General features: G+C 41.7%; 1 protein-coding gene and 1 long non-coding RNA gene across 2 annotated transcripts; both read right to left on the bottom strand.

Moving 5' to 3' along the window:
* Window positions 1–844: 844 nt before the first annotated feature.
* Window positions 845–15,473, bottom strand: LOC117966834 (histone chaperone asf1b-B). The gene is made up of 4 exons (XM_034913563.2): window positions 14,843–15,473; window positions 5,372–5,487; window positions 1,464–1,640; window positions 845–1,309 (listed from the first exon to the last, which is right to left on the bottom strand). The coding sequence occupies exons 1-4, from the start codon at window positions 14,949–14,951 to the stop codon at window positions 1,118–1,120; spliced, it is 594 nt and encodes a 197-aa protein (XP_034769454.1). The 5' UTR covers window positions 14,952–15,473; the 3' UTR covers window positions 845–1,117.
* A 27,887-nt stretch (window positions 15,474–43,360) lies between these two features.
* On the bottom strand, window positions 43,361–71,759 carry LOC131704989 (uncharacterized). Its single transcript, XR_009310108.1, has 3 exons — window positions 71,551–71,759; window positions 53,347–53,499; window positions 43,361–44,709 (listed from the first exon to the last, which is right to left on the bottom strand). It is a non-coding gene; the product is annotated as an uncharacterized LOC131704989 (long non-coding RNA).
* Window positions 71,760–72,089: the final 330 nt, after the last annotated feature.

The following is a 72,089-nucleotide window of genomic DNA, read 5'->3' as shown; positions in this document are numbered from 1 at the left end:
CTCCAGTCCTGGGTTTCAGAACCAACCTTTCAGCTAAACTGATCCTTGTAACCGACACCATTAAAATCCCTAAGATGATAGCAATGAAACTTGATTCCAGTATTCTTTATCATATACCCAATATGTGGATCTGTGAAGGAACCTGTCAGTCTGTCTGCACTGTATCTAATTCACGTTTTGTACTGTGGATGCAGGTCATGGTGAGCTACATTTTTTATAGTTAGAATTTTGTATGTACATTACTGGTGGGGATTTACGTTAGTAACATACTTGCTAAGGGATAAGAATGTTACTCAGCCCCCTCATGTGGTCGCAATAGAGGAATATTGCCACTGTATAGGATTTCAAAGACCAGGTGCAGCGCCTCTACTAAATCTGTTGTGAGAACGCCAAGCAGACAATGTTTCAGACAACTTCAGTGTTAACACTAAAAAAGACCGAACTTTGCCAACTCGTATTAGTTTGATGTTGAGAAGTGCTCTGAACTGATCAAACTTATAGAAGTGTTACACAGTAATAAGTCTTGCCAGAGTTCATATTCATTAATTGATCTGTTGGTTTCTGGACAAGGACCATTTCAGATTGAACAGATTGCTCAAATGCTTCCAAATTTAAAATTGATAGTTCTAAGGTGGATAATTGAAAACCCTGTCCCCAGGACCGTGTTTTCAAAAGGTGCCAACATCTAACCCTAGCAGCACATGGTCAAACCCTGCCTAGCTCAACTCAGCGTGAAACCCAATCAATTTAAGATGGAAGCCTCAACTCCCATCAATAAGCAGAACCCTGTTGGTTGGTTCATTCATTCATTTCCTGCTTGCCAAGTGAAAAGCATAGCTGGCAATACAATCTCCAAGTATTTTTATTTCATTAAATTTATTTTTTACAGAAAGGTCTTCCGGTAATGAGAAAGAATAAAAAACAACAATAAATCAGTCCTTGCTCCAGATATGAAGTGCTGAGAAACCCCTCCATGCAGTCACACCGCAGGGTGCAGGATGCAGCTCTGCAGCAGCTGGAAGCCCCGACAGGGCAGTCTGATCAGTGTTGCCCAGGAGCAGAGCCCTCGGTGCGGAGGAGCAGTGGAAGGCATGGCTGGCCGGGGAGCAGAGCGAGTCTACAGGCAGTCCATGGAGTTTTCGGGCAGCAGGCCGAGGCCAGTGCCCTTGGTGGGAGCGCAGCTCGGGGGCAGCATGGTATTGGGTGTGGGGTCCACATTCTCCGCGTCCTCCATCTTGTCAGCACTGCCGTCCCAGTTGATGTGGAAGCGGGTGACTCGGGGATTGGAGGCCAGGATATTCCTCTGGAGCTGAGGAGGAGAAGGAGAGATTGTTTTTACACCTTCCTTCATGAAAAACAAAATGTATTTAACCAAAGGATATCCCAGTGGAGGCAGCTATGGTTTGGTTTAAGATTAAAGGTAGTGTATGTGAAACTAATATTGGTAAGAGATCTAGATTTACCTGCTGGTAGTTGGGTTTGAGAGGGGGGTTCTCGCGGAGCTCGGGGTCTGTGTACTCATTGTTCACGTAGTATCCCACCCGGATGAACTCCTGACCCCGGTAAGTGCAGGTGATGAGCACCACCGTCACCCCCACCGCATCGCTCTCCGGGATCAGTCCTGTGTTAGGAGCGTCCGCCTGCACCACACAAACACACACACGGGGTTACAAGACTCTCCAGAATACTGCCTGCACTCACACAGGGTTACAGAGCCCTCCAGGATACTGCTTACAGTAGGACAAAAGACGAATCCACTGTGCCATCCTCTATGTCCCAGCCACTTCCCTATTGTATATGGGCTGGGTTTTGATTTTAGGTTGCCCATGTGTGCGGTTATGAGATGTTTACAGGATGCCACAGCACATTAAAACTTCAGTTTTCAGAGGATATAAAAAATGAAATCCTTGTATTAGTTGTATTATTACTTGTACTGTGATACTTGAAATGTATTTGCTTATGATTGCAAGTCGCCCTGGATAAGGGCGTCTGCTAAGAAATAAATAATAATAATAATAATAATAATAATAATAATAATAATAAGTGATGGGGTGAATATTCAAACAAACTTCGGTACAAACAAATGCAGACCCGCCAACCTTGATTTTTTTTTTTTTTTTAGCACTCTTTCACGCTGACATCTCAGGGGGTCCAGGGGTCTTCCCCCAAAATTGTTTTAGGGTATAAAACAGCTAAATACTACACACACTGGTGAGTTTTGAGTATGAATTTTTCAGTAAAATAAATAAATAAATAAATAAATAAATAAATAAATAATAATGAGATTAGCTATGAGTGTTTCAGTTTAAATTTAATTTTGTTTACCTTAGTACAGATGAAACCTTTTTAAATTTATACCAACTGAAAATTATTTCAAGTACAGAAAATAGCAATTTTTGTAGTATAAGAACATAGTTTACAAAACGAGAGGAAGCCATTCGGCCCATCTTGCTCGTTTGGTTGTTAGTAGCTTATTAATCCCAGAATCTCATCAAGCAGCTTTTTGAAGGATCCTCAGCTTCAACAACATTACTGGGGAGCTGGTTTCAGACCCTCACAATTCTGTGTAAAAAAGTGCCTCCTATTTTCTGTTCTGAATGCCCCTTTATCTAATCTGCATTTGTGACCCCTGGTCCTTGTTTCTTTTTTCAGGTGTGTGTTTGTATTTTATTTACATTTCAATTTGTTTTATAACAAATTGAAATGTATAGGCTTCTAAAAGAGAAACAAAGCACTTTCAAAAAAAGATAAAAAAAAACAACTTGTAAATAGTCACTGAGTCAGCACCAAATGTAACAGCTATCCACAAAGTGAGTTGTTTGGAACAGAAAGGAATCCAACAGGTCAAACTGCACTTTCAGATTTCAACAATTAAAAGAGAATAAAAAAACAAAAGAAAGCCTGGACCATTCGTTTGTATTGAGCGCTTCATAAAAAGTTAATATCAGTAAGCATGTATTGGTAGTTCTGATATTACGTTAATATTATTACTTGTATGGTCGTTTTTTTCATAAATATTTAGCTATACAGTTAGTTAAACAGGATTATCCATATTGCTACATTAATGATCTTACTGAACTTCAATATCCTTGACTGTCAAAAAAAAAAAAAAAAAAGACAACAAAAGTACAAAAGGATAACATGTTTCCCTACTTTGCAGGCTATGAAATGGTTGGTTGTAAAGGTATGCATTTTATTATTTGATTGGAAAACTGGGTAAAAATCCGTACAACATAAGTAAATGTGAAGTAATGTTCTAATAAATTATTTTATACAGTACTTTATACACTATGTCTTCAGGAGAGGGCGGTGCTTGAAAACTATGTAATACAGAATTAGGCAGCAGTGTGGAGTAGTGGTTAGGGCTTTGGACTCTTGACCAGAGGGTCATGGGTTCAATCCCAGGTGGGGGGACACTGCTGCTGTACCCTTGAGCAAGGTACTTTACCTAGATTGCTCCAGTAAAAACCCAACTGTATAAATGGAGAATTGTATGTAAAAATAATGTGATATCTTGTAACAATTAAGGGTGACTGCTAAGAAATAAATAATAATAATAATAAAATCACAAACCAGCCGTTTATGACTTGTTTAAAGCACAATGAAACGGCATTTATCTACAATGTAATTGTATGCTACTTGCAAAGTAAACAGAAGCCTTACGTACCTTGTTAATGTTAATGCTGTGCTCATTTTTATAAAATCGAATTTTACTGACATCCCTCTATGGTAACAGGCGTTTGTGAAAAACGGGACAACGAGCCAAAAACAGAATATTAAAACTTAAATATTGTACTATATTATAATAAATGTTTGTACTTCCTCCCTCGTCATTCTCGTAAAATCCTCATTCAGCTGTATTTTCTTTTCATGCCATGCAGTTATCTAAACCGAGCACGTTTTATTTATTTATTTTAAAAACGCAAGTGGGTTTTTTCCCCCAGATACAAATGAATGCATAACTAATGCATTAATTAAAAAACAAAGGTACCGTAGACAGTTTGAAATAAACAATTTCCGCACAAGACACTTCACACTCCTCCACTGTGCCCGAAACTGGCAGCTGAAACACAAGCGAGTCAGCTCAACAAAGCCTGATAGGCTACAGTAGAATGGCAGTGATTATACAAAGAAACTGGGTGGTAGGAATTTCTATCAGTCAACCCACGATAACTTTTTTTTTTTTTTTTTTTTTTTTAAACGGAGGAGGTTGGATCGATAACTAAACTCAAAACCTGATTGGTTAATCTATCTTGCTTGCCTTGCCGTTAGATGCATCACTTTCTCTAACTACAGGCAACATCATAGACGATGAGCGAAATATGGGTTACGTGTTATTGCGTTTCATCTCTGATAAAAGCGTACCCGCGTATTACCAACTCAAAATGCGTAGCGGATACGCAAAATGCGTAGAGGTTAGCAGGTCTGCAAATGCTTGAAATGCATTTGGATTTGTACAGAACTTATAAATGTATCAAAAACAGATCATTCTAAGGAAACCGATGCATAAATGACATCTACAGTAAATAACACATTCTACTGCACAGAACAGTGTTTGTGTCCTCTCCCAGGTCATTTAATAACACACATTCTACTGCACAGAACAGTGTTTGTGTCCTCTCCCAGGTCACTTAATAACACACATTCTACTGCACAGAACAGCGTTTAGTACTCTATTAGGATGCTCAGCCTGTAAGATGAGGACTTTTCTAGGTTGTTACTCAATATTCAATAGCTATTTTTAGTTCATGCAGGGGTGGGGGTGGGCTGGTCAGGATTGTAAGCAGTGTCCCTTTGGTTGTTGAGCAACGTAGCGATTAGAACTATAAAACTGTATTCTAGTAACACCCAAAGCCATAGTTGCATCATAATTGGTGGACTGTTGCAGGTAAAACGGTGACCCACATATACAAGCGCAGCTCCCTCTGCAGGCTATTAAATAGTTACTACTAACTACGAAAAAAACAACGTTGCTAGATTTTAAAAAAAAAAAGACGGGTTTGTAAGAAGACTTCTGCACCTATATACAAAAGGACCAATTGGTGGCCTTTCCTTTCGAAATTTGGATTAAAAAGCTTAACGTTTCGGTCCCACTGTCCAGCAATTTCACTTATTTTGTGTTGATTGCTGCTTTTCTTAGACTCGGTGGAGAACAGCGATCCACACAAACGAATGGTAAATGAGCCCAATCAGCACCAATGACCCTCACCTGTTTGTCAGCAGCTGATTTCTGTGGAGAGCTCAATCCCAGTAATCACATACTCTCTTCGGGCAGCTCTGCTTTGAAGGAACTTGCCCTTTAGGCTCCAGCTGTATGTATGGTACTGTCCTAATCACCCCACCCCCTGTACTAACAGCACAGCTCACCCACCTGGAACACAAACATGTGCCTCCCTGCTGGGACCGGGCCCACCAGGACCGAATCCAGAACCTGATCGTACTCTTCGCTCTCCGCTGAGCCCACATAGATGATCTTCCACTCCAGGTCTGCAAACACACAACACAAAACACAGGCATGTGAGCAGAGTGGGACTCTGCAAAGTAAGGATGGGTGCAAGACAGCACATAAGCCAAAAGTACATTAAAATCCTTCTGTACTAACATTTTTAGATGTAGAAGACTTAACTTTAATAGCTACATTTCTCTAATATTTAAAGTGTGTCCTGTCTGATTCTTCATGGTTTCTGCTTATATTATTTGTAGTGCTAGGACGAACATGGTATTTTTATGTTCGGCCGAGATTTAGATATTCTTTAGTTTGCAAGGTAATAAAAGCCATTAAAATGTAACGTTATTTAAAGTTGAAAAATATTCAAGGAGCGTGAACATCGTATTACTTTGCATTACCGCTGCCCTTGAATAAGCGCCACACTCAGATATCAGATTTGTAATAGATGCCGCTCTCAATAATGAAACATGTACATTTTTTCCCCTACCCCAGCTCAGATAAATGCAGCACTTCATAAAGAAACGAAACACAGTATGGCAAAACATTACAAATAGAAACACAATTAAATTGAATAAACTTGAATAAAATCTACTTAAAAAGAATACAACTACACACTGGAGCATGCCTGTATTTCTGTAAAGTTTATGGAACCCAAACAAAAAAAAAAAAAAAAAAAAAAAAAAAGAGAATACCATCGGTACGCAGCACTATGTAGTGATACTGGTGTAGAAGTAAACGCAGCAGCACTAATATATATGAATTAGCAAGAAAAGGAATACATTTAGGTGTAATGCAGGAGCTGTAAGATTATTAAAGTTTCTGAAATGCATTTTTTTTGGTTGTATGCACGGTACTTTGGCTAATAAGAGACGCTGCAGAATTCTGACCACACAGGAAGTTCGGAGTGTGGGGGGGTGTAGCGTTTGAATGTGAGTGGGGAGCAGAAGATAGTGTAGCTCTCTGTTTTTCATTGGGGACATCACTTCAAGCAGCTCAGATCCCATTGCTCTGGTTTGAGATCAAGGTAGCGATGAGCTTCTTGTGTGTCATTTCGGTCACTCAGTACTGCAGATAAACGGCTATCTGTGTTTGGAAAGCCACTCCATCATATAGCAGGTTGCATTCCATCTCCTTGGCAAGTCTTGCATAGGCACTTCTATGCAGAGACCAAACTGCTCTGGACGCCAGTGTAGTTCAGCCCGTGCTGTAGAACTCATTTTTAAAGTGGCCAAACGACCTTCGACACACAAATAATACGATCAAATCTCCTTTACCGACACCAGACCTTTGTGAATTAAAAGTTGTAAACTGTGCCCCCACCCCCCCACAGCAGTTAAGCCCATGTTTTCTGTCATGAGTTACCCGTAATTACTGCAACTATTATAGATAGGGGGATTGCAAACTCTGACAGTATATCCTCCAGGTGTTGCTGCAGATTCACAGCAGTGTGGCTCAGTCTCTGCAATCAGTTTTGTAGCTAGAAGTTCAGGTTTGTAAGCGCCACTTACCATTTATGTAGTGGCAAATTAGTCATGTATGACTCATTTTCTAGACTTGTTCAGGTATCTGTTGCCAGGGTAAGAAAAGCCACATTTTCCTGCTCGGACTTAAATGCTTTTTTTCTATTAGTGTGCTGCCATTGAATCATTTTTGTAACCATTTTGAGAGATGGTACCTTGTACACTGGTTCAAGGTTACATAGCAGGTCAATGAAAGGTTCGTCTTCAACAATACCAAGTGGACATATTCCCTGTACAAGGAAGCGGATTACCTTGCATGTTGTTCCATCCTTGCATGATTGTGTCAGTGGAGTTTGTTTTTTTGCAGAGTCAGCAATGGTCTCCTGCTTTATCTGGTTCTTTGTAAAGTGCAGCATACAGCTGTTTCACATGCTCGCACAAACTGGTAACCATGATAACGAGTCGCTTTGTGCAGATTTTACATTCCACAGCACTTTATTCATTTTTTTTTTTTCAAGAAATCCCACACATCTGACGGAGCCCTTATCCCACTTGCCATCACTGAAGCGATCGCACAACGCCTGGTAACGTAGTGAGTAGGCGCTAGACCAAACACGTTGTGATGCAGATTTCCGTTTTCTTTCAATGACGTAATTTCTGTCGACACCAACATTACTTTTTACCTTCAGAAAAGAAAGTATTACTTTGCTAGTTTAGTAACTGTCGTGCAAATTCTGGTAAGGTGGTACAGTATATCGGTACAGTCAGTGGTGTAGTGGTAAATAAAGTGGGGAACTCCCGTTTGGTGCTCGAGGACAGGCAGCGGCACGGTAGGAACTTAGGTTGACCATTGTTTCTGTTTTTTCATTGGTTTGGAGGACAACTGTTTGAAGAATGATTTTGGTTTTGTAAATAGCACAAACTAGAGTCTTCAAGACATTAGAAATGTCAGAACAGGGGGGCTCCCGAGTGGTGCATCCAGTAAAAGCACTCCGCGCGGAGTGCAGGATGCGCCCTATAGCCTGGAGATCTCAAGTCTGAATCCAGGGTATGTCACAGCCGATCGTGACCGGGAGTTCCTAGGGGGCGGCACACAATTGGCCGAGCGCTGCCCCGGTAGGGAGGGCTTAGGTCGGCAGGGGAATCCACGGCTCACCGCGCATCAGCGACCCCTGTGGTCAATAGGGCGCCTGTGGTTCTGCAGTGGAGCTGCCAGATCTGTGTTGTCCTCCGGCACTGTAGGTCTGGTGGCATCGCTGTGGATCCGCAGTGCGAAAAAATGACAGCTTGGCAGGAGCACGTTTCGGAGAACGCGTGCTCCAGCCGCCGTTTCCCTAGCACCTACACACAAACATTTTAAAAAGTGTTTACGTCCCACCCCCAATCAATTCTGATTGGCTAGCTGTGGAAGAAGCTGATCTTCTATTGGTTACAAAGAAACCCAGAAATGGCTGCCAAGAGAGCCTCTGGCAAGGCAAATAATCTTAAGGTATTATTTATGTTTTTGTAAATTAGCAAAAAAGTGATGTTGCTTTCTTAACACATGAACCTGACATTTAAATGCAGGAATCTAGTAAAGATAGCAGATTAGAAAAAATTGTGCGGTGTAATTTGTAACAATTCGTGGTCAATCTACTTGTTGGGATGTTATATATGTTTATTGTTTAGAAGCATTTTAAGACAAACTTTCCCTGTTTAAAAAATGTAATGATTTTTTTCTTTCGATTTTAGTGTTGTTAACCTAGTTTGCTATATACCATATTTTTTTTTTAGATTTAAATGCTATTAAAAAACAAAAAACATTCGCTAGAGTGCAGGATGCGCTCTATAGCCTGGACGTCGCCGGTTCGAGTCCAGGCTATTCCACAGCCGACCGTGGACGGGAGCTCCCAGGGGGCGGCGCTCAATTGGCTGAGCGTCATCCGGGGGGAGGGAGGGTTAGGTCGGCCAGGGTGTCCTCGGCTCACCGCGCACCAGCGACCCCTGTAGTCTGGCCGGGCGCCTGCGGGCTTGCCTGTAAGCTGCCCAGAGCTGCGTTGTCCTCCGACGCTGTAGCTCTGAGGCGGCTGCACGGTGAGTCTGCAGAGTGTAAAGAAGCGGGCGGCTGACGGCACACGCTTCGGAGGACAGCGTGTGTCCATCCTCGCCCCTCCCGAGTCAGCGCAGGGGTGGTAGCGGTGAGTTGAGCCTAAAAATAATTGGGCATTTCAAATTGGGGAGAAAATAATAAAAACTAATTGCCAACGACTAAATTAAAAAAAAAAATAAAAAAAATAAAAAAAACACACATTAGTGATATTAGTTATTTATTGGACTTGCACAATCCATCGATTTGTCAAACTATTAAAACATGAAGATTGACAAGTATGTTTACAATGATAGAAATAAAATGCTTATACATGACATTATCTGTACAATGTTTATTTATTTTAAATAAAACAGCCTGTAAATCTCATGGCAATGTTTTTATGTATTAATTAATGTATTTGTAGTGAGAGTCGTGCAGGAAATATTATAAGCAATCACTTGATGGAGCAGGCACAGACATGTACAAGAACCATCGTTATTACAAACTTGGTTTATACAGGAATGTCACTCCCAACATGGACTTGGACTCAGTGCCAACATCTAACTGAAATACTCAGGAGGCTACTTTCAAGTGGGACACCCTGTAATATCGCACTGACGTGATGTAGCTTGATGCACAGGCTCGCAGAGATCCTGAATTTACAAAACAGAAGTACTCTGTCGAAACTGACGGGTTTCATTTGTTGTTCTGCCAGTAGCAGTATCACTGCTAGAAAGCGTGCGTTATGCTTTTGGTTAGATCTGCACAAACAGATTATTTCATTATTCGCATTTAGCTCTGCACAGGAAAGCTTCATTGGTGTTGCTCAGCTAATTTACCATTGCAAGTGAAACGTGTGAAGAAACAGCTGCTTGGAAGTGTGTGGATCTCTGTTGTCCAGAGTCCAAGAAAAGCAGCAAATCACAAGTCCAAGCACCTGTTTCTTCACTTGAATGCGGTACACTTGCCGAATCAACACCAGTGACCTTCACCTGCTTGTCAGCATGTCATTTCTGGAGAGCTCAATCAGAATAATCAGTTTGTGCAGCTCTACTGCTTTTGGTCTTGTATCACAATACAAACCATGCATACCTCTGTTACAATAAGAGACATCATGCAAAAAAAGATAAAGCGATGATTCGTGACTTGGAGTGGGTTAGAGTACTCAAAATAATTAGAATTACTCGAGCACTAATTTATTACTTGAGTACTCGAAAAAATGTAAATAACATCTCTTCATGAATGCAAGTTCAATATATTGTAGTGACCCAGTCAGTTCAGGTTGGCAGACTTGTTTCATCTGGTCCTGTGAATTCAAGTTATCTGTATTGTTCCGGGGTGGGACCATACCACTAGTTTCGATAGTGTGGGTGGGTGTGTGTGTGAGCCGCTGCTGGGTGTGGACCATGTCATCTAGACGCCCTTGCCCTGCTCCCCCCCCCCATGAGACTAGTGGTCCGCTCTTTTCTCTGTGTGAGGGGACTGCTAGAGCCAGAACGTGTGTGTGAGTGTGTGTGTGTGTGTGTGTGTGTGTGTGTGTGAGTGTGTGTGAGTGTGTGTGAGTGTGTGTGAGTGTGTGTGTGTGTGAGTGTGTGTGTGTGAGTGTGTGTGAGTGTGTGTGTGTGTGTGTGTGTGTGTCTGTGTGTGTGTGTGTGAGTGTGTGTGTCTGTGTGTGTGTGTGTGTGTGTGTGTGTGTGTGTGTGTGTGTGTGTGTGTGTGTGTGTGTGTGTGTGTAATACAGCGAGTGAGTTTTTAGTATAGAGACAGGAAGGAAGGATTTATTGTTTTTGTGGTGTGGTCCTTACCCAAACACAGACCCTGTTTAATTAATAAAGTAGTTTCATTAGGGCCTGAATCCCGTCTCCGTCTCCTGCTTTGAGCCTCAAGACCAGGGGTCATTACAATATTTTATTCAAATAAATAAATAAAAGTAGTGCTCGATATTTTAAGTGCCGCGAGACTATTCTCTTGTACGTGATTCTCGGCCGCTATCTTTAAGGATTATAGAAACTCAGTACACTGCAGTACTTAAACAGTTTTGAAAAACAACAACAACATTTTGCTTTAACTCTTAAAACTCAACCCCATTTATTTTGGGGCACCACCGCACCGAAGGTTATGCACATATTACTCAGGCACCGTAAAAACCACCTACCGGGTTCATGGAACTACAATCGCCTGAAGTTAAGCCTCTCATCATGTGACAGCGTTCACAGCTCAGGTTTCGTTTTGAGTCTATTGCTCCATTGTAGCAGCAAAGGGGCGGTATCGTTGGAAAGCTTAGCTCAGGCTCAGCCCTATGGCAAAAAATGCAGTTTTGCATATTCCCCCCTAAAATTTTGGAACCCCCCCCCCCCCCCCCCCCCTGGCTGCAGCATAGGGGGGAAAACCCCCCAGCACACAAAAGTGAAATTCAAGCCCTGCTGTTGTTATCTCTACTGTACCTGGCTGCCATCAATTCCTTCATTTTGTACAAGGAATGCACCAGGGTAAATATCAGTAGGAGAGATTTCATCTTGAAGCTAACCACAGCGCTTCAGAAGAAACATTTCCATCAGAAAACTGCAAAGCTGCAGCTCAACGTGTCATTCTGTGCAGCACAGCATGACACACTCAACAGCTAACACATGTTACTTTCGTTTAAAATTAAAAACTACTTTCATTTTTACAGTTTTGTATGTAAATATACCTGTTTACACACTAGTTTCTTTTGAAATGTTTATTTTATTATATTTTTCATTTTTTGAAGTAGTGCTTTATATGTGGCAAGTTAGAAAATAAACCCTTTTATGTTTAATTGTTCATTTAAATACGGCGTTTCAGCTGTGCAGTGTTAGATATGATGTGCTTGAATAAAATGTTCGAGTTGTATCGGATAGTTGTCTCATTTTAATATTGATGTTTAAAATGTAACCATCATAGTGACTGCCGGCAGCGGTTTTAGGTATAACCGCGGCGGTTCTAGTGTTAACGTGGTAATTTGTGGCGCATATGAAATAATATTGTCTGGCATTAGGTTTGAGTACTCGATTAACGTTCGAGTACTCGAGCACCAAATTACTTGAAATTCCCACCCCTATTCGTTACAGCACTGCCAACTCACTGAAATGTATGAATATGTTTAGACCACCACCAAATAAATATTCATAAAGAAAAATCTTAAGTCTGGTCTACAGAAACAGTTAATTTAACTGTCAGTGACACACACTCCCTGCCAGGCTGTAAATACAACAGCAATGAAGAGAGACGACCACCATGGCCTAGATCCACAGGACGCACATAGAAAGACGCCAGTTTGACATGCAGAGTGGCACCTTTATATAACTGCACAGTCTGATAGGCAGTAACTTGGTAATACAGTAGACTCCGGAGAACACCCCTCGGGAAGCACGCAAAGTGTTCTTGTAGCCAAAGTGTTCTCCAAGACGGAGTGAGCCACTACAAAATCAATCATGAAATATAAATGTGTTACCTATCATGATGCACATGCATCAACACATGAAATGAACCAAGTAAAAGAAAAGCAATAGGCAAGTGTATTAATAAACTATACTAATAAACTAACATTAATAAAAACTGTCAAATGAACACTGCACGCTACAAAATGCAGCAGCAATACAGAAGACATGCACCTTATTTAACAGAATGGTGAAGCAACTCACCAGAACTTTGTGTAGCAAGAGATACAACTGCGCATTCCGCCTTTACATGCCCTTTTGTATTGATGAGGTGTTCCCGTGGAAATTGGAATAAAAAACAAGTCAATGATATGACGCCGGTTCTATAAAGACTGAATAAACCAATCTGTGTGCCTCAAGACACTCTCACGAGGACAAGTCAGTTTTGAAAAGGCTGAATAAACCATTTCAATTTGAGATTGATGATGATGATGAGTTATCAGGTTACAAAACAGAACTGCATCAGTGAATGAATCGCTAGCGGAGACAAAAAGGTGTTCTTTTAAGCGGTTCCTGTTCCTTTAGCCAGAGCATTTACGAGAAAAATCTATATCACCACAAGGGTGTTCCTTTAGGTGAAGTGTTCTCTTAGGAGGTATTCCTATACGCGGAGACTGCTGTGTGTCCAGTTATGACAACGGGACTGGCGCTTAACTTGACGTGTATCAATGGGACCCGCTGACGGACAGTCAGCTTCAGAGGGCACTGCAGACATACGCAATGAAAGAGACTTAATCAAAACAAGTTTACCTGAAAATATTCTTCTAAACAACTGAAGGTGTAAGTGCAGGGCAGGGGGGATCTTCACAGAGCTGTGAGGCTGAGACAGGCCACCTGGGGCTTCACATCCTTCAGGCTGGGTTCAAATCAGGAGGAGCTGTAGCTCCAGATTAATGCCTAAAGCTTTTGAGCTGAAACTGGTACCATTGTACAAAAAAGGGTCAGGGCAACACATTTTATTTTGTATCTATTTCAATTACATTTATTTGTGGCAGGCACTGCTGCAATTGTGACATTGAGATAATAAACGGACACAAATGAAGTGTTTTTTTTTTTATTTATTTAATTGCAAACTGAAATCTGCAGTGTTATATCAAAACGCACTAATTAATGTGTCTGCCAAATATCTACAGCATGTATCCATCTAGCTGGTTCCTCGCACTAACTGACGCAACACCCCCCTTTTAATGAACCTGCTCGCTTCACTCTGGACCTTGTGACAGAAGCACTGCGATCCCAAGGGCACCCGGTCAAGAAGGGGGCCTTAGCATTTTCTAAAAACGTGTACTTACAGTATTATCGTTTTAACCCACAAACAGAAAATAATTTAGCAGATGTTTTATTAATACATGTCCGCTCCATATGTTTTATTAATATATGTCTCATTTACCATTTGTTACATACAAATATATTTGCTCTACCGATTCACAACAATGAAAATCTAAATCCAACTCCGTCTAATTCCTGTTGCTCCCGCAATTTCTGCTCTGACAAAAGGCGACTGTTTCTGCAGCCAGAGTCGTCTTCCATCCAATCGGGTACAGAAGAGCTCAGAGAGGGCGTGCCCCAGTGTCACTCCCGACCTGTAAACATGAGGGGGCGCGGTTTACACTATTTTTCGGTCGCTTGTGTGAAGTGCCCGCCGGCGCCAAAATTCAAACACATTTCCCACTAAAATATGTTTTGAATTAAAAGGATTTCTATATGTGGGAAAGGCCTAGTAAAACTAACAACGACTGTTAAGCAAGAAATACCCACAATTCGTTTTTTAAAAGCACAAGCAGCAAGCTATTTGCAAGTCAAGTTAATATTCACAATTACAAAGACTCTAATATAAAAATACAATGAAGTCAGCGCTATGTTGCCCAAGAACTTGCCGGCAATTATTATATTACCGGTATATAACTGCACACAGACCAGAAAGCAGTTTAAACTACAAACAAAGCAAAAATCGTTCTACCCAAACCTCGCTAGCTTTGCACTTCCCCAAAACAGCAGGATTACATTAAAAAACAAAACAAACAATAATAAATAAAACAGAAACAAACAAAATCACGCGTGGGTCAATTAAAAAAGTACCTAAATTTAACAATTCGTCTTCTATAGACATAGCCATTCTGCAAGAGAAACGCATAGATGGACATTTATGTTTCTATACACTATATAGAAACATACATTTATAGTACATGAGGTTTAAATGCATAGGGATTTTAAAAAGAAGCGGGGAACAGGCGCACAGATATCATCCAGTACTACACCCCTCCCCCATAGCTGACGAGGAGTACAGCACTCTTTAGCTATCGACCCCAAGCACTTAAGTTGAATTACAATAAACACTGCCAATTACAAAACGAGCATAAAATAAAATTAAAAAGCACACAAGTCTACAGCGATGTGAACCTCTTACCTTCCGGCAGGTCTTCCATACATTCGAATGTCATCTCGAACTGGAACGGGTTCCCGAAGGGGCTCGGGTTATCCAGAACCGCCACATTCAACACTTGCACCTTCGCCATTTCTGTTGCTGTGACCGAGTGCTGTGAAAGAACCGAGGCGTGCCGTGCCAAGCCGCTCTACTACTACGAGAGTACAAACAATAATATTTCCCGCCGGAGAGGAAAACAAGAAAACCTGCCTCGTTTCTATAATTCACCAAGAGGACAGCCGAATAAACAGTGCTGTGAATCCGTCTCTGGGATTCCGAATGCGGGGTCCTTTATAAAGACTGAACAAAGAGGAGGCAAACATAAAACACAAGAGTTTTAGTTTCAGTTAAAGTCCCGGCTGGTATTCGTCATTTTCTGCCTTCCGCCTCACTCCACGGGGATGTTAAATGTTGGAAAGGGTCACACACTTTCGCCAAAACACAGTTCAAAGTCTCCTCCGATGTATTTCGGCCCCTGCGCCGGTGACCCGTTTGCAGATCTGCTGGGTTTAATACAGGTTCTCCCGCCAGCCTGTTTAGAAACACCTCTGTCGGACCGCGAGGAGCTCAGAATGGGCTCGTTTAGGATTGGTCGGGTGACGGGGCAGGACCCAGAAAATCTCTTATCGGATTGGCTGAGAGCGCTCAAGTATAATAAAAAAGACAACAGGAAGCTGTTCTGCATCCTTCCGCTGGGACATTAGTAGTCTCTGCTAAAATAGAAACAAAACAGGAAAACGTTACACAGTGTAACATATCAGTGGAAATGTTAACCGGCTACAGGCCGACGATTTGGCTTCGCATCTTTGGTTTCATAATAAACTAAAAAGTAATTTTACATAATAGTACTGCAGATACAATACAATAACATACAATTCATGTAGTTGTTCCAAGTCTTAGATAGGCACACCTGAGCCTGTTACCAACTTTGTGGCAATTAACTTCATAGTATATTTCAGTCCCTGACTGTTAGATTATCCCAAATATATTCTACAATTGGAACCCATCCAATATCTCAAATGTGCACCAAAAGGAGTACTTTTTCTGTATATTTAATGCCAGCATTTAGAGTCCATGCCAATAAGATTTTATTTTTTTAAAAAAATGCATTTAGAGAAAGAAAATATTTGAATTTGTTAAAATATTTGTTTAGCACATTTAGAGTTGGTCACACAGACCCTGGCTGTCCCTAAGGTAACATTAGGTAGTCTTTAGAGCTGATCAGTGTCTGTGAAACCAGCTATTGTAGTGTTACCTAATGCTACTGGCAGATCAGCTTGACACTTCACTGAGCAGTAGCAAACAAACTGGACTGCTTTCTGTCGAAGTACACAGAGGGATAAACCAGAAAGCCATTCATCATATTTTATTGTTAAATTGGACATGGATTGCGGGACACCTTTTTTATGTGTCAACAAGGTTGTTCTAAAACAGGATGGGTCCCAAATGCTCCTAGATATAGCACTGTTTGGTGCTTGGGGTGAAATCGTTGTTATAACAGTATCCATGCTTCCCCATCATTATGAAGCCTATACTAATTACTTCACAAGCTCTAACAGTCACAAGCTTGAACGAATATCCAGTATGTGCACTACAACCTCACTCACAGAAATACACAACTCTGTTTAGTTTTAAGTTACTGTATATCTTAGTACAAGTTATTGAGGGTGCTTGGTACCTTTGCAAGTGTCCTGGCCCGTGTCGCTGTATTCACATCTGATTGGTTGAGCTATAAAAGACTATGGCTTATATTTCCCCTTTAAGCAAGTCGCTGGCAAATTGCCCTCAGCATAGTAAATGTATTAGATGGGCAATTTGCCCACAGTGGAAAATCGGGCCCTATAGCTTGGCAACCACTGCATTAGCAGATTTGTTTGAACATTCTGTTTTACATGCTGTGAATGCAATCTGCTGACAGGCGTTTTGGGAGATGTGTATATTATTCTCTACCTTCTCCTCCCTCCTCTATCTCCTCTGATGACTTTGCCTCTTTCTTCTCTTCTAAAATCTCAGATATCCGCAAACTCTTTAACACCTCTCCCTCCTCCGCACCCCCTCCCGCTCCAACACCCACTGCATTCCCTACTAACTCACCCTCCTTTTCCACCTTCTCTCCCCTCTCCTCTCCTCCCTGCTCCAGGGTCACAAACCCACCACGTGTGCCCTGGACCCCCTCCCCACATACCTCTTTCAAGCTGCTGCTCCTGCTGTACTTCCTTTCATCTCCTCCCTTCTCAACACCTCTCTCCTTTCTGGTCTCTTTCCCTCTGCCTTTAAACAAGCCTCTATCACTCCCCTCCTCAAAAAACCTACCCTCAACCCCACCTCCCTCCAGAGCTACCATCCTGTCTCCCTCCTACTCTTCCTCTCCAAAACCCTCGGGCGGGCTGTACACCATCAGCTTTCTGCTTTCCTGTCCAACCACTCTCTGCTTGACCCTCTCCAATCTGGCTTCCGCTCTGATCACTCCACTGAAACCGCCCTCTTGTCTGTCACCAACTCACTAAACTCTGCCCAAGCTGCCTCTCTCTCCTCTGTCCTAATTCTCCTTGACCTCTCTGCTAGCTTTGACTCTGTCGATCACTCTATTCTACACTCCTCTCTCGCTGACCTGGGAATCTTTGGCACTGCTCTGGCCTGGTTCTCCTCCTACCTCTCCAACCGCACTTACCAGGTAACCTGGCGTGGAGCAACCTCCACACCTCGCCCTCTCTCAACAGGAGTCCCCCAAGGGTCAGTCTTGGGTCCTCTCCTGTTCTCTCTCAACACTCGCTCCTTGGGCCCCCTCATCGCATCCTATGGTTTCTCATACCATTTCTATGCTGATGATGCTCAGATTTTCCTCTCCTTCCCCACCTATGACTCCACCATCCCCTCCCGTATCTCTACCTGTCTGTCTGCTATCTCCTCCTGGATGCACTCGCATCACCTAAAACTCAACCTCTCTAAATCTGACCTCCTTTTCTTTCCCTCCTCCTCCCCCTCCTCTGATCTCTCTATCTCTGTTCCTCTGGAATCTACCACACTCTCTCCCTCTTCCTCCGCTAAGAACCTTGGAGTCACCCTGGACCCCTGCCTCTCTTATTCCCAGCACATCTCCACTCTGGCACGCACTTGCCGATTCTTCCTGAGCAACATCCGAAGAATCCGACACTTCCTCACCAACTATGCTACCCAGCTCCTGGTCCAGGCCCTGGTACTCTCCCGCCTAGACTACTGCAACTCCCTCCTGGCTGGCCTCCCTGCGTCCGCCACCCGTCTGCTCCAGCTCATCCAGAAATCTGCTGCCCGCCTGGTGTTCTCTTTGCCTCGCTTCGCCCACGCTACTCCACTACTCCGCTCGCTCCACTGGCTCCCGATCACCGCTTGCATCCAGTTCAAGACTCTTGTACTAGCCTACAGATGCCTTGACCAGCCTGCACCCAGCTACCTCCAGACCCTCATCTCTCCCTACACCCCCACTCGACCTCTCCGTTCCTCCTGCACTAGAAGACTGGCTCTACCTCCTCTACGCTCCCCTGCCTCCAGAGCCCGCTCAGTCTCCACCCTCGCTCCGCAGTGGTGGAATGACCGTCCTACAGATGTCAGGACTGCCCAGTCCCTGACCACCTTCCGGCGCCTAGTCAAGACTCATCTCTTCAGACAGCACCTGTAGAACTCCTCTTTTTTGTGCTTTACTTGCTCTTATCTGCCCCCTATTTTACTGCATTTAATCCTGTACTTTAGAGTACTGTAATCAAGTGCTATTTAATCTGTAGTATTTTGTATTTAATTAGATCCTGATGTAACTATCACTGACACTGTTATCTGTTCCGTTATTGAATCGTATTTTGTCATACTTGTACTTGCTAGAACCAAAGTCATTGTATTTATCTTGCTCTTAATTGTATTATTACTCATACTGTGATTCTTGAAATGTATTTGTTTACAACTGTAAGTCGCCCTGGATAAGGGCGTCTGCTAAGAAATAAATAATAATAATAATAATATATTACTAGCATAATGGGGGACATTTTAAAGACTGGATAATATTCCTTGTGTGACTCACGGTATTGTATGTTAATATGTTCTGTGAGTGTGCGTGGCGGGGGGGGGGGGGGGGGGGGTTGTCTGAACGCTGTCTTTGGCAGAGCAATGGATGTCACAGACTCGATGGATGAGATAAGCTGATCGATTTAAACAGTGATAAACTGCATTACTAGAGTGCCCCTAGTGGTTGACAGCAGGTAGCGCTTGCAAGAAGGAGCGGCCTTTGTTGGTGATGAAGTTCCACTTTTATTAATTAGAGCTGTGGCCCTTTAAGGAGCAGAAAACGCTCTTCCACAAAGAACAACACAAAACCCTTGCTGCTAGGGCTTACCTCCTTTCCACTGCCAGTAAAACTGGTCCAGGGAGCCTCATTGGTAGAGAATAGCCCTCAGGGGTGTAAGCCCTTTCTCTATCAATCAAGCTTATCAACCTTACCAAGATGGGCGCTGGAGCGGGCGAGAGGGGTATTGCTGCAGAACGCAGACTCCCACAGCGCAGCTCACACAGGGTAGTGCTGCGTGCGCAACTGTTGTTACCGAGTTAAGTTGTTTATATAGCCCAATCTAACGTTAATAAATCTAATAAAAAGTATGAATGTATTAATACATCATTAAGCCATCTCAGTGCAAGATTATGTGCTAATGTCACCTGCATTTAAAAAGCGCTGGATTAACATGCCTCCTGTAACAGCTAACTCCCTTAATAAAGTGACGGAAAGATTAAAAAAGAAAATATAAATTACACATCATTTACTCAGTCAACTGGCTGAACGTGCAGAGACCAACCCCAGCCCTAAAACCTAATTCCTAACCCCATTACCTAGCCCTAAACCGCACGCAGCACTACCCTATGTGAGCTGCCTGTGACGTACGCGGTGCGAGCCTTCGTTCTGCAGCGATATGACACCACCTCCCATGCTGGTAAGGACCGAGATAGGCTTCCCCTGGTCCTAAAGCCTTCCCATTAGGGTTAGTCCAGTCACCTGCACATTCTCACACTTAAATAACACACATGTGATCGCAAACAGGAATGCCTTTTATACTGAACTATTGTGTGGTAACTTCCAGTGTAAAATGTTCCGTCTTGATAGGACTGACAGGATGCACACAATAGCTTACAGAGTGGAAGTGTCTCAAAGCTGGAGTAACATTGGCAGAGTAGAGACGAATGAGCTGAGGTCTGTTTACGTGCAGCGAGAGCCGATGATATAACCAATTACACACAGTTTTGAAGATGAAAGGAATTCCGAGAGGTGTCTGAGGTACAGTTCTAAAAGAGGGTGACGTCAGCAGTACCGCTATTGCGCACACAACACCGTAAAAACTCAACGGCCATTCCAACTCAGGTGTACCAAATGAATATGTTTCCAGCATATATTATTATTACACAACACCGCGCTTGAAATTTGAAGCTAGAAACATCGAGCTTAATTTTACAATCCCAGTTTCAGTAAATGTGAAGGTTTGTCTCCATCTTATGGTCATTTAAGGAATAGCAGCAACTGCCACTCTGCAAAACCTAGGTTTTTTAATTTATTTTATTATTACAACTGCCGTTTTCAGGCAACACACTATGTTTTGAATAAATAAAATGCAGCAATTCTATTTTTTTCTTATGCACTCACGTTTCCTGTAAATGTTAGAAAACATAATTAAAAAATAGAAATTTCAGAGCCTGAAGATGTTATTAACCTTTTCAACCGTCCCACAGTACCAGTGGTCACCACAGGACCAAAGGGACAGTGTGGCCTTGGAGAGAGTCCAACGAAGAGCAACCAGACTAGGGGGAATTAGGTGTACATGATTGTAGCTTTTAAAATCTTAAAAGGAGTTGACTTAGTTAACCAATACTTCAACCACAGTTCACAAACCAGGACCAGAGGACACAGTTGGAAATGAATTAGAACAAAGGGTATGAGTGGTGAGGGTGTGGATTGGGTTACCTAGTCATGTTGTTGATGCTGAATCACTGGGATCCTTTAAGATCCAACTTGACAAAGTTCTTGGATCAATCAGCTACTGGGATCTGGGCGAGCAGACGCATGGCCTCCTCTCGTTGGTAAATGTTTTTATATAAGTAGCAGCCATCGCATGCCTGTTTGTCTTACTTCTCGGCTGATGGGATTAACCTATACCAGGACAAGACTACATTTTCTATAGCATTTTATAGCACCATGGAAATCGTTGTGGATTAAATCAAACACCTCAGTGGTTATCCCAGGACTGCCATTAAAATGATTGATGCAGTCCAGGGGGATTCCTCAGTGCTGTAAAATACCCTGAAGAATCCAGCGACTGGCTAGGTACAGCCTGATTAAATACTGGGTACTGGGTACAGCCTGATTAAATCAACCCCTTATAGTCCTCATACATGAAATGAGGGGAGGGGCCTGTATTCATAAAGCTCATATTACCCTTGGGGACTATAAACAGCTTCTTAACCACTATGCAAGAGTCAGACCAGCGACCCTGCGCACTGCAAACGAGCTTCTTAACCACTATGCAAGAGTCAGACCAGCGACCCTGCGCACTGCAAACGAGCTTCTTAACCACTATGCAAGAGTCAGACCAGCGACCCTGCACACTGCAAGTGAGCTTCTTAACCACTTTGCAAGAGTCAGACCAGCGACCCTGCGCACTGCAAACAAGCTTCTTAACCACTATGCAAGAGTCAGACCAGTGACCCTGCACACTGCAAACAAGCTTCTTAACCACTATGCAAGAGTCAGACCAGCGACCCTGCGCACTGCAAACAAGCTTCTTAACCACTATGCAAGAGTCAGACCAGCGACCCTGCACACTGCAAGTGAGCTTCTTAACCACTATGCAAGAGTCAGACCAGCGACCCTGCACACTGCAAACAAGCTTCTTAACCACTATGCAAGAGTCAGACCAGCGACCCTGCACACTGCAAGTGAGCTTCTTAACCACTATGCAAGAGTCAGACCAGCGACCCTGCACACTGCAAACAAGCTTCTTAACCACTATGCAAGAGTCAGACCAGCGACCCTGCACACTGCAAGTGAGCTTCTTAACCACTATGCAAGAGTCGGACTAGCGACCCTGCACACTGCAAACAAGCTTCTTAACCACTATGCAAGAGTCGGACCAGCGACCCTGCACACTGCAAACAAGCTTCTTAACCACTATGCAAGAGTCAGACCAGCGACCCTGCACACTGCAAGTGAGCTTCTTAACCACTATGCAAGAGTCAGACCAGCGACCCTGCGCACTGCAAACAAGCTTCTTAACCACTATGCAAGAGTCAGACTAGCGACCCTGCACACTGCAAGTGAGCTTCTTAACCACTATGCAAGAGTCAGACCAGCGACCCTGCACACTGCAAACAAGCTTCTTAACCACTATGCAAGAGTCAGACCAGCGACCCTGAACACTGCAAACAAGCTTCTTAACCACTATGCAAGAGTCAGACCAGCGACCCTGCACACTGCAAGTGAGCTTCTTAACCACTATGCAAGAGTCAGACCAGCGACCCTGCACACTGCAAACAAGCTTCTTAACCACTATGCAAGAGTCAGACCAGCGACCCTGCACACTGCAAGTGAGCTTCTTAACCACTATGCAAGAGTCAGACCAGCGACCCTGCACACTGCAAACAAGCTTCTTAACCACTATGCAAGAGTCAGACCAGCGACCCTGCACACTGCAAGTGAGCTTCTTAACCACTATGCAAGAGTCAGACCAGCGAGCCTGCACACTGCAAGTGAGCTTCTTAACCACTATGCAAGAGTCAGACCAGTGACCCTGCACACTGCAAACAAGCTTCTTAACCACTATGCAAGAGTCAGACCAACGACCCTGCACACTGCAAACAAGCTTCTTAACCACTATGCAAGAGTCAGACTAGATTACAACATAGACTTGGAATGTCTGCAATGTTTTCCACCCAGAACATTGGAGTTGCTTCACAATCAAGGCAGTTTTGCCTCCCTAACCTGTGAGAGCAGCACAGCCAGTGCACTAAACTGAAGGTACATTTTAACAAGGGTGTAAAGCTATTTGGGAGTATAGCTTTAAACAGGGATGAGCACCAAACTGATACAAATACAAACACACACATGCACACCTCACAGGAAACCTCTGTCAAGTGGAATATAACTATTAATGGACACTTCCGCCAGTACATTGAGTGCTATTGCTTTTGAAACCAGGGACCAAAGGCTACTCATATCACAAGAGCCACTGCTGACTGACAGAACCTTTGAGTATTTCTGAAATATTTCACAAGACCCTCGCAAAGTTCTCACCTACAGGCAAATGAAATGGATGACAGTGAGCTGTATGGAAACTTTGAGGTCATTGAACAAGTCAAAGAAAGCAAAGAGCAAGAACGCAAGAGGGACCAAGCTCCAGGTTAGCATTTACCATTGTCACCTTTTTAAAAACGCTCTACCATACCTCTCTGGGCTTCACAATGCTTGTTTATTCTTTATCATGCATACCTATGCCTCATTACTATTTTCTATGCTTTTACTATAGAAAACTTTTATAACATACATTTCTTTTAACATACTGATGTTGTATATTACCTTCAATAAACTGTGTGCAATGATATCTTAGCACCTGCATTCTCTATTGGAATCAGTGTTTGTTGTGGTGAATAGAGGCTATAAATCTTCATGTACAAACCTGTTTGAATAAAAGTCTTTACATATTGGAAATATATTTGAGCCACACTAAGCAGGAAAATCAATAGAGTATCATACGGAAGACCTGTAATAGGAAATTAGGCAGGTAAGAAAATAAATATTAGAAACTAAAAAGCAAAATATTAAGGTAGCAAATATAAACTATTTTTCCATATTATGCAGCTATCCCATATTTATAATATGCATTGATCATAGTTTACCATACCACCAGGCTTTACAAGTCAGGTAAAATCTATGAAAGGGGCTCATTATTCCCTTTGTAGTTGCCATATTATTGATGTACGACCACATAAAATGAGATGATCCTATCTGGGACCTGGAAACCGCTTTTAATTATAAACTAAAAACATATCCATTCAAAACCCCTCATAGAATCTTCATGACACCGATTATGACAGCAGTCAAAATGTTTCGCTGCTGTTTATTTTCAGGTTACATTCTTTATTTTAAAGAAGTGTATAATCAGGCTTCATTCCAAACACATACAAAAAGGTAAAGGTGAAACAAATAACACATATATGAAACAGAAGCTTTACCGTAGACCCATCCTTCAGTGTAATACCCTTACTGTATCAGGCAGTGGTTGGATTGATGACCCTGTGCAGGGGATGAGAGGCGCGGCATCGTGGATATCCAGTTCTGGAGGGGGTCGCACTTCACATTTTTACGTGTCTGGTAAACCACGCATTCGTTTGTTATTTATCAGAAGTTACGGAGGGATTCTGGGGATATACTGGGGTGTCTGTCAGTCCGCACGCATATCTGTCCACCTGTATGCCACACTTGCGTGTAGATTACAAGAATTTATTCCACATACTGTGTGTCAGTGATTCTGATATACTTTACTATGGCAATTAAATAACACGGTGTGCCAATAAGCGTTTTGCTAGTTTTTTAACAGTCACAGTTCTCATTCATAAAAAGTGTTGCAAAAAATGACAATTTTGTGTGTCATCTACACAATGTCTCATATTATGACTTGGATGTGAATCTATTCATTACTGCTCTGTATACACTGTGGACAGGTGTCACAGTCCTCCACATCATACTGACTGATAGCTCTCATTTTGAATGTACAGCTGTGGCGGGGGATGCATGTATTTACTGAGACAAAAAAACATTCTGACGATTCATAGAAATTGTCCATGACCTAAAATAGCGACACAACATTAATGAAGGAAATGTCAGATTATTATTATTATTATTATTATTATTATTATTATTATTATTGGTTTTTTTTTACTCAATATTCATGCAAACCAAATCCTCTGCTTATGCTTTTAGTATAGAAAACTTTTTGTAAACTAGGTTGATCTCTCAAGTTAACAGTTTTTCGACACTGGGCCCCATCAACAGAGATTGAACTCAGGAGTTATTCAAAGATTTTCTTTCAACTCTTTATTTTTCATGCAAGTTTGGAGTTCATTATAGTGTTGAGCAGTTTCATGAATATCTATATTTTATTCATAAAAAAAAATGTTATTCATAAAAACAGACTCAGAAAGTTTTACAATTTGCCAATTACTGAAGTACTTACATAAGCAAACTCAAAAACAAGTGTGCCAATTTACCTTCCCAGCCAGCGATGTAAATTCAAAATTCAGAGCTAGCAGTGTGATGATAATGTTGATGAATATCAAAATCAGCAATGAAATGTTTAATCACAATTTGATAAGCGAGTATCCAGATATATGCCAAAAATGTGTGACATACAGAGAAAACAGACCTCAATATATACCCAGAATATAACAACATTCTCAATAATGTTTAAGAATGTTAATTGCAAGTTTCATGCACGTTCATGGCGTACTGTAATTCTATGAAGAATATTTTATATGTGAAAAAACCTTTTAATGAATGCAAGACACAGATTCATAAATGTGTTCTGTTTAAAAATATCCATTTGCATTATTAAGCGGTTTGTTTTTAATAGTTTGATAAAAAATGTTATATTTGTCAGAGATTTACTGGATGCTCAGGGTTTATATCGATCTTATAATGATTTTCTACAGAAATTCAACCTCTTGTTAATAACAAACAATTTAGTAAAATAAAGCCATACCCAATGCTTCAGTACTCCTCATTAGAGGTTCACTTCAATGGTTTACACGTTTTAAATAATAAATGTAAAAACAATAGCTTTGTGATGCTCTAAATATGGCCATATTTAATGATCTCAAATCAAAGAATAAGCATGACATCACAGATCAGTTCAGGCTTAAAAAAACAAGAACTGACTGACCTGTCAAATTCCTCCAAAAGCTAAAGAAACTCACTTTAAAATCATTAGCTCTATATATCCATCCCGTGAATTTCTTCATAAAAGATTTAGTTTTCAGAAGAACTCTAGCGCACTTTGTCTATCTAATATTGACTCTTTATAACACTTATTTTAGTCCTGCCCGCACACTAAACAGTTCTGGAATGGAATTCATACTTGGTTTCTATAAAACTTTCAGAACTACCACATTTTATGTATGATGACATTATACAGCATTTTAATGCAACCTGTAAAGGTGACATTTTATTTATTGTAAATCTTATTACTTTGTTAGCAAAATGTTTCATTCACAAATGTAAATTGGGAGGCTTTCAGTCATAGTCTTTACTCATGAGATAAAACTTTATGTAAAATCTCTAAAAATGGTCAATTCTAAATTAGCAAGTAAGTCACATGATTTGATAACCAAATACGTCCTTGTTGACTGAGGTTAAACAGTTTACAATGTCTTCATGTTATTCATCTCCCTGACATATCATTAATGCAATCTGAATGTAATGTATCAGCCCTGGTAATGTCTATTGTATTTCGTATTCTTTCTTCTCATGTTCCGTTCCAGTATGTCCCTCATTTGTACTGGAATTTATGCATTGATAAAAATACATCATTGAAAAAAAAAGAAATATATATATATATATATATATATATATATATATATATATATATATATATATATATATATATATATATATATATACACAATGAAAGTTTCACCCATATGGAAATAAAATGTCAATATATTTGAATATATGGTCTGTATGGTTTACAATATAAATGTTGTACCTACGTTACAACATATACTTTACATAACCAGAAAATATAGTATTTTTTCAATATATTGTTTAATGTATATTCTTTCCATATGGGCAATAACATGCAAATAAAATGTTACCCATTCTGAGTACTGATGACCAGTGTTGTGAAAGTAGATCTTTAACCTGTATTGTATTCCTGCACTGTGCCAGGCTCTCCATCGAGTCCTGATCAGAACACAGACTAATAGAAAAGGGTCACTTCAGAGATGCTGCTGTGTTTTGTGTGTATGTGCAATTCTATTTGCTGTTCTCTCACCTTTTCCAAACCGCATACAGTTAAAAACCACACTGAAAACCAACTGTTTAAGAAGTCGCATTTCATCATATACTGCACACAATAATGTTTATTTTGGTAAGCCTAGTCCAGTAAGTCTAGGCTATAACAGTTGAATTAGAATCATGTATTCGGTATCTGCAGCCTTGATCTTATATATAAACCAGTACAAGGTTTAAATTATTAAAAATATTTATTTATTTTGGGATGTTTTGGACAAAAGCCCTTCTTCAGCTGTATAAAAATAAATGTGTGTGTGTGTGTGTGTGTGTATGTGTGTGTGTATATATATATATATATATATATATATATATATATATATATATATATATACACACACACATACACACACACACACACACACACATTTATTTTTATATATATATATACAGCCGTGCTCAAGCCGTGCTCAAATTTGTTGGTAAAATTTGTTGGTACCCTTACAGCTCACTGAAATAATGCTTCATAATGCTAAATAATGCTTCATTCCTCCTGAAAAGTGATGAAATTAAAAGCTATTTTATCATGTATACTTGCATGCCTTTGTTATGTCATAGAATAAAGCAAAGAAGCCTTGAAAAGAGATGAATTATTGCTTATTCTACAAAGGTATTCTAAAATGGCCTGGACACATTTGTTGGTACCCCTTAGAAAAGATAATAGTGATATTTCAAACTAATTAGTTTCTTTAATTAGTATCACACATGTCTCCAATCTTGTAATCAGTCATTCAGCCTATTTAAATGGAGAAAAGTAGTCACTGTGCTGTTTGGTATCATTGTGTGCACCACACTGAACATGGACCAGAGAAAGCAAAGGAGAGAGTTGTCTGAGGAGATCAGAAAGAAAATAATAGACAAGCATGGTAAAGGTAAAGGCTACAAGACCATCTCCAAGCAGCTTGATGTTGCTGTGACAACAGTTGCAAATATTATTAAGAAGTTTAAGGTCCATGGAACTGTAGCCAACCTCCCTGGGCGCGGCCGCAAGAGGAAAATCGACCCCAGATTGAACAGAAGGATAGTGCGAATGGTAGAAAAAGAACCAAGGATAACTGCCAAAGAGATACAAGCTGAACTCCAAGGTGAAGGTACGTCAGTTTCTGATCGCACCATCCGTTGCTTTTTGAGCGAAAGTGGGCTCCATGGAAGAAGACCCAGGAGGACTCCGCTTTTGAAAGAAAAACATAAAAAAGCCAGACTGGAATTTGCTAAAATGCATATTGACAAGCCACAATCCTTCTGGGAGAATGTCCTTTGGACAGATGAGTCAAAACTGGAGGTTTTTGGCAAGTCACATCAGCTCTATGTTCACAGACGAAAAAATGAAGCTTTCAAAGAAAAGAACACCATACCTACAGTGAAACATGGAGGAGGCTCGGTTATGTTTTGGGGCTGCTTTGCTGCGCCTGGCACAGGGTGCCTTGAATCTGTGCAGGGCACAATGAAATCTCAAGACTATCAAGGCATTCTGGAGCGAAACGTACTGCCCAGTGTCAGAAAGCTCTGTCTCAGTCGCAGGTCATGGGTCCTCCAACAGGATAATGACCCAAAACACACAGCTAAAAGCACCCAAGAATGGATAAGAACAAAACATTGGACTATTCTGAAGTGGCCTTCTATGAGTCCTGATCTGAATCCTATCAAACATCTATGGAAAGAGCTGAAACTTGCAGTCTGGAGAAGGCACCCATCAAACCTGAGACAGCTGGAGCAGTTTGCTCAGGAAGAGTGGGCCAAACTACCTGTTAACAGGTGCAGAAGTCTCATTGAGAGCTACAGAAAACGTTTGATTGCAGTGATTGCTTCTAAAGGTTGTGCAACAAAATATTAGGTTAGCGGTCCCATCATTTTTGTCCATGCCATTTTCATTTGTTTTATTATTTACAATATTATGTTGAATAAAAAAATCAAAAGCAAAGTCTGATTTCTATTAAATATGGAATAAACAATGGTGGATGCGAATTACTTTTGTCAGTTTCAAGTTATTTCAGAGAAAATTGTGCATTCTTTGTTTTTTGTGGAGGGGTACCAACAAATTTGAGCACGTCTGTATGATGTCTGAAATGTACATTTAATTTGTAATACTGAAAGGTGACAGTAAACCATGCATTGAATAAGTTAATAGCTGAAGTAATCACGCGGAGACAATTCAACAGAAACACCAACGCATGCGCATATCTCAGACTAGTGCAAAAATCATCAATGGGCTGTTTTTGCAATAGTATACCCACACAATTGGTCAGGGTTTTCAGCACAAAATGTAGAATATTTACTAACTGAGCATTTATTAAGTACAAATACAAGTAGCACTAAATAAATGGCAGAACCAGCTCCAGTGGCATATGTGCACAATGCTGTACAGTACCTATAATTCCAATGTACAGCTTATTAAAGGGAAGTGCTAAACAAACACTAAACAATGAACTGTGCATGGTCCACCTGGCTGGACACAATGAACTGTGCATGGTCCACCTGGCTAGACACAATGAACTGTGCATGGTCCACCTGGCTGGACACAATGAACTGTGCATGGTCCACCTGGCTGGACACAATGAACTGTGCATGGTCCACCTGGCTGGACACAATGAACTGTGCATGGTCCACCTGGCTGGACACAATGAACTGTGCATGGTCCACCTGGCTGGACACAATGAACTGTGCATGGTCCACCTGGCTGGACACAATGAACTGTGCATGGTCCACCTGGCTGGACACAATGAACTGTGCCTGGTCCACCTGGCTGGACACAATGAACTGTGCATGGTCCACCTGGCTGGACACAATGAACTGTGCATGGTCCACCTGGCTAGACACAAAGAACTGTACATGGTCCACCTGGCTGGACACAATGAACAGTGCATGGTCCACCTGGCTGGACACAATGAACTGTGCATGGTCCACCTGGCTGGACACAATGAACTGTGCATGGTCCACCTGGTTGGACACAATGAACTGTGCATGGTCCACCTGGCTGGACACAATGAACTGTGCATGGTCCACCTGGCTGGACACAATGGCCTCAGTGATGCTGAATGGTTTACTCAGTGATGCTGAGTGGTTTACATCTTGCCAGTTGGAAAACATTGGCAGGTGTTTTGGTGAGTGTGACCTGGATGGCTGTAGGGTGATGTCAGACCAGAAACACAGGCCACAACAAGGAATGACGGGCAAACTGAGATGCTATGGCGCTCAGGGTTTTATTAAAAAACCAAAATAAGTATTTAAACAGAACAAAAACACTGATATAAACAAAAGGGCACAAGGGCCAAAACAAAACAACACGGAACAATGAACACAAGTAGTATGCTGGTTCCAACTCCCAGCATACGTAGCAATTGTATTTGAGATATTTCCAATAGACTGACGTCTCTTGTCTCGCCTCTGACACTCTCCACCATGCAGCCAAGGCTGCAGGTTCTTATAGTGGTGACCGAGGGATTAACGGTCACATTCTGCGCGGGTTTACTAAAGATGTGTGACTGTCAGCCAATTCAATAATCGACAGTCACGCATTCTCACAAGGTTTCTAAAATCACAATAAAACAATAACAAATAATGGTGGCGGCTTTTCGCCCACGCCGCAAACAATAATAATAATACTATAAATCATAAAAATATACAAAGGGACAGGACGGGACACTCCGCCACAGTGAGTCACGCACAAACTTTACAATGTCACAAACCAAATTCATAGTATCTCTGTGTGGCAGGCTGGCTCGCAGTGGTGATGTGGATGACGTCACGGACCAGGAAGTAACTCAAACCAAACAGTGGATGGGCAGTTGAAGCTGAGTGTTAGTGCACTCAGCGTATTTAATAAACAAAACAAAATATTAAACAAAAACACAAAACAAAAAGGCGCGAGGGCCAAACGAATAAACAAACAAACAAGTAAGTGTCGTGCTGGCTAATCCAGCACGTTTTAGCAATTGTTTTTTTAAATGTTATTTTCTCTCTCCGTTCTCCCGTACTCTCCTCTACACTCTCAACCCCGAGTGCAGAGTGCTGCTGGTTTATATACTCTGGCCGAGGGATTAACTAGTTGGTAATTATCTTATTATCCCTCGGCCAGAGTCTGCACGCGTTTGGTAAGGATGCATGACTGTCAGCTAGTTAAATAATCAGTAGCTGATCAGCCATGCATCCTCACGGGGTTTTTAAATATAATAACAAAAGACGCGGCGCTTTTACCCGCGCCGCAAACAAAAATACAAATAATAATAAATAGGGGCGGGACACTCCGCCACACATGCCCCCCCTTGTGCGCAGCACACATGGCCTTTTCGGCCACCTCCCCCCTTAGTCCCCAAAGTCCCGGTCAGCAGTCCCGGCGCAGGAACAGGGGCAGCAACGGGCCAAAGGTGGCGGCCACGGTGGGATGTCCTCCTCCCACCCAAACAGCCGTAGTGTTCCAATGGCCCGCGCACCGGCCAGCTCCTCTGGCCAAAAAATTTTTGGGGGTGGTCTCCAGACCTGCCCCCCCTTCTTCATGGCCGACAGCTCCCCTCCGTGGGGCTCTGGCCACCCTTTCTCCTGCAGCGAAATTGCTGCGGGGGAAGCTGGTCTCCTGACCTCCCCCCCCTTCTTCATGGCTGACAGCTGCCCTTCACGGGGCTCCAGCCACAGTATTTCCTGCCGCGAAAGTGCGGCTGGGGAAGCTGGTCTCCTGACCTCCCCCCCCTTTTCCATGGCTGGCAGCTCCCCTTCGTGGGGCTCTGACCACATGATCTCCGGCCGCGAAAGTGCGGCTGGGGGAGCTGGTCTCCTGACCTCCCCCCCTTTCTTCATGGCCGGCAGCTCCCCTCCGTGGGGCTCCGACCACAGTGTAGTGACCCCAGGCGAAGCAGGATCCCTGGCGACCCCAGGCAAAGCAGGATCCCTGGCGACCCCAGGCGAAGCAGGATCCCTGGCGACCCCAGGCGAAGCAGGATCCCTGGCGACCCCAGGCGAAGCAGGATCCCTGGCGACCCCAGGCGAAGCAGGATCCCTGGCGACCCCAGGCGATGTGGAACAGGCAGCCCCAGGCGATGCGAGGCAGGCATCCCTGGGTGGTGCGAGGCAGGGCAGGAGCAGTCCTTCCCATGACGGTGGATGTGGAACCAGCAGGTATTCACCCTCTGCTGGTGGAGGTGGGAGGGGAAAGCAGTCCTCCCACAGCGGCTGAGACGGAACCAGCAGGTATTCACCCTCTGCTGGTGGAGCTGGGAGTGGCAAGCAGTCCTCCCACGGCGGCTGAGGCGGAACCAGCAGGTATTCATCCTCTGCTGGTGGAGGTGGGAGGGGCAAGCAGTCCTCCCACGACGGTTGAGGCAGAACCAGCAGGCATTCATCCTCTGCTGGTGGAGGTGGGAGGGGCAAGCAGTCCTCCCACGACGGTGGAGGCGGAACCAGCAGGCATTCACCCTCTGCTGGTGGAGGTGGGAGGGGCAAGCAGTCCTCCCACGACGGTGGATGTGGAACCAGCAGGCATTCACCCTCTGCTGGTGGAGGTGGCGGAGGCAGAGGCAGCTCTTGCTGCTCTGCTCCTGGTGATGGTGGAGACAGAAGCAGCTCCTGCTGCCCTGCTCCTGGTGGTGGTGGAGACAGAGGCAGCTCCTGCTGCTCTGCTCCTGGTGGTGGTGGAGGCAGAGGCGATGGGGCGGATGCTGGCCACTCAGAGGGAGGCTGTGGCGGTGCTGGCTCCCTCTGCTGTGGCGGCTGGGCTGGTGTGTGCCGTGCTCCCTTCAGCAGCATAAATAGAGGCTGCTGGGGAACACCAGCATCCTGCCCTTCTCCCCCCCAGAAAAATTCAGGGGGTTGAGCCTGTAACTCCTCCCCTTCTGGCTCTTGGGACTGCAGCTTGGGTCCTACGGCTGTGGAAGCGCAGACTTCCACCTCTTGGGCTATGGACGCACCGACTCCCCCCTCTTTGGGCTGTGGACGCACCGACTCCTCCCTCTTGGGCTGTGGACGCACCGACTCCTCCCTCTTGGGCTGTGGACGCACCGACTCCCCCCTCTTGGGCGTAGGACGTTCGGGCTCCTCCCACTCGGGCGTAGGACGTTCGGGCTCCTCCCACTCGGGCGTAGGACGTTCGGGCTCCTCCCACTCGGGCGTAGGACGTTCGGGCTCCTCCCACTCGGGCGTAGGACGTTCGGGCTCCTCCCCAGGCTGTGGAGGCGAAACCAGCAGGCATTCTCCCTCTGCTGGTGGAGACAGTAGCGATGGCTCCTCTCCCTCTGATGCTGGAGACGGTAGCGATGGCTCCTCTCCCTCTGATGCTGGAGATGGCAGCGATGGCTCCTCTCCCTCTGATGCTGGAGACGGTAGCGATGGCTCCTCTCCCTCTGATGCTGGAGACGGTAGCGATGGCTCCTCTCCCTCTGATGCTGGAGACGGCAGCGATGGCTCCTCTCCCTCTGGCGCTGGAGACGGCAGCGATGGCTCCTCTCCCTCTGGCGCTGGAGACGGCAGCGATGGCTCCTCTCCCTCTGGCGCTGGAGACGGCAGCGATGGCTCCTCTCCCTCTGGCGCTGGAGACGGCAGCGATGGCTCCTCTCCCTCTGGCGCTGGAGACGGCAGCGATGGCTCCTCTCCCTCTGATGCTGGAGACGGCAGCGATGGCTCCTCTCCCTCTGGCGCTGGAGACGGCAGCGATGGCTCCTCTCCCTCTGGCGCTGGAGACGGCAGCGATGGCTCCTCTCCCTCTGGCGCTGGAGACGGCAGCGATGGCTCCTCTCCCTCTGGCGCTGGAGACGGCAGCGATGGCTCCTCTCCCTCTGGCGCTGGAGACGGCAGCGATGGCTCCTCTCCCTCTGGCGCTGGAGACGGCAGCAGCAGGGTCTCTCCCATATCCGCAGCCAGGTAGTTGAACACCATGGCTGCGATGTCTGGGAGGGAAGCTGGGTGGTGTTGCTGTTCCCAGGCCTCCCAGCGCTCCCCATCTCTTGCCCACAGGAGGTTGATCACTGCAGGGAGGGCTTCCTCATAATCCCTCCCCGGCTCCACCAGCCAGTCCCAGACTCCCTCAGAGGAGAGTGCATTCGTCCTCTTTGGAGGATGCAGGTCCTCCCTCACTGGACGCTCTGGCTCCTCTTTCTCCTGCCATGGAGGGGGTTGGTCTGGTGCCACGTGCCCAACCTCACCAACCGCGAAGCACCACTCCTCACCCTTCAGGCAGGTGAGGCAGATATCCAGTGTGGCAAGGTAAGGCTGATGTTGCTGCGCCTCCTGCTGCTGTTGTTGCTGCTGCTGCTGCTTTCTCCTCCGGCTACTTTTCCCCATTTTTAATTTGAAAAAAAAAACGAACAAACAAAAAAAAAAACGCACTTTTCAATCCTGGTCCGGCTGTTGGAGGCGTTGTTTGTCCCACGCAGGACACCATATGTGGCAGGCTGGCTCGCAGTGGTGATGTGGATGACGTCACGGACCAGGAAGTAACTCAAACCAAACAGTGGATGGGCAGTTGAAGCTGAGTGTTAGTGCACTCAGCGTATTTAATAAACAAAACAAAATATTAAACAAAAACACAAAACAAAAAGGCGCGAGGGCCAAACGAATAAACAAACAAACAAGTAAGTGTCGTGCTGGCTAATCCAGCACGTTTTAGCAATTGTTTTTTTAAATGTTATTTTCTCTCTCCGTTCTCCCGTACTCTCCTCTACACTCTCAACCCCGAGTGCAGAGTGCTGCTGGTTTATATACTCTGGCCGAGGGATTAACTAGTTGGTAATTATCTTATTATCCCTCGGCCAGAGTCTGCACGCGTTTGGTAAGGATGCATGACTGTCAGCTAGTTAAATAATCAGTAGCTGATCAGCCATGCATCCTCACGGGGTTTTTAAATATAATAACAAAAGACGCGGCGCTTTTACCCGCGCCGCAAACAAAAATACAAATAATAATAAATAGGGGCGGGACACTCCGCCACACTCTGACAAGGGGGACTGACCTTGTAGCCTCCTGTAAATCTAGATGAAGTCCATGTGCTGAACAGTGAACATAACAAGCCTTGGGCTGTTCTTCAAGGATCCTGGCCTGCACTCCTGAATATATTCCAGACGTTGCACTTACGGCAGTTGTCCAATGTCAAATCGAGTCTTAAAAGCACATCTTCAATCATTTTGGTAAGTGTAGCAGCATCAGTTTTTACTTTGCTGACATGACAAAGTATGACTGTTCAATGTTTTGCTCACTAGATGTTTCTTCAACAATCCGTAGCCATCTTCTTTGACCCCCTTTGCCACATTCCTAAGGACAGTGTTGCCATTATTCCCAAGATCATGACCTTACCATTTTTAACCATTTCTCAAGATCAGCCGATACCCTGCATGTAAATGAAGTAGCTGATGTTGGCATCAGTATTTCCTCGTGTTGGCATACCCTGCCTTGCTAGAAACTGCAATGACCCCAGAATTTGTAACAAATCCTTATGCTCTTATTTAGTGTCCTGAGATGCTTTGGCAGACAAAACATTGAGAATGCTGGTACCTGAAGTACAGTTCTAAATTTCAGCAGAGCCTCTATATGAGCATGTGTTTCTTCATGTGCACCAAGTCTCTCAGTGACCTTTTAACAGCTGCAGAACCCAACAGATACTAATGCTTCCTCCTTACATTTGGAAAATGATATAAGGTCCAAATGCTTAGCCATTCAACAACAGTGACAACATCCTTTTTCCTGGTCTGTCCCACTCTATCCAGAGAAACTTAATGTACCAGGTACAGTCACAGACAAACATACCAGCATCCTTTAAATATAAAATAATTAGCCACTAAATAATATGACAAATACGGAATTTCTGGTAGTTTAAAAAAAAAAAAAAGCAATTAAGCAATTTCAAATATTTGTTCATAACAAAAATATTGGCACCTTTACATTAAAAGTCTGTAAAATATTTATAGAATTAATTAAAATATTTATATGAATTGATTGAAAACCATTACTTAGTAACTAAGCTGCATTATAAAGTCAATAGCCAGAAAAAGAGGTAATTATTTCCAACATCTGTTGAAGAACGTTTTAGCAACACAGCAGATGATGGTCAAGACAAAGGAGTTGGATTCACGTTGCAAACTACAACAAAGGAATTAGCTACAGCTCTGTGCTCTCAAAGGTTGCTTTTGGAAAGTAGATGTGCTGTAGTTGGTTTGGCATTGTTCTGCATTAATACCCACTACATCCACTGGTAAGCCCACTGTGTTTACTGGAGAGTCCACTGTACCCACTGTAGTTTTCTAACAAATAAATAAATACAAATACTTTCTTCACTAACTATGGGTGAGGCAACTGCTGTAAATATAACTTTAAACAGATCAAACTAAAGAGAGAATGTATTTCAAAGCAACCTGCTCTGCACCCCCGACCTGCTCTGCACTCTCTACCTGCTCTGCACTCCCTACCTGCTCTGCACTCCCTACCTGCTCTTCTCTCCCTACCTGCTCTGCACTCCCTACCTGCTCTGCACTCCCTACCTGCTCTTCTCTCCCTACCTGCTCTGCACTCCCTACCTGCTCTGCACTCTCTACCTGCTCTGCACTCCCTACCTGCTCTGCACTCCCTACCTGCTCTGCACTCTCTACCTGCTCTTCACTCCCTACCTGCTCTTCACTCCCTGCCTGCTCTTCACTCCCTACCTGCTCTGCACTCCCTACATGCTCTGCACTGCCTACCTGCTCTGCACTCCCTACCTGCTCTTCTCTCCCTACCTGCTCTTCACTCCCTGCCTGCTCTTCACTCCCTACCTGCTCTGCACTCTCTACCTGCTCTTCACTCCCTACCTGCTCTTCACTCCCTGCCTGCTCTTCACTCCCTACCTGCTCTGCACTCCCTACCTGCTCTTCTCTCCCTACCTGCTCTGCACTCCCTACCTGCTCTTCTCTCCCTACCTGCTCTTCACTCCCTACCTGCTCTGCACTCCCTACCTGCTCTGCACTCTCTACCTGCTCTGCACTCCCTACCTACTCTGCACTCCCTACCTGCTCTTCACTCCCTACCTGCTCTTCACTCACTACCTGCTCTTCTCTCCCTACCTGCTCTTCACTCCCTACCACTGATGGATTGCTTTTTAAAACACTTCAGCAGACTCTAGACAGAACTGGGCTACCTACTGTGTTGGCTTGCAAGCAGTATAGCTATATGTAAGCTATCTGTAAGCTTTAAAGTATTCTAAAGGAATGCCTAAAACAACAAATCCTATCATTGCAATGATTTATTTTCCTTGTGTTATTGTAATGTCCTTTAACGTCTGCTGCTAAGCCTTTCATTTTGCGGTTTATGTAAAGTAGCAGCAAATTGAACTGGCTCAAACAGATATCCCGGGAGGCCTGGTACAGTATATGATGTTAAATCTTATTTTTTTGCATAAAAACAACGCAGTCATCATTAGTAAATATTCAGGAGGTGCCCTTTTATCATTTACCATTTATTTATACATTTTCTACAGTCGTTCATGGACAAAATATACCATACATGTTTATTATTAAATGAATGTGAGTTTAAATTGTTAGCAAGTACACCTGCTTCAATATGAAACAAAACCTTGTAGTACTCTAATGGACCAGCAGGGCTTACCTGTATGTTTAGAACTGAAGAACTGCTCCTGAAGTCGGGTCAAAGTACCAGAACACAAACAATGGAATGAAACATTAAATAAGACTGTGTTGCTGATGCTGCAGGTGACGCTTGCTGGTTTGTTTGCAGACACACGTGTGCAGTGTGAATGCTGGGTGAAGTCTGTCATCGTTCTCTACATCCTGCTGGCAGCTTGTTGTGTGGTATTGGCAGCCTTCCTTTTCCAGGCATTTACAAAGTGTAAGTATGTCAGCCGTGGCCACTACAAAAATAAAAATACAAATCCCATCAGTGTAGGCCACCATCTTCAGTGTACTGGGTTTACAATATTGAAAGCCAGCAATGTCCTGATACATTATGTGTTGCCAGACAGAACTTTGATGTGTTTGGGACTGTTTAAATAAATGCACTGGCTTTTTGTTTTGTTAAAAGAAGTTGAGTCTCTATGCCTTATTCTTGAGTTCTCTCTTTACACTTCCTGGGTCATTTCACCAAAAAGCAGTCTTGTGGGCCAAAGCTTTACTGGCTGAAAGCATATCAGTCAATAGGGGAAGCAGCTGATTGGTTATTGACAGGAAAGAAGCCAGTGAAGGGTGCAAGACAGGTGCAATAGCATGACTTGAGATTTCTTTTAACCTTGTGTAGTACCAGATATCATGTTTAAAATGAAAATACATGCTTGCTAAAATATGTGTTTCTTTCAAAATTGCACATTTGAGATCTATATAATGAATAGATGTGCATGGCAGAGACATTTTATGGAACTGTTTTGTGAGCTACAATTACTTTAAAGATAAACGTTGTTCTCTAATTTCACAATAAAAGGGCTACTTTGCTGCCCTAAACAAGCTATTACCAGCGATTGATAAATCTTGTTTTCGTTCCAGGCTCTGAAATGTCTGCTGAAATCCAGCACCTGAAAATACAACAGTCACTCCTGAGGAACCACAGTGAGGCTCATTTATTGGGAGGGGGGTCATCCTCTACATTTTGGGGTTCTGCATTAAAAGTACACAAAAAGCTGTCAACTATACATCAAGCCTGTGTTACAGAGAAACACACACAGAGTGGACAGCAAACTGTCAACAGGATGTATGGCTGTATAGGCTGCCAGCACGTATTCCACATGTCTGCAAGGTGTAATTTGTAGTCCCTTTATTGGCGTAAGGATATTTAATTAAAAAAAAATTGCCTTAAAGATTACTTCTGTTTTTTTTCTTTCAAATCCACTGTTTGACCTGGATTATAAATGCATTATTATTATTATTATTATTTATTTCTTAGCAGACGCCCTTACCCAGGGCGACTTACAGTCGTAAACAAAAAATACATTTCAAGAATAATGCACTTCGTCTCGTGCCACACAACACAACGAGGCGTCCGTATATTCAACGTATACGGATACCCTATCGGGCCTTATTGCATACATAACAGATATTTCTATTTTTTTTGTCCGTCCTTGTACATATAAAAATTGCAATATCTATAACGTCGCCTGCTGTGCCGTGATACAATGAGAAGTACAGTGTTCTATTAAATTGTGTTTAAGCATTTTATAACGACATAATAATAAATTATAGATTATTTAACACAAAACACTTGTATTTCGTAACCCATAGAAAATACAGAAGCATCGATATCAATCCCAAATAAATATATTGTAGGAATTCTAAAATGTGGTTATACATTTATAATGGTTGTATTTACTGTCAATGTTTTCTGAAGCTAGTGGCTGAGAAAACATCCTCACACCAGACCTTGCAGTTCCCTTACTTCATCTGTATTTTAAACGCTCTGTTTAATGCAATACAACCCCAACATGACTAAAAGGGAAATGGTTACACTATATTACAACCTTTATTTTTAACAATAAATTTATTTTGATACCTGGGGAAACAGTAAAATGGTGGATACAACAAAGATGTCCTTTAAAAGTTTCTATTTCCTTGTTTTCATTCACGTTCACTCGGCGACCCCTCATATCATGAATGAATGAATGGTTAAATGTTTAGAAGTGTGCACTAGTTTAAACCTGGCACCCATATTCATCACCTTAGTGAAGCAGGCTGTGGCAACAGGAATTCTCCATACATGTTTGAACCTTAGTGTTACAGATGAGTCCCTTAAAGATACTCTTGATAAAATCTTATGTCTTTCCAGGCTCTCAATTGGCCTCTGAACTTGAGCACCTGGAAAAGGATCAGTCCCTCCTCAGGAAAAACTGTAAGAAGACTTTGCTTTGTTGCTAATAACTCAATCATTTTTAGAAATACTAAAACAAATGTAATACATCCAATGACAAACGTTTCGACCAGAAGTCTTTTTCAATGTCTTCAAAAGCTGCAATGGTTTGAGATTCTCTATACATCCTGTTTTGGAGTCTTCACTCCACTCCTGATTGATAGAAGGGGGAATGGTCTCTTAATGGTCACATTTAGAGCAGTGAGTGTGTGCTGATTATCTACCAATGGGACAAGACGCTTGCAGTGGTAGGAGTGGCTAGTTCGTCACATAGGCAAGAATAGAAAAGAGAGAAAAGGAAACAAAATAAGAAAAAATAAATATTAAATAACAACGTGATAGTTACAAAAGTTGGAACAAGAGGAAAGAAAAGTGACACAGTTTGTACATCTTCTTATAAAAATTTACCATGGTAAAGTTGTTTGGTAATTTAGAAGTTTCCCCATGTTTATACTATCCGTGTTTAATATAGAGAATGCCTTCAAATGTTATGCAGGCAGTCATCGTAATTCTCAGTATCTATAGATATTCTATATAGGTTTAATTATGTTAAGATCTAAAGTTTCCAATAACATGAAGGCAGCCCTGCATTCCAAAACTGGTATAATGGCGTATACACATGACACCCCTTTGCCTCCTAATGCCACTCAGTGAGCTCCTGCATTTCTTTTACAAGGGGAACACAAATAGCAGCCTCTTAACTACGGCTCGAGCTTTTTAATAACTTTATTACTACAAAAATAACATTGCAGAACATGAATCACTCCTGAACACGTGAAGATTCAAAATCATTCCAACAGACAGGATACCTACAAGGCAGCAGATCAGCATTGCACTGCACTGATGCCACTGTAATACTGCTCTGCTTCCCCTAGTCAGAGAGGACTAATCTTTTTTGAACAGTTTGTTATGGTTATTGTGCCGATTAGGTGCCTGGCCTATTAAACATCTATTGAAACCTTCTTTGATTCCAGGCTCTGAAATTTCAACAGAAATCCATCACCTGAGAGAGGAACAGACGAATATGAAAAGAAACGGTATGCTCACTATGATAAGAAGGAAATGGTATGCTTCGCTATGTTAAGAAGGAAACAGTATGCTTTGCTATGTTAAGGAAATGGTATGCTTCGCTGTGTTAAGAAGGAAATGGTATGCTGCGCTATGTTAAGAAGGAAATGGTATGCTGCGCTATGTTAAGGAAATGGTATGCTTCGCTTTGTTAAGAAGGAAATGGTATGCTTCGCTATGTTTTGAAAGAAACGGTATGCTTCGCTATGTTAAAAAGGAAACGGTATGCTTCGCTATGTTAAGAAGGAAATGGTATGCTGCGCTATGTTAAGGAAATGGTATGCTTCGCTATGTTAAGAAGGAAACGGTATGCTTCGCTATGTTAAGAAGGAAACGGTATGCTTCGCTATGTTAAGAAGGAAATGGTATGCTGCGCTATGTTAAGAAGGAAACGGTATGCTGCGCTATGTTAAGGAAATGGTATGCTTCGCTTTGTTAAGAAGGAAATGGTATGCTTCGCTATGTTTTGAAAGAAACGGTATGCTTCGCTATGTTAAAAAGGAAACGGTATGCTTCGCTATGTTAAGAAGGAAATGGTATGCTGCGCTATGTTAAGGAAATGGTATGCTTCGCTATGTTAAGAAGGAAATGGTATGCTTCGCTATGTTAAGAAGGAAACGGTATGCTTCACTATGTTAAGAAGGAAATGGTATGCTTCGCTATGTTAAGAAGGAAACGGTATGCTTCGCTATGTTAAGAAGAAAACGGTATGCTTCGCTATGTTAAGAAGGAAATGGTATGCTTCGCTATGTTAAGAAGGAAACGGTATGCTTCGCTATGTTAAGAAAACGGTATGCTTTGCTATGTTATGAAGGAAATGGTATGCTGCGCTATGTTAAGGAAATGGTATGCTTCGCTATGTTAAGAAGGAAACGGTATGCTTCGCTATGTTAAGAAGGAAACGGTATGCTTCGCTATGTTAAGAAGGAAACGGTATGCTTCGCTATGTTAAGAAGGAAACGGTATGCTTCGCTATGTTAAGAAGGAAACGGTATGCTTCGCTATGTTAAGGAAATGGTATGCTTCGCTATGTTAAGGAAATGGTATGCTTCGCTATGTTAAGGCTTCTTGATTTTCTTTCATTTCAGATTTAATCATTTTAAACTCTGGAACTAGCAAGAAGCTGTTCAGAATGAAACTGCTTCATCCTGCAATTAAGTTGTTCCTTTCTGGTTTTATAATACTGCAATTATTGTGGTTGTATTTAACCCCAGGTTTCTATTAAAAAAGCCCAATTAGAATGTTTCCTCACTCACCTACCAATCAGGAGGACTGAAGAATAACATGCAACCTCCATTCCTGTAGTCCAACCAGTCATCTACAGTAGAACCTCAGAATTCTGAACACCAAACTTATAAACTGACCGCTCTACTGGACACCCATACTTTCAGCCGGAAGAACGCAATCACCCAACCATGTGTGCAATGCAACCAGACAGGCACTCCTAGAAGCGGCGTGCTGGTCATGCAGAAGGCAAAATTACTGTACCAAAAAGATTTCAAAGCAAGTATGGGCAACTTTACTAGGAACATTTTAGTTTTAAACAAAACACATGATTTAAATGTTTCAGTTTGTTTTCCTGGTTGTTTAAATCTGTGTTTTTGCTACAATAGTAACTTAAATGTAGCCTTTTTCCAGTTATAGTAAAGACTTTAGAACCATAACAATATGAGCATTGCATCACTGTACTGTAACCCTGTATTATTCACCAGATTGAGGGTGTAGATAGCAGGTGTGCACATTTATTAGAACCACTGAAAACTCATTTTCAGAAATACAGACATTTCAGACTTCTGAACAGCCTCCATTCCCAAGGGGTTCCAAACTCTGAGGTTCTACTGTATTTCCAGGAGGCGAGGCCCAGCCTTGCTGGTCTGTGCCTGACCAATTGGGGTGGCTGGTGCACAACGATGTGAACTGCCCCCAGCCTACTTTCCTTTTACCCTGCAGGAATACAAAAGGACAATTAAGTTATCCCTGTGTGTGCCAGGCCAAAATCGACAACTCAGCACTGCCAGGATTCGAACCACGTCACTCCTGAGTGAATGACTCACCTTGCCCTCCATGTGGTCATGCATTTACTGGATGAGGCACAGGGGAGCCCCCAGTTGCTGTAGCGTTTAAAAAATGTGTTCAGGGGCTCCCCAGTGGCACATCCAGTAAAGGTGCTCCGCGTGGAGTGCAGGATGCACCCTATAGCCTGGACGATGCCAGTTCAAGTCCAGGCTATTCCACTGCTGACCGTGGATGGGAGTTACCAGGGCGCGGCACACAATTGGCCGAGCGCCCCCCCGGGGGGGGGTTGGTGATCTTAGGTTGGCCAGGGTGTCCTTGGCTCACCGCACACCAGTGATCCCTGTAGTCTGGCTGGGCGCCTGCGGGCTTGCCTATAAGCTGTCCAGAGCTGCGTTGTCCTCCGACGCTATAGCTCTGAGGTGGCTGCATGGTGGGTCTACAGTGTGAAAAGAAGCGGTCGGCTGACGACACACGCTTCAGAGGACAGCGTGTGTTCATCTTCACCGGTCCCGAGTCAGCGCGGGGGCGGTAGCAGTGAGCTGAGCCTAAAAACAATTGGTTTTATTTCAAGGGTAACGTGGGAAATTCCATCTCTAGGCAGCCTTTACGTAACCAGAGGTTTTTACTTCCAAACAGAAATACAGAAATGCTGAGAATCAAAATGCACATCAGTGTATTTATAAGAGGAAGCTAAATCTACTCATGCTGCCAAAAGCTTTTGCTGGGGTTAAAAATATAAAGTAGAGGTGTCCCAGAGTGTCTCAAGAACTGATAAAAGAGCATCGGTGTGGTGAGCAGGTTGAGACTCAGTGGCACGCTTTCTTTGTAAATATTGCAGTTGTGCTCTTCCATTCCCTGTGCAGATCTGAAATGTTTTGAAAACTGTAAACCTCATTCATTAACAGCTGAAAAATCAACACATATTTAAATGAAACACATTACATTGAAACTGTCAGGGTTAGGTTTGTAGGCACGTACCATGACTAATTTGCCATTAATGGTTGTACCGTGGAGTAATGAAAGTTAAAGGGAAAATGCTACTAAAACGAGTAAGCTTTACCTCAACATGACAGCCTCAAAGAACATGACTTGTACAAAATGGTGATTTACAAACAGGAAAAGAAAGAATGCCACATTTCTGATTTCTTTTATTTCATTTATCACATATTTTGTTTCTTTTGAGATACATTTAATTATACATGGTAATATTTTTTTGGCTTTGCCCTCATACAAGTTTACCACAGTAAATTTGCACAGTGTTTGCACATGGTTCTACTGTATATTTGCCATAGTTTGCCATGAATTTTTGCATTTGCTTTACCATACCACTCTGGTCTTTACAGTGCTTACCTTTACTTTCACTGTGCTTTTACTATGGTAAAGTCTGAACACAGATTGCTTATAGACGTCAGATGAGGAATAAAATAGTAAACAGTACAATAAGTAGGAACCATTTATACAATAGAAACCAGTGCTTTAAAATCAGTTTTCAACATATCTGTTTATTTGCTTGTCTCTAATTTAGTCACATTAATAAAAACAAAGTCTTCTCAGAATTGAAATGTTTCCGAAATTAGTGATGAATGGTGCGGTGCAAAAGATGTGGCATGTCCAGACTGTTGTCTCCCAAAGAATAATCCTTTTAATGGTTAACACAAATATCACCAAAATAATCCAAATGAAAAATAATAATATACCCCACTATCAGCGATGATATTGGGGTAAAACAGCAACGAGGTAAACAAAAGACACTCCTTAAACCACAATCCTCCGTGCACGAAACTGTGCTTTTCTCCTTCGGGGATCGTGGTGCGTGCGCTGTGCTGTGTTGTGCTCTGTGGTGAGGGCGTGCTCTGGGGTCCGTGTTGGCTCTGTGGCTACAGCCTCCCGTCCTCTTGCTCCTCTATGAGAAAACACAAACAAACACGTAATAAAATAGAAAACAACACACCAGCTCTGGCCTGTCGTCTCTCAGTTTCTCAGTGCAAGGGGAGGTACTGACGTAGCTGCTTCCCCTTTGTACCCAGAAAACTCCTCCCTGCAATCAACGCGTCGCCATGGTTTCTCCAATAGGGGGCTGCCCCGCAGCTGACTGCAATGGAATCGTCCTGAGTACTTGCAGCTACGCGCCCCTCCTAATATGGTTACCTTCCGGTTTCCACCTACCACTGAGGTGGCAGATCTAGGAGGCAGCATACCTTCCCCCTTACACAGTGCCCTTTCTAGTTGGGAGGGAGATTTACAGCATTGACCCTTTCTGTCTCTATCACAAGCAGTCTTTGGGTGTTTTTGTTTGTTTGAAAGAGTCTGAAGGTTATTACTTTGTAGTTTGATTGCTATTTCATAACAGTTTGTGTCCTCTGTTACAAATAGGAGTAAATAAAACAGACTGAAGCTAATGCAAACACCAAAGCATATTTATACAGTTTTATTCCTGGATGCAGCTACACCTGCATCTTAAAGAACCCCCTGCTTTATCGTTGCTGTATCCAGTGCTGTCCGTATCACAGCAAGTAGAAACTCAGGGCCATTTGCCAAGAGAGATTTGTTTCTGTTAAATATGACACTCATTTCAATCACAGCATCAGCATTGTTGCAGGAGGGAGCGAGATCTGGATACACTGAAGAAGAGAAATTCTCTTTCTCCTGGCAAACGCTCCCGAATCAATGTTGAGAAATGCGTTGCCCAGTTGATTTGTGACTCATGACGTGTGGTTAAAAATGGAGATATGTTTAAAAATGCAGACAACTTGGAACACATGAAGGTTAAGCAATGTGTTTCCTGTAAACACTGCAGGGTGTTCTGCAAAACTTTAATATCCCTTTAAAGCTCAATTACTGAAGACTGGGGGCTTCAGAAATGACCCCGAGGTACGTCATGTTACTGAGCTTGCTATTAACTTGTTACTGGTTTTGCTTTTCAGTCACTCAGATTGTTATGGGCCTGCAGAATAACACAGGTATGTACTGTACTGTAATACTTCACTCTTCTGCAAAAAACGCAATATTGAAAATATATACCGGATTCTGCAGTCAACGCCCAAAGCTGTCATTGAGGTTAAAGTGTGTGTGGTGTGGAGAATTGCCTCTGTGTGTCTCTCCTGTCTGTCAACGGATAACCCCACCCCTATCACATAGCCATTCATGTATTTCTCAGCAACAGAACAAACCCAAGCCATGGAAATATATCCTCAACCATGCACTACTAAATGTGCAATTATAGACATTTAGCTGTTTTACAGCCCCTGATTAAACTGATTAGACTGCGTTTTTGCTGATATCTTGCGCCAGTATCCTGTTGATTTGCATATCCTCTGTGGTTTCTGTCCTTGTCTGCTGTTCTCCTATTTATTTCATTTGCTCTTGAAATCATTGAGCTATTCACTGTTTGTCTTGCCTGCACACTTGCTTCTCTGTCTTCCTCAATCAGTATGACATTTTAGTGGGTTCAATACAAACGTACTTGATTTATTCATGCTTGCTTACTAAAAAAAGTAAATGGAGAAAAAAAAAAGTTATTGAAACCAAGCAGCACAAGCAAAAATGAAATAGTAGTGATCACGACTCTGAACAACTTCCCCACGCCGGATCAAATAATCAAGAAAACTAAACCGGAGCTAGAAACATTTCCAAATCGAAGATAGCATCAGTGCTAATTACACCACTGCTTGGGCAACACACATTGCAGAGATGCCAGCTTCTGAAAAGAGAAAACAGTAGCATGTGCCGAGCGAAGCCCCTAGAAATGAAAAGGTTCTCATGCTCTGGCAAGCCAATGACCTCATTCTGACCTCAATCTACACATCTTGGTAATTGTAAACAGACAGCATTTAGAAATGAAAAAACCCCAATAAAAATACTTCAACACTGATTTCAATTCGAAATTCTATTTATTCTGGATTTAAATATTATTAATGAAGAGTGTTTTAGGAACTATTCAACCTCAAAACTTTATAAAAATAACTATCAAAATAACACCACCTCAAGAAAGATTTAACATCATGTTTACTACTCTGCAAAATGCTGTGTAGTATCCAATAATTCATTATTTAAAGCGAGCTAAACCTCAAAACCCATTTGCACAAACACAGTAATGGGGAGTGTCAGATTGTGCGTATTGCTGGTGTTTCTTCTTACCTATGAGAGTGATACAGTCATGACGTCCACCATGTTTCACAGAGAAGTCTGTCTGGCAGTATCACAGACGTTAGATTGAGACACTCCACTTCTTTTAATGAATGACCATTCTGTGGTAAATTCCTCTCCATATTTCTGACACGCCAGCCTCAATCTTTTAGGTGGAGGAAAGTGACATTTTTGTTTTTGATTTGGCATTCCTATTTTAATAACTGATAAGTAAGGCTGGGATTTTGTCACAGAAATTTGTACTAAAAATCACGCAGAAGACACGGTAAATTTGTTCAAAATCATGGAGGAAGGGGGAAAATGAAGTCACGGGGATGAAAATTCAACATTTTTCTTTTTTTTTTTTTACAAACAAAAATGTTCATTTTACATGACATTTGGTGGGGTTTCTACAGGACAGCAAACAGAAACTGTAGGTTTCACATACCTTTAAAAAATAATGTTTCAAATAAAATAAATAAATTAAAAAAAACAGCTATCTATGTTCATAAGTTGCTTCTGCTGTGGTACAGTTTGCAGTTATTTTACGTTTTGGTTTGTGTTTGTTTACATATTATTCTAATCAGTGGTGTAGTGGTTAATATAAAAGTGGGTAAAGTCCCCTGTTTGGTGCTCCAGGCCAGGCAGTGGCAGGGCAGGAACTTAGACTGACCATTGTTTCTGGGTTTTTAAATTGGGTTTGGAGGACATCACGGGCAAAAATGAAAGCCGTTAAATGCATTTCTGGCACTCTATTCAAACGACGACTGCACTTCTCCAGTTGCATGCACGAGTATATTGAAATGGTGCCGCAGGGAATTAATTACGGTATGCGGAGAGGGTCAAGACAGAGGGAGATTAACGTGTGTTAAAAAATGAATCTAAAAAAAAATAAAAATAACGCGTTTATCGCAGAAGTTAACTGCGATTAATTGACATCCCTAAACACAACATTAACAGAACATAAACAACCAAATCACAGCACACTCACACACACAAACAGAACACGCAGCCCAGTGGCCACGCCCCCTGCTCGCGCTGCAGGAGACCTCACCTGTCGGTCTTGCGCACAACATAACACAGAGCCGCTCACCCTTGAAATATCTTGTTTTTAACCTAGGATTTGCATATCACAGGAGAGTAGCAATGAGTAAACTCTGTAACCCATATGAGAAGTCGGTAAACGCTATATTGCCCAAATTTAAAGGTTAAGGTGGAATTTCAAGTTGTGTTGGTAAAGTTCAATGTTCTCTACTAAAATCACAGAATCCGTGACCACGGTGACTTAATCCCAGCCTTACTAAAAAACAACCAAGTAAACGTGCGATTGATAATGAAGCAAGGCGACATTTGCGCAGCTGTTTCTGAAGGACCCCTAAACTGGTTACTGAGCAACCCGGCTCAGAGCTTTTACCATGGCAGTTAAAATGCCACAACAAACTGTCAGTGAAATACCGTATTATTTTTTTATTTGATAAAAATCGTAGTACCCCTTCGACGTAGAACCTCCAAAATAGTAGCTGCTACAGCCATTGAAATGGAAACCTTTGTTTTCTAGACCTGTTTTAGATAAGAACTTTTATAACAATAAACATTTGTTTTTATTACTTCATGCACATATGCTGTGAAATAAGCAAATTATTTTTACGTGAAAAAATACAGCCCTAATTATAATACACACGCACAAGTATATTTCTGAAATACAAGCAATGGGTACAGACATGTAGTCTCCCAAAGCGTGAAGCATGGGTTTGTTGTTAACAGGCTCTGTTCTGCACTGAATCGCTTACACAGCAGCGATGCCCAATAAGAAATGTTTACCCATGTTGTACATTTGTCCTCCAGGGGCTGGTCGCTTACTGATATCCACTGTAGTGCTTCTCTAGAGATGTAGGAAGGATTGGAGGATGTCCCCTGACCTTTAGTCCTCCTGAGCTTTCGTGGGGAGTTGCAACAGTGAGGCCTGGACCTGCCTATTGTAGAAATCACATTAATTATTATTTAGTCATTTAGAAGACGCTTTATCCAAAGTGACTTACAGATACTTGGGGGTGAACGATGCATCACAACAGCTGCTGCAGAGTCATTTACAATAGGTCCTTGGTTTTACATCTCACCGGAAGGACGGAGCACAAGGAGGTTGAGTGACTTGCTCAGGGTCACACACAGTGAGTCAGTAGCTGGGATTGAACCTGTAACTTCCTGGTAACAAGCCCCTTTCTTTACCCACTGGACCCGCAAGCCTCCTCGCAGTCATGCTTTTATTCTGTCTGTTATACTGGAAAAAGCCAAACAGACCATTACACAGTGACCGTGGCTTGGGGCTCTGTTGCTACACGCTGTTATATCTCTTCTTGATTCAAAATAAATCCTAGCTTTCTAATGAAAATATGACATGTTTGTCTCTAACCAGGCACATTTTGAAATCAAGAGGAACCTAGTGACAGAGATCTCTGAAAACTGCAGCAAAATATTGAGCAAGCTGAGCAAACAGACATGTCATCAAAAAGAATGAAGTACTGTAGTTTATTTTGTTTTGCACTCTTAATTCACAATGCAATCATTTATAATTGAAATAAAGGAATTGGGTCAAAGGAACACGCTCGAAATATTTAAACAACAATGTTTTATTTAGCAGATTTGGTACTTTCCCTGTAATCATCTGTAATGTTAATAATGGTGTGTAATAAGTGACGTGTGGCACAGAAGCAATCCTTTACTCTTATGCCGTTTTCACACTGGCACTTTAGAGCAGTGTTGAGTGTGCACTGAAGCAAGCCTCACAACCTGATTTGTTCACACTTACCTCTGATAGTGACAGACTGCTGGACTAACTAATCCACCTCTGGGGTCGTTAACATTATAAAAATGACAGTGGATTAAGGTCAGCACAACAATTTTAGATCAGCAGTATTGTGACAATGACTGATAGTCATGCAAGCAAAACAGAAGTCACCCGCAATAACTGCTGTTAACACCGGGTGGCGCATCTTTATTAAGCAGTAAGGAAAGAAAATAAACCAAATACAAAACAAGAGTGATATTGCAACGCTGTGAACACCAGGTACTGTCCTCTTCCTACAAGCGTCCCCCCTATTCAGGCAGCTCTGTGCTTTTATATATGTGGACAGGTTAGATTGGCAATATATTATCCACTCTAACCTGACCACATGATTTTTCATTCCCCTGCATCTAGGTCAGGTCTTCCATTCAAACACACACATTTTCACATCTTGATCTGCCCAACTGGAGGACAAGTGAACAGTAATGCACGATGCATGGATGGGTTTGTAACCCCGTCACTGCCAAAACACAATTCATACACCGTGGGGATTTTTAAACATAGGAATATTGTTGTTTTTTTCTTAGGTGTAGATCTCCTGTTAAGCCTCAATACTCTGCGTTTCCACTTAACCTCCACTATTATATATATGAGACCATAATTTAGATATTTTATTTAACATCATGTAATCAAAGAAACTACAAAATGTAAACTGTACTACAGTATTTCATGTTAGATTTTCGAAAATGTCACATTTTTTAATTGTTGTTAGTTTTTCGTTAAGTATATGGAAAACTACAACGCGGTATGTAATTCAGTATGTTAACGTAACATTATTCAGAAAGTTTCTTTCAACTAAGTTAATTCTATAGAGTGATACAAAACTTTTGGCCATAGAGCTGTATATGGCAGTATTCAATTTATATTTCTATAGACAGGGCAAGGTCAAGCAGAGTTTACTCAAAGCAACACAGCAGTCAAGCCACATTTAACACTTTGTAATACTAAAAGCAACATGTAAAAGATAACACATTTAATTCATTTATTTTTGACAGAGCATTTTACAGCACTGAGGAATCTCCTTAGATCGTATCACTCACTCCTAGATTACCCTTAAAATAAGTGGTTGATGCAGTCTAGAAGGATTTAACGGTAATGTAAATTGCTCTAATCCAACTAGGATACCCCAGTGGTATAGGAAGATCAAATCAACCCCTAAATGAGGGTAAAGACTCTCAGAGCAAATGCGATGTTTTTACATCCACAAGGGGCAGGGTGTTGGAAGAGGACAGGTTCATGGCTACACGTTGGTGTCGCTGAATTAGACATGATTCTGAGAGCCCTCTTGAGTCAACAGGGGGGCTTTAAGCTTTTAAGGTCACCAGGATGTGATGACTGAAAGAGAATTACACAGACTGATTCTAAACAACTAGAAGGATACACTTGTCAGGAAAACTGATATGTCATGCAAATACTGAAATCCCCTTAAAGATACATTTAAACTTTTGACCCACTTACTACGACAGCATGTACAGACAGATATCCTGGCCTTGCAGATTTTTGTCACAGACTTTCCAGTAAATTCTGTAGCTCTTGACCTCTTCCCCAACTTCAATTTATTAAATTAGATGGTTTGTGTGTTCTGTTTTATTTGATGCTATGGAAGTATCATTGACATTGCACTGTAATGTATCTAGGAACACAATCACCCATCAAATATCTTAAACAATCTATGATGCTATATATCAACTCCCATGCCCTAATTAACAGGAATGCATCTATGTAAATGAAGGCATTTGAGAAAATCTCCAAATTAGTATCTGTTAACTTCACCTAAATACAATTACAAAAACAGTAACTTGAGTCACAGATTGAGCAGCATTGAGCAGTAAATTAGGTTGCCTTGGCCTTGCAAAGGTTCACAAAGACCTGCCCAGACCCAGAGCCCTGAAAATTCACCTTGCTACACTCGGCAGAGGTTTCCCCCCTATCTCCTTTGAATTCCATGCTATTTGAAATCTTAAATGCATCCCTAGTTAGTATAGCTATATATGGAATAATGTACAGGGGGCTCATATCTACCCCATGATATCTGAGTGGCGGTTCACACTTTGACCTCGATTAGGATGAAAAGCAGCTTGTAATGCTCTCTAAACTACATATATTTATAGGCTTATAGGATGACAAAAATGTTTGTTTTACATGACATTTGGTGGAGTTTCTACAGGACAGCAAACAAAAACTGTAGGTTTCACATACCTTTAAAAAATAATGTTTCAAATAAAATAAATAAATTAAAAAAAACAGCTATCTATGTTCATCTGTTGCTTCTGCTGTGGTACAGTTTGCAGTTATTTTACGTTTTGGTTTGTGTTTGTTTACATATTATTCTGATCAGTGGTGTAGTGGTAAATATAAAAGTGGGTAAAGTCCCCTGTTTTGTGCTGCAGGCCAGGCAGTGGCAGGGCAGGAACTTAGGCTGACCATTGTTTCTGGGTTTTTTAATTGGGTTTGGAGGACATCAGGGGCAACAATGAAAGCCGTTAACATGCATTTCTGGCACTCTATTCAAACGACGACTGCACTTCTCCAGTTGCATGCACGAGTATATTGAAATGGTGCCGCAGGGAATTAATTACGGTATGCGGAGAGGGTCAAGACAGAGGGAGATTAACGTGTGTTAAAAAATGAATCTAAAAAAAAAAAAAAATAACGCGTTTATCGCAGAAGTTAACTGCGATTGATTGACATCCCTAAACACAACATTAACAGAACATAAACAACCAAATCACAGCACACTCACACACACAAACAGAACACGCAGCCCAGTGGCCACGCCCCCTGCTCGCGCTGCAGGAGACCTCACCTGTCGGTCTTGCGCACAACATAACACAGAGCCGCTCACCCTTGAAATATCTTGTTTTTAACCTAGGATTTGCATATCACAGGAGAGTAGCAATGAGTAAACTCTGTAACCCATATGAGAAGTCGGTAAACGCTATATTGCCCAAATTTAAAGGTTAAGGTGGAATTTCAAGTTGTGTTGGTAAAGTTCAATGTTCTCTACTAAAATCACAGAATCCGTGACCACTGTGACTTAATCCCAGCCTTACTAAAAAACAACCAAGTAAACGTGCGATTGATAATGAAGCAAGGCGACATTTGCGCAGCTGTTTCTGAAGGACCCCTAAACTGGTTACTGAGCAACCCGGCTCAGAGCTTTTACCATGGCAGTTAAAATGCCACAACAAACTGTCAGTGAAATACCGTATTATTTTTTTATTTTATAAAAATCGTAGTACCCCTTCGACGTAGAACCTCCAAAATAGTAGCTGCTACAGCCATTGAAATGGAAACTTCTGTTTTCTAGACCTGTTTTAGATAAGAACTTTTATAACAATAAACATTTGTTTTTATTACTTCATGCACATATGCTGTGAAATAAGCAAATTATTTTTACGTGAAAAAATACAGCCCTAATTATAATACACACGCACAAGTATATTTCTGAAATACAAGCAATGGGTACAGACATGTAGTCTCCCAAAGCGTGAAGCATGGGTTTGTTGTTAACAGGCTCTGTTCTGCACTGAATCGCTTACACAGCAGCGATGCCTAATAAGAAATGTTTACCCATGTTTGTACATTTGTCCTCCAGGGGCTGGTCGCTTACTGATATCCACTGTAGTGCTTCTCTAGAGATGTAGGAAGGATTGGAGGATGTCCCCTGACCTTTAGTCCTCCTGAGCTTTCGTGGGGAGTTGCAGCAGTGAGGCCTGGACCTGCCTATTGTAGAAATCACATTAATTATTATTTAGTCATTTAGAAGACGCTTTATCCAAAGTGACTTACAGATACTTGGGGGTGAACGATGCATCACAACTGCTGCTGCAGAGTCATTTACAATAGGTCCTTGGTTTTACATCTCACCGGAAGGACGGAGCACAAGGAGGTTGAGTGACTTGCTCAGGGTCACACACAGTGAGTCAGTAGCTGGGATTGAACCTGTAACTTCCTGGTAACAAGCCCATTTCTTTACCCACTGGACCCGCAAGCCTCCTCGCAGTCATGCTTTTATTCTGTCTGTTATACTGGAAAAAGCCAAACAGACCATTACACAGTGACCGTGGCTTGGGGCTCTGTTGCTACACGCTGTTATATTTCTAAACCCAGCTCTTCTTGTTTCTAAATAAATCCTAGCTTTCTAATGAAAATATGACATGTTTGTCTCTAACCAGGCACATTTTGAAATCAAGAGGAACCTAGTGACAGAGATCTCTGAAAACTGCAGCAAAATATTGAGCAAGCTGAGCAAAAAGACATGTCATCAAAAAGAATGAAGTACTGTAGTTTATTTTGTTTTGCACTCTTAATTCACAATGCAATCATTTATAATTGAAATAAAGGAATTGGGTCAAAGGAACACGCTCGAAATATTTAAACAACAATGTTTTATTTAGCAGATTTTGTACTTTCCCTGTAATCATCTGTAATGTTAATAATGGTGTGTAATAAGTGACGTGTGGCACAGAAGCAATCCTTTACTCTTATGCCGTTTTCACACTGGCACTTTAGAGCAGTGTTGAGTGTGCACTGAAGCAAACCTCACAACCTGATTTGTTCACACTTACCTTCATGCGTCTCTGATAGTGACAGACTGCTGGACTAACTAATCCACCTCTGGGGTCGTTAACATTATAAAAATGACAGTGGATTAAGGTCAGCACAACAATTTTAGATCAGCAGTATTGTGACAATGACTGATAGTCATGCAAGCAAAACAGAAGTCACCTGCAATAACTGCTGTTAACACCGGGTGGCGCATTTTTATTAAGCAGTAAGGAAAGAAAATAAACCAAATACAAAACAAAAGTGATATTGCAACGCTGTGAACACCAGTTACTGTCCTCTTCCTACAAGCGTCCCCCCTATTCAGGCAGCTCTGTCTTTTATATATGTGGACAGGTTAGATTGGCAATATATTATCCACTCTAACCTGACCACATGATTTTTCATTCCCCTGCATCTAGGTCAGGTCTTCCATTCAAACACACACATTTTCACATCTTGATCTGCCCAACTGGAGGACAAGTGAACAGTAATACACGATGCATGGATGGGTTTGTAACCCCGTCACTGCCAAAACACAATTCATACACCGTGGGGATTTTTAAACATAGGAATATTGTTGTTTTTTTCTTAGGTGTAGATCTCCTGTTAAGCCTCAATACTCTGCGTTTCCACTTAACCTCCACTATTATATATATGAGACCATAATTTAGATATTTTATTTAACATCATGTAATCAAAGAAACTACAAAATGTAAACTGTACTACAGTATTTCATGTTAGATTTTCGAAAATGTCACATTTTTTAATTGTTGTTAGTTTTTCGTTAAGTATATGGAAAACTACAATGCGGTATGTAATTCAATATATAAACATAACATTATTCAGAAAGTTTCTTTCAACTAAGTTAATTCTATAGAGTGATACAAAACTTTTGGCCATAGAGCTGTATATGGCAGTATTCAATTTATATTTCTATAGACAGGGCAAGGTCAAGCAGAGTTTCATTTATTTTTGACAGAGCATTTTACAGCACTGAGGAATCTCCTTAGATCGTATCACTCACTCCTAGATTACCCTTAAAATAAGTGGTTGATGCAGTCTAGAAGGATTTAACGGTAATGTAAATTGCTCTAATCCAACTAGGATACCCCAGTGGTATAGGAAGATCAAATCAACCCCTAAATGAGGGTAAAGACTCTCAGAGCAAATGCGATGTTTTTACATCCACAAGGGGCAGGGTGTTGGAAGAGGACAGGTTCATGGCTACACGTTGGTGTCGCTGAATTAGACATGATTCTGAGAGCCCTCTTGAGTCAACAGGGGGGCTTTAAGCTTTTAAGGTCACCAGGATGTGATGACTGAAAGAGAATTACACAGACTGATTCTAAACAACTAGAAGGATACACTTGTCAGGAAAACTGATATGTCATGCAAATACTGAAATCCCCTTAAAGATACTGTAACACAGCAGGGAGGGGGTTAATCCTCCCTGCATGAAGAAAAAACATGTGCGGAATGCACATTGTGGTAATTGTTAATTATCCCCTGCACCTGGTAATTATTGTTAAATTAGGACCAGGTGCAGGGTATATAAGGGGTGCAGTCAGTCTGCTCACGGCTGCTGTATAGAAGGAGGCAGGAAGGTGTGCTCTGTTTCCAAGCAGTCAGCAAGTGAAGAGTTTCTGTGGGTTTTGTTTGGTGGGGAAACGGCTTAGCCGTCCTACTTGTAGTCAGGGTGTTCCTGAGAGTTAAGTTAGTGCTCGTAAAGAGCTAGGTGTTTGTTTTGTATTTCTGTTTGTATTATTAAAAGTGCGCGGAAGCGCTGAACCCCCAATTTCAGTGTCTGGGTCAATTTGTAAAGGGGCAACGAACCTAAGTGGGGGCAAGTCATCACAATACATTTAAACTTTTGACCCACTTATTACGACAGCATGTACAGACAGATATCCTGGCCTTGCAGATTTTTGTCACAGACTTTCCAGTAAATTCTGTAGCTCTTGACCTCTTCCCCAACTTCAATTTATTAAATTAGATGGTTTGTGTGTTCTGTTTTATTTGATGCTATGGAAGTATCATTGACATTGCACTGTAATGTATCTAGGAACACAATCACCCATCAAATATCTTAAACAATCTATGATGCTATATATCAACTCCCATGCCCTAATTAACAGGAATGCATCTATGTAAATGAAGGCATTTGAGAAAATCTCCAAATTAGTATCTGTTAACTTCACCTAAATACAATTACAAAAACAGTAACTTGAGTCACAGATTGAGCAGCATTGAGCAGTAAATTAGGTTGCCTTGGCCTTGCAAAGGTTCACAAAGACCTGCCCAGACCCAGAGCCCTGAAAATTCACCTTGCTACACTCGGCAGAGGTTTCCCCCCTATCTCCTTTGAATTCCATGCTATTTGAAATCTTAAATGCATCCCTAGTTAGTATAGCTATATATGGAATAATGTACAGGGGGCTCATATCTACCCCATGATATCTGAGTGGCGGTTCACACTTTGACCTCGATTAGGATGAAAAGCAGCTTGTAATGCTCTCTAAACTACATATATTTATAGGCTTATAGGATGACGAATGCCTGAATGGCCTGAGGCTGAATTGGCATTGCAGTTGAATGGAATTCCAAGAGGTGCCTCAGGTATCAATTTTTAAAGCAGTTGACGTCAACGTGTTGATATGGAGAATACAGCACGGTAAAAACTCAGACGGGCACAGTTGATGTCATTGGGGTTTCTCTGTGATGTGTCGTGGAATACAGCCATCGAAATATGCACTCTGATTGGCTGAAAGACCCTCAGCCTTCTATCATCCTGTATGTACTTCACCCTGATATGTATGTGAGACAGCCATCCGAAATGTCTGTGTATCAGACATTACAAAATAAGCAGTACAGGTGCTGTGTAAGATACAAGCTGATTTCCACCCTACTCAAGGCCAGGAAGTCCACTCATTGCAGAGTAAGAACATAAGAAAGTTTACAAACAAGAGGAGGCCATTCGGCCCATCTTGCTCGTTTGGTTGTTAGTAGCTTATTGATCCCAGAATCTCATCAAGCAGCTTCTTGAAGGATCCCAGGGTGTCAGCTTCAACAACATTACTGGGGAGTTGGTTCCAGACTCCCACAATTCTCTGTGTAAAAAAGTGCCTCCTATTTTTTTTTTTTGAATGCGCCTTTATCTAATCTCCATTTGTGACCCCTGGTGTATGCTTGTGTTTTATGTTGTATGTGGTGTGTTATTGTTGGTGTGAGGGATGGGGACAGATGGAGGGGGACAGATGGAGGGCCTGGCAGTGAGGACACTGCCCAAGGTCACTGGAGAAGGTTGTGGAGTTTATCCTCTGCTACCTAGAGGCAGACATGGAGAGAAAAACAGTCCAGGTACTAGTGTCTCCAGCGCAAGAGGAAAAATGCCCGCTGTCTCCAGCTCGAGAGGGAGAAGCCCCGCTGTCTCCAGCTCGAGAGGGAGAAGCCCCGCTGTCTCCAGCGCAAGAGGGAGAAGGCCCGCTGTCTCCAGCGTGAGAGGGAGAAGACCCGCTGTCTCCAGCGCCTGAGGGAGAAGCCCCGCTGTCTCCAGCGCCTGAGGGAGAAGCCCCGCTGTATCCAGTGCGAGAGGGAGAAGCCCACCAGTCACCAGTAGAGAGTCACCAGTATTTTTTAGATACATTGTTCACTTAAAGATAAGAGCTGTCAAAACAGAGCAAATAATTAGATTTAACTGGGTCTTCTGACGTGTTAAATGGAGAAAAAACTCTATAAAAGCCGAGGTAAAATCCTAGTCAAGTATCACTCGACTTGCTAACTACAAGTTGTGTGGTCCATGCATTTCGTATTTAGAAATCTCTGCATCTGAAGACAATTCTTGTTTTTATGTTGTATTCTACAACTGCACTTCCATATAGTGGAAGGTAAGAACAATTTTGAATTTAGATCTCATTTATATTGATGCATTGCTATAAGGTATAGGAATTACATATTAGCTTTGGAGCGTGATATACTGGATGTTTTAGGATTTAGCGGTGGGCACTTTAGCGGTTTGCATATCTAGCCTAAGGGCTGGGTATGTGATAACCATACCTGTATTACTGTGTTGAAGTATTAATGCTGTTAAACCTGTAATAGCACTAGAAACGCCCAGACTGCCTATTGCTTGGGATTTGCTATGGCCTGCAACCACCCAATCCATGTTTAAGCATTTAATAAACAGAAGGAACACTATTACTGCTCTGATTCGTTAAAACATATGTGTGATTTTCTTGATTATTAAAAGTGGTCTGGATACGTTGAAAGCCCAGTGCACAAACAATCCACTACAGGAGTCCAAAACATCTCTGTCCTCCTTAAGCGTCTCCCCTGAGTTTAAGAGTGTGCTCAGAGCAATAATAAAGTACGTGCGAATCTGACAACAGGATGGTACTCTGTACCAGGAAGCAGATGCTAAGATGCTAACATTGCTAATACGATGTAAGAAAATTGATTTTGAGATAGTGATAATATTGAAGGCTACAATGTGGCATTTCAGTTGAATTGATGGAAATACCCTTCCTTAAGGCTGGTGGTGAACTACTAGGTTCCTGTTTTGTAGCTTTTATTATCTTTCTTCTACAGTGCCAAGAACATTGGTTTGTTGTGTAAACTGTTTATCTGACCAAACATTTAAATGTCCTAAAACTTCCTGAACTATTAAACACTCAGTAGTACTGCATTTAGAAAGACTAAAAAAAAAACTTCCATTCAATGGCAAGTAACACGGCAAAGACTTTTTCAGTGTCTTCAGATGTTGGAATGGTTTGACAATGTCACACTTTATCAAAAGGGCGTGGAGTCCACACTCCAAAATAATAGTCTATAGTGAATCTCAAACCATTTCAGCATTTGAAGACATCGAAAAAGACTTCTAGTCTAAATGTTTGTCATTGAATTTACAAAGAAGATACAAAGAAAGACATGTAGTCAAATGTTTTGCACTGAATTTACAAAGACACTAGACTTCTAGTTGAAACATTTGTCACCGAATTTACACTGAAGACACAGAGAAAGACTTTAAGTCAAAATGTTTGTCATTGAATTTGTTTATTTTAGTATTTCTAAATGTACAAAAACAACATCAGCCATATAAATATTCTTATACAACTGAACCGATGGAACAGAATCATTTTAAAATCATGTATAGCTCACCTGTCACAACTAAAATATACATAAACTGCACCAAAAAAAAGAGCTTGGTTTTCAATGGGCTGGATGGATACATCAGCAGCTCAAATCAAAGTGATCATTATCCTAAAACTATTCCATAAGGGAGGCTTGGTTTGTGTTCTCAAGAGCATTCCCGTATTCCATAGTCAATCTATCTTAGATTATGCAGTTTTTAGATTAGGTGTTGCATGCAATTCCATCTGCAGATTCGTACTTCAGTGGAATTATAGGACACACCATTGTGAATTATAGTAGACCGGTCTGGGTATGCCCTTGCATTTCTCTAAGTTTATTTAACCTCTGAATTGAAGGTTAAGAGGACAGTCAGCACTATTATTTGAGATTTCACGTGACTCGTCGGATTGTGTTTGTAGCAGTTAAGTGTGAATGCTAAAGTTTGATTGGATGCTTTGATACCGTGAGTGTAAATGCATTTGATACAGTGAATGCACGAAACAGGGTTTAAAATTTACTGACAGGTTGGATCTGGTTGTCCAAATTCTCAGTTTCCTCGTGGTTACTGAGTCACGTTCAGATGCATTTTAAGAAGAAACCGTTTGAACAAGCGCTCAATACCTTGTGTACCTTAAGAGGTTATAGCACAAGAGTACTTTTTTTAAAATGAATTGTAAACTGTAAATGATAAACTTCTGCCTTACTGTACATTTAAATTTGTTATTACAAAAATGATGTCAATTCTTAATTAAGAGCAAGTAGCTTCAAATTGAACTTATTTTTGTTTTTGTTACTGTTTCCTTACCTGTTATGAAAGCTTAATCTGTCGGTCTCTCTATGCAAGTACCAGCACCATCTAGTATATTTCTTTATTGCCAGTAAAACTAAAGTGGTATATCACTGATAGTGCTTTGTTTAACTTTATTACTTTTCAATTTAATAAAAAAAGTGATTTTCTAAGACTTGCATTACACAGAAACAGGTCTTGAAACTAAATGACAATTCAGGATTTGAAGATATTTCAGACACAGTTCTATAGATTAATTAAACAGCTGCATCTTGCACTATTGTTATTGTTTGTCACATGATTGCAGCTCGACCACTGTTTGATCTACATGATTATAAGAATTGGGAAGCAGCGGCAACTTTTATCTATAGCTGTGTCTTTGAAATATCTGCATATTCCAAACTGATTAATAATATTAAACCAAAAATCTTATACATAAGAAAAAAGGGGACCCGTGAAAATGCTAGTGCTAATAAGCACATCTGATGTTTGCAATGTTATTTTTGATTAATTTAATGAAACACCCTCTTCTCTCTCAATTCCTGTGGAGACCAGACAGTTACCAAAGAAATGTGAGAAAACTTGAGTACAGGGGACGTATTTTATTTAAATGTTTTACTTTCGTATGAATCAGCACAATACAATATCCTGTTACTTTAGAGAAGTACTTTACACAGCTGAATCAATTCTGCTTATCAAGCACATGAGGTAAGAATAGGACTATCATGGGAGACATTAGCCATGTGAGATCAGAAACTTCAATTAAATAAATGAGACCTTTTTATCATAAAAACATAAAACAATATTACGAATAAGAGGCCAGTCTAAGCTCATCCGGTTCCTCGTAACTGATTGATCTGTTTGTCAAGTTGGGTGTTAAAGGATCCAAGTGATTCTGCCTCAACAACATGATGAGGTAACCCATTCCAACCCTCACCACTCTCTGTGTGAAGAAGAGTCTCCTTCAGCAACATGTCTAGGTAACCCATTCCAAGCCTCACCACTCTCTGTGTGAAGAAGAGTCTCTTTCAGCAACATGACTAGGTAACCCATTCCATCCCCTCCCCACTCTCTTTGTGAAGAAGAGTCTCCTTCAGCAACATGACTAGGTAACCCATTCCAAGCCTCACCACTCTCTGTGTGAAGAAGAGTCTCTTTCAGCAACATGACTAGGTAACCCATTCCATCCCCTCCCCACTCTCTTTGTGAAGAAGAGTCTCCTTCAGCAACATGACTAGGTAACCCATTCCAAGCCTCACCACTCTCTGTGTGAAGAAGAGTCTCCTTCAGCAACATGACTAGGTAACCCATTCCATCCCCTCACCACTCTCTGTGTGAAGAAGACTCTCCTTCAGCAACGTGACTAGGTAATCCATTCCATCCCCTCACCACTCTCTGTGTGAAGAAGAGTCTCCTTCAGCAACATGACTAGGTAACCCATTCCATCCCCTCACCACTCTCTGTGTGAAGAAGAGTCTCCTTCAGCAACATGACTAGGTAACCCATTCCATCCCCTCCCCACTCTCTTTGTGAAGAAGAGTCTCCTTCAGCAACATGACTAGGTAACCCATTCCATATCCTCACCACTCTCTGTGTGAAGAAGTGTCTCCTTCAGCAACATGACTAGGTAACCCATTCCATCCCCTCACCACTCTCTGTGTGAAGAAGAGTCTCCTTCAGCAACATGACTAGGTAACCCATTCCATCCCCTCACCACTCTCTGTGTGAAGAAGAGTCTCCTTCAGCAACATGACTAGGTAACCCATTCCATCCCCTCACCACTCTGTGTGAAGAAGAGTCTCCTTCAGCAACGTGACTAGGTAACCCATTCCATCCCCTCACCACTCTCTGTGTGAAAAAGAGTCTCCTTCAACAACATGACTAGGTAACATGTTCTTTTTCTATAAAAATCAGGCCAAGACTTGACAGTCTTTGTTGCAACATTGTTGTTCTTAAGTAGGATTTTGTAGACGGACCTCTATCCAGTGTAGCCCATTCCATCCCCTCACCCCTTTCTGTGTGAAGACGCACCTCTATCCAGTGTAGCCCATTCCATCCCCTCACCTCTTTCTGTGTGAAGACGCACCTCTACCCAGTGTAGCCCATTTCATCCCCTCACCCCTCTCTGTGTGAAGACGCACCTCTATCCAGTGTAGCCCATTCCATCCCCTCACCCCTCTCTGTGTGAAGAAGCACCTCTATCCAGTGTAGCCCATTCCATCCCCTTACCCCTTTCTGTGTGAAGACGCACCTCTACCCAGTGTAACCCATTCCATCCCCTCACCCCTCTCTGTGTGAAGACGCACCTCTACCCAGTGTAGCCCATTCCATCCCCTCACCCCTTTCTGTGTGAAGACGCACCTCTACCCAGTGTAGCCCATTCCATCCCCTCACCCCTTTCTGTGTGAAGACGCACCTCTACCCAATGTAGCCCATTCCATCCCCTCACCCCTCTCTGTGTGAAGACGCATCTCTTTAACATAAGAATGCTACATTATAAAAGTAAACAAAATAAGCTCTACAGAACAATAAAACCTGTAAATAAGCTTTGGGTAAAACTATTATAGATCATATCCATTGTTATGATTAGTTTTCAACACATTGACCATACTGCAGTAAATACTACCAACACCTTTAGGCACAAATACATGTCTTTCAGCACCAAGGAGTTACAATACCCTAGGATAAATAAATAAACAGTACTAAAAAAAAACAAGCAAACACTATTTATTTTTCCTAGACCTGTGTAGTGCTGTACAGGTCTGCAGTGATGAAGTACTTAAAACAAAACAATTCGCCTTGGGCGCGTTGATGCAAAGCGATGGAAAATCAGATCTCGGTTAAGATCTTTGACCTGTTCTTTTTCTATAAAAATCAGGCCAAGACTTGACAGTCTTTGTTGCAACATTGTTGTTCTTAAGTAGGATTTTACTTTCCTTAATGCAGAAAAGGAGTGTTCACAACTTACACTAAATGGAAATGTCAATGTTAGCCTAAGTCATTTCCAGAGATTTGGTAAGCTGACTGCACTCAGGAAACTCAATGTTTGTAAACGTGAGGGCACTGCCTGCATGTCTAGAAATGGCTGCTTGAGCAACTGTTACCTTTGCCTTTAGAAGGCTCTTGCTGATTAGAGGAGAAACCTCAAAATGGAGCGAGGTAACCAGTGGAGTGCCACAGGGATCAGTATTAGGTCCTCTGCTAATCTACATTAATGATTTAGATTCTGGTATAGTAAGCAAACTTGTTAAATTTGCAGACGACACAAAAATAGGAGGTGCAAAGGTCATTCAAAATGATCTAGACAGCATTCAGAACTGGGCAGACACATGGTAAATGACATTTAATAGAGAAAAGTGTAAGGTACTGCACGCAGGCAATAAAAATGTGCATTATAAATATCATATGGGAGATACTGAAATTGAAGAAGGAATCTATGAAAAAGACCTAGGAATTTATGTTGACTCAGAAATGTCTTCATCTAGACAATGTGGGGAAGCTATAAACAAGGCCAATAAGATGCTCGGATATATTGTGAGAAGTGTTGAATTTAAATCAAGGGAAGTAATGTTAAAACTTTACAATACATTATTAAGACCTCATCTAGAATATTGTGTTCAGTTCTGGTCACCTCGTTACAAAAAGGCTATTGCTGCTCTAGAAAGAGTGCAAAGAAGAGCGACCAAAATTATTCTGGGTGTAAAAGGCATGTCGTATGCAGACAGGCTGAAAGAATTGAATCTATTCAGTCTTGAAGAAAGACTACGCTGCGATCTGATTCAAGCATTCTAAATCCTAAAAGGTATTGACAATGTTGACCCAGGGGACTTTTTCGACCTGAAAAAAGAAACAAGGACCAGGGATCACAAATGGAGATTAGATTAAGAACAGAAAATAGGAGGCACTTTTTTACACAGAGAATTGTGAGGGTCTGGAACCAACTCCCCAGTAATGTTGTTGAAGCTGACACCCTGGGATCCTTCAAGAAGCTGCTTGATGAGATTCTGGGATCAATAAGCTACTAACAACCAAACAAGCAAGATGGGCCGAATGGTCTCCTCTCGTTTGTAAACTTTCTTATGTTCTTATGTTCTTATATATAGAAAGGGCATCACCATATTTTTCAACAGAAATTTCATGACTGTCTAAGAAATTACTAGAAACAGGGGTTAATGCTTGCATACCTCATAGTAAGTCACTAGTTTCATCAGTGAAACGTCTTCCTAATTCATGTGTGAAACAATCGATTACAGTGAAATACAACTATTGCATCATTAAACAACTTTTTGGGTCTCTGCTCGGTTCATCATGTTTCCCTGTTTGTGTAAAGAAACCCTTGTCACACTCTTCTCTTACATTTTCTTTTGTTAAGAGGAAGTTCTAAAGAAATACTACAGTCATTGCACAAATCTGCAACTTGTGTCGTCCCATGACGTTTCTGATCTTTTGTGACTAAATGCTTGCTTTAATCATTTACTAGCTGTATGGCATTGGGAAGATCAAGTGGAGGATTCTGCAATAGATCACTGACTATTTTACTGATACCCAGAAGAGATTCAAATGGGAAAAAAACTAGCAACAAAGTTAACTGTCAACACATTCATTAGAAATCCCTCAGCTTCTGTGGAGTTGTTGCTGTCCCCTTCTGTGGAGTTGTTGCTGTCCTCTTCTGTGGAGTTGTTGCTGTCCCCTTCTGTGGAGTTGTTGCAAGTCCATCTTAAGAACATAAGAAAGTTTACAAAGGAGAGGATGCCATTCAGCCCATCTTGCTCGTTTGGATGTTAGTAGCTTATTGATCTTGTTTCTGAAATGCGTGGAAGTTCTCTAACTTTAAAATGTTGTGTCTGTTGCAATGTCATAAATGTTTGATGTACTGAAGGCTGGCTGATAAACACATACAACCGCTCATACAAATTAAAAAAATCTCTAGCCACTTTGACATCCTTCACTGTATCAACTAGAGCAAGGTTAGGTCTATGTGCCTGGCAATGAATGTAAACTGCATGAGGATGAGCCTGGGCCAGCCTGGCCTGTCCTCCATTACACTTGCCCCATCATTGCACTGTGCTCTACAGTTGCTTTGTCCAGTCCAAGGCTGTGAAGACTATTGCTAGTAAGCTTACACAGAGAGTCTGCAGTGAGATCTTTGGCATGCTGTAAGAACAGAATTTTTTCTTTGACTTTTAGTTGTTCATCAGCAAAGCATACACATATACAAAACTGTTCTTTTTTTATAACCATCTCTAATCTCATCAGCCACAACGTCAAAAAACTCTTTCCTGACACTATCAGCAATTCCTTCAATCAGTACAGAGGCTCTAGCTTCAGTTAAATCGTTCTGTATTTCTTTGCTGGTATATTTCCACTTGCTACTTTTGAAGCTAAACAAGAATCCTACTTGGCTAAAAGTTCAATCAGTTCTAAAAAATGACCTTTATTTGAAGAATCATGCACCTCTTCATGCTCTCTTAATGCTAACCCTGGCTGGACAAATATATTACAGCATCCAAAATGTTAGCAAGGTGCTTCCTATTTTCTACCAGATTGGTGTGCAGTAGATAACTTTGCTGCAACTGACCCATGTTTTGAACTACATTTAAAGTTCTCCCAAAGTGAAGCAGCAGCTTTATGGACTGCTGTATTTGCATGGGCTGTCAATTTAGATTTTGCATGTTTACATTTTCTGAATCCACTAACTACAAAGCATGGTTCTACAGAACCACTTTTTGCAACAAAATGACGGCAACAGAAACAAAATGCAGCATCCACTTTAATGATGTATTCAACCCATGGAAACGCACTATACCAGTTACTGCAGAAAGAGCGATTCTGACAACCACTTTTCATTGTAGGTTGCTTTGGTCCATCCATCTCCATTCCTAGGTCTTATGGACGACCATTACTGACTGAGCTACAGGTAGTGGACAAAAAAATGGAAACACCAATGTAAAGTCACTTAATAGGGCATTGGGCCACTATGGTATCCTGCTCTGTGGAGTTCTCGACGGACCATTTTTGATGAAACCGGCTGCTCACGCCTCAGGTTGAAATTTGCAGTCAATTGATCTGCAGTTGCTCGACAGTTTTGCCTTGCACTTCGAATTAATGCACGGATATCACGATACTGGAGTATGCGCTTCCGCCCACTGTTGCCCTTTGCTGATGATGTCTTTCCCGCGGAGTTCCATGCTGACATCACCTTAGACACCGTTGCTCATGAAGCATCAGCAAGTTGAGCTGTCTTGGTCGCTGAAAGCTCCTGCTAAACGCGCCCCAACAATCACCCCTCTTTCAAAGTCACTGAGGTCTCCTCTTGCAGCCATGCTAGCCATAATTATAGGCAACCAGGCCTGTTCAGCATTTTTATACATGACCCTAAGCATGCTGGGATGTTATTTGCTTAATTAACGCATGAGCCACACCTGTGTGGAAGCCCTTGCTTTCAATATACTTGGTGTCCCTCATTTACCCAGGTGTTTCCATTTTATTGTCCACTACCTGTACACCTGAAGACATTCTGCACTGAGGGGTCCTCTTCACCTACTGTAGCTAATGGCTCATCATTGCTGTGTCCTGCCTGTTCTAAAGTCACAGTCATTTCCTTAGTACTACCTTCATGCTGTCCCTTTGCAAGAAAAACAACGGTGCAAAGTTCTTTGCTTCTGCGTTTTCAATTGAGATGCAATGTACTATGCTACTGCCTTATAATAATAATAATAATAATAATAATAATAATAATAATAATAATAATAATAATAGAATAGCTTTGTATGATTTCCCTACAGTACATGGTTAAAAACGGCCATCTACTACTGTTACACAATGTTAAAAAAGTTTTACTTAAGTACAATGCATTTTACACACATCGTTAACACATCTGATTTGTTACTTAAACAAATGGAGATTAGATAATGGGGCATTCAGAACAGAAAATAGAAGGCACTTTTTTACACAGATAATTGTGAGGGTCTGGAACCAACTCCCCAGTAATGTTGATGAAGCTGACACCCTGGGATCCTTCAAGAAGCTGCTTGATGAGATTCTGGGATCAATAAGCTACTACCAACCAAACAAGCAAGATGGGCCGAATGGTCTCCTCTCGTTTGTAAACTTTCTTATGTTCTAAAATAGAAACAACATACTATGATAAAAAAATCCCTACAAGAAACTTCAGTAATAATATAAAAATCCATTTCACTAAGCCTCTAACCAATCAGAAATTATTTTTTGATGGCGGCGCTGATCATGAAAACACATGGCATCATAATAATCGTCAGACCCTTTGCTATTTAGAAAGGTACAAATACTTATATATATACAGTGCCAATTCTCTCATATTACTGAATTACAAATGGTACATTGAAATTTCATTCTGTTTGATATTTTATTTTAAAACACTGAAACTCAAAATCAATTATTGTACGGTGACATTGGTTTTATGTTGGAAAATATTTTTAAGAAAAATAAAAAACTGAAATATCTTGCTTGCATAAGTATTCAACCCCCACACATTAATATTTGGTAGAGCCACCTTTCGCTGAAATAACAGCTTTAAGTCTTTTGGGGTAAGTATGTACCAGCTGTGCACACAGTGTCGGAGTGATTTTGGCCCATTCTTCTTGGCAGATTTGCTCCAGGTTGTTCAGGTTGGTTGGACGACGCTTGTGGACCGCAATTTTCAAATAGTACCACAGATTCTCAATGGGATTGAGATCAGGACTTTGACTGGGCCACTGTAGGACATTCACCTTTTTGTTCTTGAGCCACTCCAATGTTGCTTTGGCCTTGTGCTTGGGATCATTGTCCTGCTGAAAGGTGAATTTCCTCCCAAGCTTCAGTTTTTTGGCGGACTGAAGCAGGTTCTCTTGCAGTATTTCCCTGTATTTTGCTCCATCCATTCTTCCTTCAATTTTAACAAGATGCCCAGTCCTTGCTGATGAGAAGCATCCCCACAGCATGATGCTGCCACCACCATACTTCACTGTAGGGATGGTGTGTCTTGAGGCATGGGCAGTGTTAGGTTTGCGCCACACATAGCGCTTTGAGTTTTGGCCAAAAAGCTCTATCTTGGTCTCATCTGACCACAAAACCTTTTCCCACATCGCAGCTGGGTCACTCTCATGCTTTCTGGCAAACTCCAGACGTGCTTTCAGATGGTACTTTTTGAGTAACGGCTTCTATCTTGCCACCCTCTCATACAGGCCAGTGTTCTGCAGAGCTCTTGATATGGTTGACTGGTGCACCATTACTCCACTCCCAGCAGTGCCTGGGTGGTGTGATGCAGCTTCCACTTCCTGATCCAACTGTGCTCACTGGGATATCCAAACACTTGGATATTATTTTGTACCCTTTCCCTAATCTATGCATTTTTATTACTTTATCTCTAACTTCTGTAGAATGCTCTTTGGTCTTCATTTTCCTTCAGATTCACAGCCTGACCAATGATCCTTCAACAGTGGGGTTTTTATCCAGAAAATGTGACAGCAACTTTAATGGTTCACAGGTGGAGGTCAATGGTAAGGTAATTGTGTCCTCGTTAAGGCAATTTCTTTCATCGGTGTAAACTGGGAGCTTCCACAGCACAGGGGTTGAATACTTATGCAAGCAAGATACTTCAGTTTTTTATTTTTCTTAAAAATATTTTCCAACATAAAACCAATGTCACCTTTGACTGGGCCACCATAATGTCACCATATCACCATTGATTTTGAGTTTCAGTGTTTTAAAATAAAATATCAAACAGAACGAAATTTCAATGTACCATTTGTAATTCAGTAATGTAGCTATCTACACAATCTTGAGCCTCCCCAAGCCTTATGGCAGAACCTCCCAACATGTTTACTGAGTGTAATGAATGTTAAAATATAGGTAACATCATTAATTTGCAGTCGGTGTGATACCTCGAAAAAAATGCGCTGAGCCAATAAAGGCCCATGTAGAACACACGCGTGGTTGTACAGGAGTTCAAAGTAACAGTTAAAATGGATGGATATTTTTTAATGCCTACCCCATTACCATTAATGATTGTACATTATTAAATCAAGATTACTCATGACTTGAAGGTAATGTTGCATTTTACTTCCTGTAAATACATTTTACTCTCTCAGTGTTAAATTAGAGGGTGTTACTCCCAGATGCAAAACTTTATTTGGAGCGCTGGCAGTGACACTTGGTGCTTTCCTTACTGAGTTAGGAATATATGGTATTAAAAGATAATTTAAATAAAATCTATCCTGAATGGGACTGGAAGCCAGTGCAGAGATGGTACAGGAGTGACGCGATTTAGTCTCTTAGTCCCGGTTAAGATTCTAGGTGCAACATTTTGTAGAAGTTGCAGTTGAGATATAAGATTGCTATGAGTACCAGAGAATAGGGAATTACAATTCATGAGAAGGAAGTCAGTAGTTACAGAATCTTTCCTTTCTGTACTTCCTGTCATGTACAATATGTCTCAATTGCTTACTGCGTGCAAATTGCCTTGCAAATATCCTACTTTGAAAGTAAATGCCTCATAAACTTTAAATTTGAAATATAGCAACATGCATAACATTTGTTCTTGATTTCTTTTAGTCATAAACATACACAAACACACAGCAGTCATTGACTTGGTTTACATGCAGTTAGAAACTCCACATTCTATCTCCATTGTCATGACAATGTGACGCAGCAGCACATATCACACACACACTCCTCACACTATAGGAAGTGTAAGGCCAAAGCATTGCCATCTTATGCTAAAATATGTGCAAATGGACCAAAATGTGTTTTTTTTGCATGACAATAAGTTCAACAGCTGTACCATATGAGACTTCAGCAGTGAGAGCCCATTTGTGATGTAAACTCACGCAACTTGCTACTATAACTAGGGCTGGGACAAATATCCGAATACTCAAGCGAATATTCTTTGACATGTATTCGGATACAAAAATCAGATGTTCGTATTCGCTAGAAATTACAAAAATACCTTGCACTTATTTACACCTCACCAGAAGTTGCGCGACAGTTTCAAAAATGGCAAATGAATAGAGTAATATGTGAGATTAAAATATTAAACAAAAACAAAAAAACAAATGCAGGATCAACACAGCAGCTCTTGAGCCTCTGTTTAAAAGTTTTAAACAGCAAAAAGTAAACAAACCAGATTATGCGCGCACGCATAGTGATCTCTATGGAAAGCCATCTGGGACAAAAATGCACAGTGCTGCTTTAGAGCAAACTAGAATCTCATGGGGCAGAAAAAAAGGCAAGTACGCCATTCTGATCCTGAGCAAGTCACTTAACCTCCTTGTGCTCTGTCTTTCGGGTTAGACGTAATTGTAAGTGACTCTGCAGCTGATGCATAGTTCACACACCCTAGTCTCTGTAAGTCACCTCGGATAAAGGCACCTGCTAAATAAACAAATAATAATAATAATAATAATAATAATAATAATAATAATAATAATAATGATAATAATAATTCTGAAATGCCTCACTTAAACAGTGCCCAACGTGCTGGAAATGTTGTATAGTGAATTATATAAATTGTATATATTATATATTTATTGTAGCGACTTTCTGTTATATGGAATATAATAAACGAGAACCAAAAGGTAATTTTTTCCCCCTTCATTTTACAACGCCATTTCCACGTTTGTTTTAAAGTTACATTTCAGTTTTTGTTTGCTTGTTTAGCTACAGAAAGTCACAAGTAAACCTCATGTTATTACTTCATGAAAACGTGTCGATGGCCCTTGTTTACCGCGAAGAAACGGCAATGGATGAAAAAAAAAGTAAATAAATATAATAAAATGCGGCGTCAACTTTATGTACTATTTATTTCGGGAATAAACAAAACAACGTTTAACTTGAACTGCTATTTGGCATCCGTTGTTTTGTAGTTAATTCACTGGGGTAAAGTAAGGCCTACACAATATTCTTAGTGATGGAACCCCGCTTCCATGTGTTGGGCCTTCGAAGAGGTGGAGCCCCTCTCTTTTTACATTTCATCTTGTCGCAGGTGACGCTGATAAAAAGATAAAAGCGCTGCATCTTTTATTATATTTAAAAACCCAGTGAGGATGCATGGCTGATCAGCTACTGATTATTTAACTAGCTGACAGTCATGCATCCTTACCAAACGCGTGCAGACTCTGGCCGAGGGATAATAAGATAATTAACTACTAGTTAATCCCTCGGCCAGAGTATATAAACCTGCAGCTCTCTGCACTCATGGTTGAGTGTACAGAGGAGAGTACGGGGAGCGGAGAGAGCGAGTCACATTTAAAAAAACAATTGCTAAAACATGCTGGATTATCCAGCACGACACTTACTTGTTTGTTTGTTTATTCGTTTGGCCCTCGTGCCCTTTTGTTTTGTGTTTCGTTAAAATCATTTGTTTGTTTATTAAATACGCTGAGTGCACTAGCATTCAGCTTCACCCGCCCATCCACTGTTTTGGTGTCAGTTACTTCCTGGTCCGTGACGTCATCCACCTCACCACTGCGAGCCAGACTGTCACAAGTGCATACCTTGCAAAATGACCCTGTGTGAACAAAAGGAAATATATAGAAATAATATGTACAGCTAAACGTGTCCAAGTATATTATAGGAATGAAGTCAGACCATGGAAATCCACACCTGTGATGCTAAACTTTGGATCAAGGGACTTCTTGTGGAACCAACTAGAGCTGAACCTGGTACAGAAGCTGAATCCTGCTGGGAACGGGCAGATATGCTGGACATGGACTAGGCAATTTCAAATATGGAATGTACTTTGATATAAAAAATAAAGGGTTAGAGGTTTTTTGAAGGAAGGATAAAGAGAGAGTATCCTTGTATTGTCAGTAGACGGCTCCCTTGCTCCATGAAA

Source organism: Acipenser ruthenus, chromosome 34, assembly GCF_902713425.1.
Source record: "Acipenser ruthenus chromosome 34, fAciRut3.2 maternal haplotype, whole genome shotgun sequence".
Taxonomy (NCBI): domain Eukaryota; kingdom Metazoa; phylum Chordata; class Actinopteri; order Acipenseriformes; family Acipenseridae; genus Acipenser; species Acipenser ruthenus.
This window is presented reverse-complemented; position numbering and strand designations above follow the sequence as displayed.

Excerpts from the sequence above, each read along its gene's own strand:
- LOC117966834 (XM_034913563.2), bottom strand. The coding sequence starts at position 14,951 with ATGGCGAAGGTGCAAGTGTTGAATGTGGCGGTTCTGGATAACCCGAGC. Across the intron at positions 5,488-14,842 it reads TATGGAAGACCTGCCGGAAG|ACCTGGAGTGGAAGATCATC; the intron begins GTAAGAGGTTCA and ends GTGTGTTTGCAG. Across the intron at positions 1,310-1,463 it reads TCAAACCCAACTACCAGCAG|CTCCAGAGGAATATCCTGGC; the intron begins GTAAATCTAGAT and ends TCTCCTCCTCAG.